This window comes from Trachypithecus francoisi, unplaced genomic scaffold (genome assembly GCF_009764315.1).
Source record: "Trachypithecus francoisi isolate TF-2019V2 unplaced genomic scaffold, Tfra_2.0 Lachesis_group17, whole genome shotgun sequence".
Lineage (NCBI taxonomy): Eukaryota > Metazoa > Chordata > Mammalia > Primates > Cercopithecidae > Trachypithecus > Trachypithecus francoisi.
Window position 1 is genome coordinate 37,133,396 of NW_022681462.1, and position 71,518 is coordinate 37,204,913.

General features: G+C 45.0%; 2 protein-coding genes across 9 annotated transcripts; both read right to left on the bottom strand.

Annotated features, from left to right (window-relative positions):
• Positions 1-695: 695 nt before the first annotated feature.
• Positions 696-55,785, bottom strand: ST3GAL5 (ST3 beta-galactoside alpha-2,3-sialyltransferase 5). 8 transcript variants are annotated; one of them, XM_033175340.1, is made up of 8 exons: positions 55,562-55,778; positions 51,025-51,112; positions 25,313-25,436; positions 23,089-23,200; positions 9,359-9,702; positions 7,895-8,081; positions 6,203-6,361; positions 696-1,924 (listed from the first exon to the last, which is right to left on the bottom strand). In XM_033175340.1, exons 3-8 carry the CDS (start codon positions 25,432-25,434, stop codon positions 1,676-1,678), a joined length of 1,173 nt encoding a protein of 390 aa, XP_033031231.1. In that variant the 5' UTR covers positions 25,435-25,436; positions 51,025-51,112; positions 55,562-55,778; the 3' UTR covers positions 696-1,675. The 8 variants fall into 8 exon arrangements, with proteins under 8 accessions (XP_033031231.1, XP_033031230.1, XP_033031232.1 ...); XM_033175339.1 differs by lacking the exon at positions 51,025-51,112 and having other exon boundaries at positions 55,562-55,785; XM_033175343.1 differs by lacking the exon at positions 23,089-23,200 and having other exon boundaries at positions 1,430-1,924; positions 55,562-55,775.
• On the bottom strand, positions 26,619-31,661 carry LOC117062148 (putative uncharacterized protein BRD3OS). The gene has a single exon (XM_033175347.1). The coding sequence runs from the start codon at positions 27,969-27,971 to the stop codon at positions 27,717-27,719; it is 255 nt and encodes an 84-aa protein (XP_033031238.1). The 5' UTR covers positions 27,972-31,661; the 3' UTR covers positions 26,619-27,716.
• Positions 55,786-71,518: the final 15,733 nt, after the last annotated feature.

The window sequence follows — 71,518 nt, forward strand, 5'->3', positions numbered from 1 at the left end:
AGCCACAAGGGAGCTGTGAACCATCTTCCACAATCTCAATTTTCTAAACTCATTTGTTGGGTGATAATCTTAAAATCTTTTCTCTTAAACAAGCAGTAGCTTATAGCATAGGAAATAAAATTCATACAAAATTATTTGTAAAGACACAAAACCAGAGAAATATGACTTTTGCTCTCCTGGCCACTCTGAGCTGGATTCCAGATCCCTGGAGACTGAAGGGACTCTGCTTTGAATGCTGTGACCTCCTATGCCGAGGAGGAGGGAGGTGGGAAGACGGTGGAATGGGCTGGGGGTCAAGGCTGCACTGGGGCTGCACAAGCAGCTGCAGAAAGGGCAAGTGGAGGGAGGTAGCATTAGTGACAATGGCAGCCACAGAGTGGAGAACAGTGATGGCGGCAGCCGAGTCTGGGGCAGGCTGGGAACAGAGTAGCGGCAGATCTTCTGACATCAGAGGCTAGAGCCATTGAGACAAAGCTCGGGGCAGCCTGTCCTTGGGGAGGAAGCCACCGATACCCAGCATCTCTCCAGAAGGGTTCAGTTGTCTGGGCTCAAGCAGCTTGCAGGACCAGGCACCTTAATTCTCTGTCACTCACTACTGGCATCCACAGAGAGGTCTCCACCTAGCAGCAGCATCTAAGAAGGAGGTTTTGGGTAGACTCAGAGACATAAGCACTGAAATTAACCAGACTACGAGAGCTCCTCAAAAGTTTTTATTCTTTTTCCTTTTTATCTTTTTAAACTGGCACACTGCCTGGTATACACTGCCAGGTAGGCATTCAGATAAGTTTCTTTTTTTTAAATACACAATTTATAATGCTGGGAAGATTTCATTTCAGTGTTTCCCAAAACATTATTCCTGGAAAGGGTAGACTCTCCCATGACTCTGGATAATAGAGGTTTTGTTCTGATTTTTTAAGCCACCTCAGACTGACACTGAAACACATTAGATCTAATACTTAAGTGCTTTGAAAGGGCAGTAAAAATAGAATTGTAATAATTGCTGGGAAGACTGTGGTTTCTGCAGCCCAGGGTGGCTTCACAGTTGTCAGAGGGCACAGATTCTATGTCCCTCCCTGACCAGGGACCTCAAGGACAGCTTCCCTGGTTGGTTCTTGAGTCTTTCGGCAGAGGGCAGACCAACAGAGAAGGGCTGTGACCTCCTCCGACCAGCCCAGGCCTCATGCTGCTGCGTCGCAGACCCTGTATCAGCAGCATAGCTATGGAGCACATTATCCTGGAAGTGGATCCTCCATGGGTCACACAAAGCAGCATAGCAGGGAACCAGAATGAGGCTCAGGGCCACCATCAAAAGAGTGACCTCCCCTCTCCTTCCAATTAGTTACCTGTATTCAATGTGCAGTGTAAACGAACAGAAGTTTTACAAATTAAATTACTTTCTTAAAAATCAATACATCGTTACATACAATTCTCTTTGAGAAGTCTTTCCAATTCAATTCTTAAATTTCATTTACAAAATGGTGTGCAAAAACAAACACTGACCTCAAATAAATAGGGAAAAACAGTGGGAAGAGCTAAAATATTTTGTGTGTTTTTAAATTAAAAGTTAAAAACACCAGCTGCACTTCAAAGTATTTGCAGGATGAAATACATCAAGAAGGCTGTCAAAAATAGCCTTCAGAGTTAGAGTTGCATTTTTAACTGAGGTTTTCTGTGTTCAAAATTCACAATGAATGCCTCCGCTGAGATCTTTCACCACTCCCTCTTTGACCAGCTTTAAGAGGAACTTGGTTTCCGTTGTCACATTATGCATGGTCTGAAAGTTCATAGCAGCCATGCACTGATTGTCAAAGTAGTGCAAAGGTGTTCTGGGTTGACTGAGGTCATATCCAAAACCCGCCAAACTGACTTCATCGCACAGATGTGTGGCTAAGACAACGGCAATGACACCGATTGTGGGGACATTCTGAAAAACAGAAAAGACGACCAAAAAGTTAAAAAACAGTTTTAGCACAAGTCATCATTTTGCTGGTATTATATATGCTATGCAGGGTCATGAAAGCTACATTGGGGGCTGCAATTTCATACATCACATAATTTTATACATCATGAACTTTAGAGTTCAACTCCCCATTTAAGTCAGGAATCTAGGCTCTAAAACATGGCCTCTGATGTTCACACACTTTCAAGGGACAGTCCGACAATTCTTACACCAAGTTAAAAGGTCGGACGCGGTGACTCACGCCTGTAATCCCAGCACTTTGGGAGGTCAAGGTGGGCAGATCACGAGGTCAAGAGTTCAAGACCAGCCTGGCCAATATGTGAAACCCCGTCTTTACTAAAAATACAAAATTTAGCCGGGTGTGGTGGCACACTCCTGTAGTCCCGCCTACTTTGGAGGCTGAGGCAGGAGAATCACTTGAACACGGGAGACGAAGGTTGCAGTTAGCCGAGACTGAGCCACTGCACTCCTGCCTGGCGACAGAGCAAGACTCCGTCTCAAAAAAAAAAAAGGTATTCCTTCTAAAATGTCTGCCCCATTGGTCCTACATGTGACGCCCAGAATCACCAAAAAAAAAAAAAAAAAAAAAGCCTATTTCCTCTCTCAATGACAAATGACAGAGGTCTGCTCTGGGATAAGTGGCCACAGGACCTTCCATGGTCCTTCCCAGGGCACAGTTTCTGGAACCCATCCCTTCCTGAGAACAGAGGATTCTCAGTTCTCACTGCAGAAGACTGCGTTCACACCACCACCAGCTACATGCCACTTAAGGGCCCCACTGGCTTTGCTGGCAAATAGCACTTGCAGGCCATTTCCCTATGTAGAGCTGCAAAGCCAGTTTCTTCCCACCCTCTGTTTGTATATGTATTTCTTGAGACAGGGCCAGTCTCACTCTGTCGCCCAGGTTGGGTTGCAGTGGCATGATCACGGCTCACCGCAGCCTCGACCTTCCCAGGCTCAAGTGATCCTCCCACCTCAGCTTCCTGAGTAGCTGGGACTACAGGCATATGCTACCATGCCCGGCTAATTTTTGTATTTTTTGTAGACATAGGGTTTCACCATGTTGCCCAGGCTGGTCTTGAACTCCTGGGCTCAAGCAATCCTCCTGTTTTGGCCTCCCAAAGTGTTTGGATTACAGCCATGGGCCACCATGCCCAGCCACAACTATATTTTTAGTCCTGAATTAAATATTTTCACATTTGTTCCTTTAACAATGTATCCTACTGACCTTGGTCTGGAATCTCCATTGTCTACACCTTTCTAGATTCTGATGGTGTCCCCACTCCCTCCTGATGTCTGGCATCTTATTGTGCCTCCTGGAACGTGCAAATGTGGCATCGTGCTTTCTGGATCTCCATGTCAGTCTTGGGTAAAAATAGTACACAGGACGGGAGGAATACAGAGGGCCCTGCAGCTCACTATGCTTCCTTGAAGGCTGCCGCCAATCTACTGATACTCTTAATATTAGCATCCTTTTGAATAGTTTTTCATGTGAAAATGTGCCTCCCTTTTCATTCATCTTAGTTGAACCAGTGGCTACCATAAATATCTTTCCTTTTTTGTAAAGTGGAACAACAGTGGACCCTCCAGAGTTCACAGATTCAGGTGGGATTAGGGAACATCTACTGAGGCCATCATTTGTTAAAATCTGCTTCCTGCTCTTTGATGCATCTACCTCTCAAAGCCAACTTCACTTGTTAAAAAGGAACTCAACAGCCATTCTGCATGCTTGGAAATAGAAACCAAGAGAAATAAACACAAAGGACACTTTCCTCCTGTTTAGCCAGGGCTCCAGGTGTTGTTCTGTCTTCTCCAACCCCATACCCCCAGTGATGAGTTTGGCACACAGGGAATATTCAATGTTTGTGGAAGGAGTGTGTGAAATCAACTGTCCATTGGAGTGACATATGGGGAGAACTAAAACAACGATGAAAAACTCTCCAAAGCATGTTATTTCCACAGCATGCCCTTTGAGATCACATCTCCTATTGCTCAACAGGCTTCTTCATCTGCTGGAAGGACATATACATGAGGAAGTTTCTGATATTGCAATTTTAGATCAGAAGTCCTCTTTTAAGTTACTGTTTTTATCCAAAAGAAAAATGCCATTTTATCAATTATAAAAATAGGCAAATATTCAGCTTAACTAAGAGATTATAAAGCAGAAAGGAGAAGTCTTCTACAGACTTGCCCTCTGAAGAAGGGCGTTCTTTACAGGCTGGTGTCTATTTCCAAGCTTTTACACTAAACACATGCTTTTATTTTTAAAGTGTTCTGTATCTTCTTCTTCTTCTTTTTTTTTTTTTTTTGAGGCGGATTTTCACTCTTGTTGCCCAGGCTGGAGTGCAATGGTGCAATCTTGGCTCACCGCAACTTCTGCCTCCTGGGTTCAAGCGATTCTCCTGTCTCAGCCTCCCAAGTAGCTGAGATTACAGGCATGAGCCACCATGCCTGGCTAATTTTATTTTTAGTAGAGATGGGGTTTCTCCATGTTGGTCAGGCTGGTCTCGAACTCCTGACCTCAGGTGATCTGCCCGCCTCAGCCTCCCAAAGTGTGGGATTACAGGCGTCTGCAACTGCACCCAGCCTAGTGTTTAGTATCTTTATTTTCTTACTTAATATACTATGGAGGTGTTTTCCTATCTTCTTCATCTTTAACAGTCAGAAAATATTGCATTGACTTTATCATAATTTGTTTAAACAATCCCATAGTGATGAACATTTAGGCTGTTTTTAGTCCTCTGCTGTTAATGCTATAGTGTACATCCTAGAATATTCATCTTTGCAAATTTCTCTAATTTCCTTGTAATAACATTTTTAGTGTAAAATTGGTGGGTCAGAGATGATTCATATTTAAAATGGTTTAATATTGCCAAAATATCCTCCAGAAAAAGTGCCAACTGATCATTCTATGTACATTCCTGCCAAACAAGGGCATTATCAAACTTTTAAGTCTTTGCTAAGAAAGTGGGCAAAAATACTATTGTGGCTCTAATTTGCTTTTATTTGATTATTGGTAAAGCTGAACATTTTTACATGCATTCTTTGGCTATTTTAATTCTCCTTTTGTGAAATGTCTATTCCTATTCTTTGCCCATTTTCTATTGGTTCATCTTTTACCTTTTGATTTAATAAGAACTCTGTATTCTGAGAGTGTTTACTCTCATTGTACATGGGATAATTTCCACACCAGTCTTAAGTTTTAAAGACACAGATCAAGTTATTCAGATCAAGAAGCTGCAAGTAATAAAGGTATGCGTACCCCCACGCCCCTGGTGGCAGCACTTGCTAATTGCAGGTAAAGAATCTACTGCAATAAACAGCCTAAAACACAAAGTTCCCAAATTAGACTGCAAAATAAAAATCGTCCAGGGAATTTAGAAAATCTTAAAACACAAAACAATTAATGTCTGAGATGAGACCCAGGCATTAACTGAAAAACACTGTTCTTGAGGATTGACTTTTATAACTATCACCTACAAAGTGGTGATAAAAATCAATTCTCACCTGAGTGGCCCACAGAGTGAAAATGTAAATATGACTTTTCTCTGGGGTACACAATTTTTTAATTTTAAAAAAATTTAAAAATAAAATGTAAATAACTTTCTGGATCACAAAAGTACCTTTCAGTGTCCTGCAGTTATATGGAGTCCTGGAGTAAGAATACCTTAAATAGTATCTCACTGATGTAAGTGTTAATGTGCTGCCTACACTAAAGAGAAGAGTCGGCCGGGCGCGGTGGCTCAAGCCTGTAATCCCAGCACTTTGGGAGGCCGAGATGGGCGGATCACGAGGTCAGGAGATCGAGACCATCCTGGCTAACACAGTGAAACCCCGTCTCTACTAAAAAAATACAAAAAACTAGCCAGGCGAGGTGGCGGGCGCCTGTAGTCCCAGCTACTCCGGAGGCTGAGGCAGGAGAATGGCGTAAACCCAGGAGGCGGAGCTTGCAGTGAGCTGAGATCTGGCCACTGCACTCCAGCCTGGGCGGCAGAGCGAGACTCTGTCTCACAAAAAAAAAAAAAAAAAAAAAAAAAGAGAAGAGTCACTGGAGAGAAGGCCAATTAAATAACGAGGAGCCCTGCAGCCAAGTGCAGAGTGGTAAACACATATGGAGCATCTCATCAAAGGCTGGGTTTCTCCACTGGAGATGCTTCTGGGTATACAGTTGAGCCAAAGTGAAATTTGTACACATCTCCCCTCAAACAGGGAACGATTAACTTTGAGTAGCAACAAAAATACCTTATCTCGGCCCCAGAACCTTGACTGAGGCTCTGAGTACTGAAGGATGTCAAAGGCAGTCTCTTTGATGATAACTGGATTCAAAATCCTGAAATGTTTTGGCTGCAGTGGGATTTTTTCTGCCACCTGCTTCCAAAAGAAGAGTCGCACCCAAAACGGCTAAGGAAAGCAAGCAAGCAGTCGTTAGTCATCCTTCCAGGGGAGGGGAGAAAGCATTCCCATTCATCAGGCCAAGGCCATGGGTGTGACCCCACGTGGCCCTGGGCACTGCCTTCTGCAGCAATCTAGTTCTGTAGATTGCAAAAGCGATGCAAATCCACCACTTCAACTCAAAAAAGTAACTCTAAAATAGCCACTTCACACAGGCGGCACTGGACAAAGACAGGAATTGCAGAACCAGCTTGTATTTGTTTGAGGTAGACATTCCTCAATGGCGCTAAAGCTATCATTTTGTCCAGGGAAGCCCAAGCGAATAGGTCGAATTTAAGGCTATTAAGTGCTGTGACTGCCCTCACCTTGCATCCTCTCCCACTTACTCTATTTCCTAGTCCCATGAAGTCTCTTGGCAACTGACTGAAGTCATTTCATATATGCTTCATCTTCCAGCTAGTACTTCTGCCCAATAGAAAATCCAGAAGACCATGATGACTGGTACAGAATCAGCTTTGGAAATACAAATTCATCATCACATGGAGTTTATGTGAAAAGTCTAATATGTCCCGTGAGTTTCACAGACAGCTAGTTTGTGCATATGTCTATAAATGTGCACACACTCCTCGACAGTTGACCTCTGAAATGTATTTGAATATAATGGGTGGGACTATAAAGTAATGTGATCAATAGAGACAAAAGGAATATGAGCAAGTGAGGGCCATCTCCTCCATAGCTGCCCTTTTGGAATGCCATGAATTTATTCCAACAAGGGAACCACCGACCAAAGCATTTTTGGAGAAGCTCTTCAGGAGTATTCCTTATCGATTTTATATTCTTTTGAATATCCTCAAAAAGGCTTACATCCATCTAAGTAAATCTAATTTCTGGAACTAGCCAAAAGCTATGCAAGTTCATGTCTGGAGAACAAGGTGGGTGAACAATCTCAGTAATAGCAATTTTGGTCACAATCTGGATATTCCCATTAAGCAATGATCATCATTTTCATGTGACTCTTAATTAGGTTCTAAAAGCAATTTGCAGCAAATTTGCTGAGGGGTGGCTGGGCACGGTGGCTCATGCCTGTAATCCCAGCACTTTTGGAGGCCGAGGCGGGTGGATCTCTTGAGGTCAGGAGTTCGAGACCAGCCTGGCCAACATGGTGAAACCCCATCTCTATTAAAAACACAAAAATTAACCGGGCATGGTGGCAGGCGCCTGTAATCCCAGTTACTCAGGAGGCTGAGGCAGGAGAATCGCTTGAACCTGGGATGTGGAGGCTGCAGTGAGCCGAGATTGCACCACTGCACTCCAGCCCTCAAGTCTGGGCAACAGAGAGAGACTCCATCCCTGCACCGCCTCCCCCCACTCTGCCCCCAAAAAAAGAATTGCTGAGGGGTTTCTACAAAGAGAGTGATCATCATTTGAAAGACAACACAAAAGTATGCATTCCACTGTGCGTGTTTAAAAATAAAAGGCTATAAATACAACTAAGACTCCACTTTTTACTAAGGCAGATTTAATAGAAGTATTAGTGCTTACCAGGGTTTCATGTTTTACCATTGCTTGAAGCCAGTTGAAATCAACACTCTTAAATAAAACAGCAACAAACAAGTCATTGGAATAATATTCAAGGTCAGACAGTGGTGCGCCCTCTGGATAAGTCATCCTTATAGTAGTTTTATTTCCAACATGTTCTGAATATCCCTCAACTGGTGCACTGTTTAACCTATTTAAATAAAAAAGACAAAGACACACTGACAAAGCAGGCCATCAACCATCTCTGCACACCAGGCAGTATCCATGTCATGTCCTCCATGTCTTCTTATGACTAAGAATCAGTGCATGGTTTGCAGCCTCATCTCCCCTCCCAGCTCTGTCTTTCTAGGATTTCGAGGAATGCAGCCTTTAGCCCTTGACTGAACATTTGTATCTAATCCCTGAATGTCAAGCAATTTCATCTAGCTCTAATATTTTTACTCAATCTAAGCATATTACATTTGGGACTTTCTCTGGGTGCCAGTAAAATATCCTCGGAAATTTCCCACTGTGCTCAGATATTAGCTCTTGCCAGAATTTCAAAAAAGGAATCAGAAGGGAAAATCTAGTCCACCATGCCTGGTGACTTTTTGTAGAGACAAGTTGTCTCTATGTTGCCCAGGCTGGTCTTGAACTCCTGAGCTCAAGCAATCCTCTTGCCTTGGCCTTCCAAAGTGCTGGGATTACAGGCAAGAGCCACTGTGCCTAGCCAGAAAACAATTTTTAAACAGTGAAACCAAAAAAGAATCTAGGATGACTGCCTATTGGCTATGATGGTGAATTTGAACTTCTCTGTGTGCCTTCCATGTCCCAGCCAGCACTGCCTTCCAAGACTCACTAGCCCCAAGCCCCTTATCCAGAAGCCAGGCCCCTCATTGACTCAAGTCTCTTTCTGTGTCCTCTTCTTGCCCCTGCCTGGCAGTTGTGGTCCTTTGCTGTTTTACTTGAATCTACCCACCTTCCAAACCTCACTTCTCTGACAAGGTTCTGCTACTTACTGCAGCCGGCAGCATGCTCCTCCAACTTAGGGTCAGTATGACAGTTTGGAGCATCCAACCATTTTGTGTTTTTGTTTCAACTTTTCAAACAGTAAGTCCCTTGCGAGCAGGGACTATGAACAGCCTCCTGCATCCCTCACTTTTCCTGGAGCCGCACTGACCAAGAGCAGTGCACTGAGTTCTAGAGAAGAAAGGTTGGTTTTAAAAGCAATGTACCCCAGTCTGGGCAATTTGGAGAAATCCATCTCTACTAAAGATATAAAAAATTAGCCACACGTGGTGTGTGCCTGGGGTCCCAGCTACTGGGGAGGCTGCGGTGGGAGGATCTCCTGAGCCTGGGAAGTTGAGGCTGCAGTGAGCCGAGATCACACCACTGCACTCCAGCCTGGATGACAGGAGTGAGACCCTGCCTCAAAAAATAAAATAAAATAAACAATAAAAATAAGTAAACAAAAAAAAAGCAATGTACCTTATCACAACATCAAACTGGTTCAAGGTGTGGCCCAGTTCTAATCCGTGCAGTATTCCTCCGCTTCCAATAACCACACAGCGCCGACAGGTCTTGGCTTTCAAGTGTTCAGGGAGGTCATGCTCCGGCAAGAGTTCCAAGAGGGTCTGGACTTTACTGGAGAACTTCCGGAACCCAAAAGGAGGATCGTACTTGGACTCAGCTTCACTATCTTTGGGGGCCTTCTGCACAAAAGGGAGTAAGTCCACGCTATACCTGTGCTCAAATAACATCGCCATTGATGTCTTGGCAAACTTGGGACGACATTCCTTCTGCAAGACTTGCTGAGCATATTTCTGAGCTCTCTGGAATGAAATCACACCAATCTGGGTTTTAAAAACTCTCCTGCGTTAAAAATATACTCTTCTAGATGACAATTTGTCCTATGATGTCTGATATAGCTCCCGTGTTGATTACTGTCTTTTAACACAGAATATTTGCTTTTTAGAGTTAAGTTAGGCTCAGAAACTGAAGAAACAACCTGGGAGAATCACATGACAAGGAGATAGACACAGCAGGCTATTCATTTCATTGCACAGGCAAAGCAAGAAGGACTCCCACCTCCCACTCCCTGCCTAACATTATTCAAATACATTTGGGGTAAAAATGTACTTTGGGGTATTTAAGACTTCATGTTTCATAAAATTCTGATACAAGCTATAACCTGGTTAAATACTGAGGACATTATGCTATGTGAAGCCAGTCACAAAGTGACAAATACTGTCTGACCTGCCTCATATGAGGTATCTAAAGTAGTCAAATTCACAAAAACAGGAAAGAATGGCGGTTACCAGGGTTGAAGAGAGGGAGAAAAGGGAGTTGTTTAATGAGTACGGGTTTCGGTCTTGCAAGGTGAAAACATTCTAAAAATTTGTTTCACAAGAGTGTAAATATACTTAACGCTGCCAAATGGTACATTTAGAAATAATTATGATGGTAAATTTTATGTTTTTTTTAAGCCACAAGTAAAAAAAGATTTCATATATCAGGTTCTCATCTAGCAGGATGACGAACAGGCTTATTTATCAGTTGAGGCACAGAACCTCACAGTCTAGAATGCAAATTACCTGAAATAGAATCAGGGAACAATGTCCCCTTGACATAGAAATTGCATTGGTTTCAAAGCATTTTCCCAGCCTGCATTTCCATATGCATTTTAATGTTTTGCCTCAGCCAGGAGCTGCCACTAAATGCCAAGTTCATTAGCCCAGTTGAATGTACCAAACCTCAGAGGAAAGGCGGGCACGGCAGCTCACACCTATAATCTCAGCACTTTGGGAGGCCAAGGTGAGAGGATTGCTTGAGCCCACAAGTTCGAGTCTAGCCTGGGCAACATAGTGAGACCCCACCTCTACACAAAATTAAAAACAAAAATAGGCCAGTTGTGGTGGTGTGCACCTGTGGCCCCAGCTACATGGGAGGCTGAGGTATGAGTATCGAGTGATCCTCGACCTGGAAGGCTGAGGCTACAGTGAGCTGAGATCGCACCACTGCACTCCAGCCTGGGCAATAGAGTGAGACTCCCGTCTCAACAAACAAACAAAAACAACAAAACAAAACAAAAACAAAAACACAACCTTGGGGGAATATGGTATGCGTGTCCATTTACCCCGGTCTTCCTCTTGGCTCAGTTGGACAAATGCTGCCTCAGAACCCCGTCAGGTAGTTCTTCCTAATCTTTGTGCTTTTTTGTCCTTGTCTCCATATTTAGCAGCCTTGGCTCTGCATTACCCTCCTATTCACTACCTTCTCGCAGGCAGAAGAATGTGTGTGTGTGTGTGTGTCTGTGTGTAATCCTATGTTTATTGGGATATTTATTATTAGGAATTTAACATATCTTTTCAATTTTGTCAGTGTCATTATGAGGATTATTACTGGGGTATAGGTTTAAATGTTCGCCCCAACTGTGTTTTTCCTCAAGGTCTTGTTATTTTTATTTTCTGATTTTTGCTTAATACATTTTTTTAGGAATGCATCTATCCTATTATAGCGGAAACAATATATTATAGCTTTGCTAAGTTGTTAGCATCTGTGAAGAGAACACTGTCTACATCCCAAGGATCTGACCTCATTTCTGAAAAACGAACTGATATTCTTGGAGCCTCAGAAACGCTGCTGCAGACACCATGCATAGCCACTGCCTCAGTTCACCCTCATGACACTATGGCACTTTGCAAGATGATCATTAGTATCTTCACTTTGTAAGAGGTCTGAGCTAGCACAGCAAACCTGGCTCCTAAAACAATAGCCTCTACCTATAGAAATCAGCACACAAACACCACTGTTGAGAACAAACATTTAAATACGAATCGGCATCTTCATGAGGAATCAGCGGGAAAAGCAAGCAAGGAATCTGCCATGACCCTGAGCCCCCAGTGGAGGGGCTCACCCCGGCCAGGCCTGCCCAGCAGGCGATGCTCTGGGTGCTTAATGCCAAGCTGGTGGAGGCACGACACACAGAGCAGCCACCCACACTGCACATTCATCTCTAAACCCTAGGCCCGAAGGTCATGAATGGCAATTTTTAGAGACCTAGAGGCCTAACTCTCCACTAGAGAATCATATCCCAAGTGTCTGGTTTTACAAATCTCCTAGGACAGAAAGGAACATCTGAGAAGTGGCAAGAGGGACCCGGAGAAGCTCACTGATGGCCACAAGACTAGAAAGAGGTGCATGAGTGAGCTGGATGCTCGCCAGGCAGCCAGGTCTCCTCTTCAGAAGCTTCATCTGGAAAGGAATGAAATTTCATTCCATTTCCATTCTCACCAAGAGGTCAATTTCAGGCTTCAAACTTAATTTTCTTGTCTTTTCTTTCTTCTTTTCTTTCTTTTTTTTTTTTTGAGACAGTCTCACTCTGTTGTCCAGGCTGGAGTACAGTGGTGCAATATCAGCTCACTGCAACCTCTGTCTCCTGGTTTCAAGCGATTCTTCTGCCTCAGCCTCCTGAGTAGCTGGGATTACAGGCACGCGCCATGCCTGGCTACTTTTTGTATTTTCAGTAGAGACAGGGTTTCACCATGTTGGTCAGGCTGGTCTCGAACTCCTGACCTAGTGATCCACCTGCCTCCACCTTCCAAAGTGCTGGGATTACAGGTGTGAGCTACCGCGCCCGGCCCAAATTTAATTTTCTAAACTGTGGGCAGGGCACATGTCTCAGTAGTCACCTTCTGACTGGGACCCTTCCTGCGCCTAACTCGTGGCAGATGCAGTAAGTAAATCCTGAGTGAGTGTTCTACATGCCCTGGCAACGTCTAAAGCCACAGCAATTCCTTGTCCTCTTTTCAACTTGTTTAACAAATCTCCACTGACTGCCTGGAGACAGGGCTTTTTCTGTAGAGAGCTCACATGGAACTCCATCTCACAGCCTCTCAGAGCACGAGGATCACATGGGCCATGTCTTCCACTCTGGGATGGTTTCTGTTCTTGCTTCAATGGCGCGCAACCAGATATTGTGTTGGGGGCTTCCTCAGAGCTTCTCCCACATCTTAAAATAGAGTTGAACCGGCATCTGTCTCAGCTGCTCTCCTCCCTCTCCACTGCTTGCCTGTGGCTCACAGTTCAGAAGAAAATGCCTCAAGGGGAATGCCCCACCTTCAGGAGCTGCAATGAAGAGAGGAAGCAGTGTGACTAGGCCGTGAGGACTCCAGAACTCCCAGGAAGGCCTCGGAGGCGTCAGCTGGGGCCCAGATGGCATTCATCCAGATGAGGCTCACTGGGAAGCCGGGAGCTGGTGACTCGTAAAATACAAGAACTCCCGTTGGTCTCAAATCCAGGGACAAAAATAAAGGTTTCAGTTTTTAACATCTTCCAGGCTGAGTTTGCAGGCTGCCCATGATGAAGACAAAGTACACATCTGGTAGTGCCAACTGTGAATGCTGTGGCAGCGTGCCATAAAAACATCATGCGAAATTCACAGAAGGGCATTAAAAACAAAGTAATTTTCCTCAGCAAAATCCCCACTTTCATTTCCACTCTGAAATTTTAAGGACGACCCTTCTCAAATATACGAGTAAGTGGCATAATTCTTAGTAAAAGGCAATGTTCTATTGCACTTATTATTTTTTTAAAAAAATCCGAGGCCGGGCGCGGTGGCTCAAGCCTGTAATCCCAGCACTTTGGGAGGCCGAGACGGGCGGATCACGAGGTCAGGAGATCGAGACCATCCTGGCTAACATGGTGAAAACCCGTCTCTACTAAAAATACAAAAACTAGCCGGGCGAGGTGGCGGGCGCCTGTAGTCCCAGCTACTTGGGAGGCTGAGGCAGGAGAATGGTGTAAACCCGGGAGGCGGAGCTTGCAGTGAGCTGAGATCCGGCCACTGCACTCCAGTCCGGGCAACAGAGAGAGACTCCGCCTCAAAAAAAAAAAAAAAATCCGGAACAGGGCAGAACATTCAGATCGAAAGAAAACTCCTGTCTGGCGTTAATGAGATGTGGGAAGGAGCTCAATTCTGTCACAGACTGCGTGATCTGGGGGCATCAGTGACCTTGTGGAACTTTCATTTCCCACACCTGGAAATGCTGGCGCTGGTCGCTTCCTCACAGGGTGCTCTGATGCCCAAAGGATTTTGCCCAGTAGGTGGCATGTGTGGAGACTTGTATGATATCACACAAGGACAGTAACTGAGGGTCAAGTTATTGCCATATTTTACTCACATTTAAGTTATAACTTTTACCCAGTTAAAAGCAGAGAAAAATTTAAATAACCAAGTCACAGAAAGAACACTACAGTATAAACTCAACCAGTCGGTGGCAGCCTGGGGTGGGGGTTGAGTGCAAAGGGGCTCCAGGGAACTCCCTTGGGCCATGGGAATGTGCTAAAGCGGGATTGTGGTGACAGAGGCGTGGCTGCATAAGTTTTTAATACTCATCAAATAATGGGCTTCAAAGGAGTAAATCTTACACAGATTTCATCCCATCAACTGTTAGAAAAAAAATAATCAGGAGATCTGGAGGCTGGACTCAGTTCTAGATTGATTTAACTAGCAGTGTCATCTTTGTTAAAGCGTTTCTCCCTAGGTCAAGTCTTCAGTTTTCTTACCTCTAAGACATCCCAGGAAGACCTGGAGAGGGGGAAGCAGCACTAAGGAGAGAAAAGACTCGGTTTGGAGGTGCTGGTGCCTGGGCTAACTGAACGCCTCAGCAGGGAGGACCCCGCTTCCTTTAAAGGCACAGTGTAGAGAAGACGACGAAGAAGCGGCTGAGTCCATTTGGCCATAATTAACTGCACGCAATGCCATCCGCAGGGAGATTAGGTCTTTAGCTCTCAGAGAGGAGAGAGGGCCAAGCTCAAAATGCTGCTACGACACAGCCCAAACCGAAACTGACATCAACGTTCCCTCGTCTCTCTTCAAACATCTTTTAAGTGCAATTTCACATCTGAACCACACTTTCAAAGTGTGCAGACATCCCTTCAGAGCCCACTGGTAGTCTTTTTAACAACTGGCACACTGAGGGACATATTTAAATAGAAAATACAAAACCCACAACTGTCACAGCCATACCTCCTCTGCTGCAGTCATGCAGGTGGGGACCAGTGTCACCAGACAATGCTCATGTCGAGCAGGGCTGGCAGGGTCCCACTCATAGAGTTGCTGAGTGGAACCAACAGAGCTAAACAGGGTCCCACCCTTATGGCTCTGAGACCTTCTTCTGCCAATATACATCCACAATAATTCAAATTTGTCCATGTGCTCTTGTGGTAAGGATCAAATCCCACTGACTGCCCGGAGACGGGATTTTCTTTGTAGAGCACTCACACTCGAACTCCATCTCACAGTTACTCAGAACACGAGGACCACACAGGCCATGTCCTCCACTCTACTCATGCTTCAATGACGCACAACCAGATATCAAATTAAGGAGCTGCTTCATGCTTAGTGTACCATTCAAGGCCTTCCGCTATCTGGCCCTGTCTCATTTTCAGTCCCATATCCTGTGATCCCTCCTCCTCAGATCCTTAGTGATAGGCAACTCTTGCCATTCCCCTCATGTGCAAAGCCTTCTGAGGCCTGCACTTCTGCACAAACCACCTCTTCTGCATGGAAGGAAGCAGGACATCTTGTCAGGACTGTTTTGAAAAGTGGAGCATTTAACAAGGTCAAATGTTAAAAACCTACTTTAAAAAAGTCTCTAGTAACACAATAAGACATCCTCAATTCCACCATAATTACAGCAGGCTCTCACTTTCTATTTTACTAATTTCAAACTCACAGAGTTTTACAAACATGTTTGATTTACAAAACTGCCCCCCATTCCTTCCTCTTTCCCTGTGAAAAATTACAGGGGACTTTCTCCTTTACTTATTTCTGTATTACTTGAATTTTCAGTGTTTTTTAAATAATTGAAAAAAGCAACCTTTTAGAAATCGCTCAGCACTGGGGTGACATGGTAGATGGACACTGTGGGCTGCTGCTCAGTTTTGCTTAGGTGGCTTTGGCCTTCTTCAGGCAGGTGTGGGACTGCAGAGGCCAACTCCCCTATCAGAAGTCCTCCCATCCCCCTCGTCAGTGATTAGTCAGGAGTCCTCACTGAGGCCCATCAAGGCAGGGCATTGGCATCTATGAGGGCTGCTATCAGTCCAGCCATGAGTTTAGGTCTAAACATTGGCCCAGTAGCCTAATGAAAGGACTTACATTCCATGGTTCAGGGAGAAGGGGCAGGGAGCTGGTGCTGGGATTTTCCCTGTCTACCAGTGGATGTTTAGGGTTGAGGAGAACTATCAGTCTTGTTCCTCACATTAAACCTAAGGTGCATTACTGAATGCACTCAAAGAATTACATGTTATAACTAGATTTTCTGTACAATCTAGAGTTCACAGATAATGGAAGATTGCACTGTGATTCAAGTACTACCTCCCCTTCCCCCTGAAGCTGAATATAAATAAGTGCGTATTAAGTAATGTAAAATATTAAGCACACAACCCCTGTCTCCCAAGACCTGGCCTGGAAAACAAGTGGGAAGATGAACAGCTGAAATCCTACAATGATAAACATCAGGATTAAGGCATGAGGGGGCTCTCTCACACACAGAGAGGGATGATCAGGGATAGTCTCTTAGAAGGGGTAACCCCTGACCTGAGATTTGACTTAAAATATGAATAACAGAAGGGGGAAAGGCAGGGAAAGGCTCTAGGCAGCAAAGAAAGAAAGATTGCAGCAAATAGAGGAAAGTTCTTTTTAACAAATGGTGCTGGGACAACTGGAGAACCACATGCAAAAGGATGACCCTGGACCCTGACCTCACACTGATATCGTTTGGATCTGTGTCCCCACCCAAATCTCATCTTGTAGCTCCCATAGTTCCCATGTGTTGTGGGAGGGACCCAGTGGCAGATGACTGAAGCACAGGGGTGGGTCTTTCCTGTGCAGTTCTTGTGAGAGTGAATGGGTCTCACGAGATCTGATGGTTTTAAAAACGAGAGTTTCCCCGCACAGCTTCTCTCTTTTGCCTGCTGCGATTCATGTAAGACATGACTTGCTCCTCCTTGCCTTCCGCCATGATTGTGAGGCTTCCCCTGCCACGTGGAGTTGTAACTACAATTAAACCTCTTTCTTTTGTAAATTCCCCAGTCTCGGGTATGTCTTTATCAGTAGCAAAAATGGACTAATATGCCACATACGAAAATTAATGCAAAATGAATCAAAGACCTAAATGTAAGAGGTAGTACATTATAAACACACTAGAGGAAAACTTAGGACTAAGCTATGGTTTCTTAGATATGACACCAAAAGCACAAATGACCAAAGGAAAAATAGGTAAATTGGGTTTCATTAGAATTCAAGACTTTTGTGCTAAAAATGATACCATCAAGAAAGTGAAAAGCCAACTTAGAGAGTGGAGAAAATACTTGCAAATCACATACCAGATACACAGGACTGGTATCCAGAACACAGAAAGAACTCTTACAATTCAAGAATAAAAAGTCAAAAAACCCAATTTAAAAATGGGCAAAGGATCTGAATGGGCATTCCTCCAAAGAAGACACACACACATATGGTCAATGAGAGCACATGGAAAAGATGCTCAGCATCGTTAGCTATCGGGGAAGGGCAAATCAAAACCACAATGAGATATCACTTAACATCTATCAGGATGACAGCAGTAAAAAAGAAAAGATAGTAACAAATGTTGATAAAGATGCGGAGAAACTGAAATTCTGGTACCTTGCTCACAAGAATGTAAAATGATGCAACCATTTTGGAAAACAGCTTGGCAGTTCCTCAAAAAGCAAAACATCATTACCATATGACACAGCAACTATATTCCTAGTATATACATAAAAGAACTGAAAGCAGGTACACAAATACTTACATACACATGTTCACAGCAGCATTATTCATAATAGCCAAAAGTGGACACAACCTAAACGTCCACAAACTGATGAATGGATAAACAAAATGTGGTATATCCATATAATGAGGTATTATCCAGAAATAATAATGAAGTACTGATACATGCTACAAAGTGTGTGTACCTTGAAAATATTATCCTAAGTGAAAGAATCCAGTCACAAGAGACCATGAAATGGATAACATGAAATGTCCATAATAGGCAAATCTACAGAGACAGAAAGTAGATTACTGGTTGCCTAGGATTTGTGGGTAGGGGGAAATAGGGAGTGACTACCAATGGATATGGAGTTTCTTTTGGGGATACTAAAAACCTTCTAAACTTAGATCATGGTGATGGCTGCACAATTCTGTAAATCACTAAAACCACAGTGTATTGCACAAAATCACTGCACTGTCTCCCTTTTTTTTCTTAGTGTCTCGTTCTGTTCTGTTGTACAGGCTGGAGTGCGGTGGCATGATTATAGCTCACTGTAACCTCAAACTCTTGGGCACAAGTGATCCTTCCGCCTTAGTCTCTGGAGTAGCTGAGACTACAGTTGTGAGACACCACACAAGGCTAATGTTTTCATTTTTAATAGAGATGATGCCTTGGTATGTTGCCCAGGCTGGTCTCAAACTCCTGGCCTCAAATGATCCTTCCTGCCTCAGTCTCCCAAAAAGCTGGGATTAGAGACAGGTGCCACCACGCCTGGCTGTACTGTATGCTTTAAATGGGTGAACTATACGGTGTGTTAATTATATCTCAATAAAGGTGTTTTGAGGACAGGGCATGGTGGCTCATGCCTATAATCCCAGCACTTTGGGAGGCTGAGGCAGGAGGATCACTTGAGTCCCTTGAGTACAGGAGCTTGAGACCAGCCTGGGAAACATAGTAAGACCCTGTCTCTAAAAAAAAAAAAAATTGGCAGGTATGGTGGTACAAGCTATAATCCTAGCTACTCGGAAGGTTGAGGCTGCAGTGAGCAATGATCAGGTCACTGCACTTCAGCCTGGGTGACAGTGTGAGGCCCTGTTGAAAAGGAAAGAAAAGAAGCTGGGCACAGTGGGTCACGCCTGTAATCCTAGCACTTTGGGAGGCCGAGGCGGGTGGATTATCTGAGATCAGGGGTTCGAGACCAGTCTGGTCAACATGACAAAACCCCGTCTCCACTAAAAATACAAAAATTAGCTGGGCATGGTGGTGCATGCCTGTAATCCTACTCAAGAGGCTAAGGCAGGAGAATCACTTGAACCCAGGAGGTGGAGGTTGCAGTGAGCCAAGATTGTGCCACTGCACTCTAGCCTGGGAGACAGAGTGAGACTCCATCTCAAAAAAAAAAAAAAAAAAAAGAGAGAGAGAAAAGCAAAGAAGAGAAGAAGTTCACCCAAGGACCTTTGAGGGGTTGAGTGTACCTAAAATACATAGAGCTGGGACAATGGAGGTGGCACAAAGAGGTTGAACAGATCAGTAGGAATCAAGTCATGAACGGTCTCATGGGCCAGACTAAAGAGTCTGGGTATTTTCCTGAAGGTAAAGGAGAGGCATCAAAGAGTTTTAAGGAGGGAAGCAACATATTAGATTCAAATTGTAGAATACGACTACTCCAGCCACAGCAGGGCATCGCTGGATGCAGGATGGCAGGTGAGGAGATGCACAACCAGGGCAATGGGAAGAGCAGGAGACTCTAAAGGGCAGCCCTGGCTCACTACGCCTTTCCCTGGAATACCAGGAACTATGTATTTTTACAGACACAGTCCCTACTCTCAAGTAACTTATATTTTAGATGGCAGGATGAGAAGCTCACATGAATTAGGATAATACCGATGGACTCTGGCAAGCTTCAGAGGAGCCTGGAAGTAGCAGTGAGGTTCAGTCTGAAAGTCACTGAGTTGGGGAATGGCGGGGCTGCATGCAGGTGTTCTCTGACAGCCTTCTGATTGAGACAACTCCACCCAGAATTCAGAACTGGGAAAGCCCCAGGTTACGAAACCAGCCTCATTTTCCAGTCAGGCCCTGGCGAATTGCTGAGAACCATACAATCTCAGACATGGAAGGGATCAGAAAGGTCCCTGAGCCCCTCCCTGTCTGATGTCTGAATTCTACCTACAGGACCGCTGGCTTGCTTGCTTTCTTTTTTTTTTTTTTGAGACAGAGTTTCACTCTTGTCGCCTAGGCTAGAGAGAAATGGCACCATATTGGCTCACTGCAACCTCTCTGTCTCAGGTTCAAGTGATTCTCCTGCCTCAGCCTCCTGAGTAGCTGGGATTACAGGTGCCTGCCACCACGCCTGGCTAATTTCTGTAGTTTTAGTAGAGATGGGGTTTCTTTTTTTTTTGAGACGGAGTCTCGCTCTGTCGCCCAGGCTGGAGTGCAGTGGCCGGATCTCAGCTCACTGCAAGCTCCGCCTCCCGGGTTTATGCCATTCTCCTGCCTCAGCCTCCCAAGTAGCTGGGACTACAGGCGCCCGCCACCTCGCCCGGCTAGTTTTTTTTGTATTTTTTAGTAGAGACGGGGTTTCACCGTGTTAGCCAGGATGGTCTCGATCTCCTGACCTCGTGATCTGCCCGTCTCGGCCTCCCAGAGTGCTGGGATTACAGGCTTGAGCCACCGCGCCCGGCCAGGGATGGGGTTTCAACATGTTGGCCAGGCAGGTCTTGAACTCCTGACCTCATGATCCACCCACCTTAGCCTCCCAAGGTGCTGGGATTACAGCTGTGAGCCACCACATCCGGCCAGACCCCTGACTTTCTTAAAGACCTCCAGAGAGTCACCACAAAGGCGGTCTGTTTATCCCATCTTTGGATGCCTGGGACTGTCAAACCTTTCTCCTTTGAGCTTGGTTGCCACCCCCTGATACAGAGCTCTGCCATTAAGGCCACCTGGGCACGCCCATCCTTCTGCAGCCTGTATCGGGGGTGGCAGCTCATTGACACTGACCGCCATGTGCCCTGCACCAGGTCTTCTCTCCTTAAGGCTATGCAGATGTTCCTATCCCTTCCATGATTCCTCAGGGAGGTGATCTTGAGTTTCTCGTCTGTTCATTCTCACAAATCACTAGGATTCCTTAGGGGAGCCTTAACAAGTAACAGCCTAACAACCAGAGCACTTGACTGACCATTGCAAAGACAAGCAGACCATGTGGCTTAAGTTCAAAATGATCACAGGAAGCCGGGGCACAGGTTGACACATGGCCCTGATTGGACAGGAAAACTACCAAGTTGATTTCCCCCAGGGTATTACTAAAACACACCTTCTCCACCCTGTGCTTGTGGAATAGTATGCTTGGCCTTGTACAGGAAAGCTCACCTCTCTCCTCAACTGACCCAGACTTTAGAAAAATCACTTTGCAGTCAGTCGGTCAGATGGTAATGGACAGGAAAAAGAGGATGCATACAGAAAGTGGAGAACAGCAGCGAAGAAACAAAGGGAAGAGTTCCCAGACCATCAGTAAGCCTTACCAAGTGCCATCGTTTAAAGACTTTCTCAGGAGCCAAAAACAGAGAACGGATGTCTAAAACCTTTATCCAAGAGAGCTGTGAAGGGACGTGGAACTGGAAAGGATGGGGGGAGGTATGTTTGCAAGGCCAGACAGTGCAGGAGGAGACGGAAACCTGAGCAGAGGGTACAGGGCACATCCTACTCGACCAAAGCAGATGTGTTAATGCTGATGAAATGAAATGAGCCAACAGACACCTGAGGACACCTATGCCGGGAAGGCTGGCCCTGCGACAGCAAGACCCCGAGACTCAATAGTTTTGCAGAAGCCAAGCTATGCCTTTGCTAACTAAGCTCTTCATTTATTTGTTTATACCTGTCTGTACCACACAAAAAAAAACAAAAAACAAAAAACAAAACAAAAAAAACTGGAGGCACTTCAAAGGATGCACAAATTAACGTAGAAACGTTAAGAGTAAAGATTAGGACCAAGAAAGGAATTTTGTGTATATTGTCTTACTCAACTTCTACATTTCACAGCTGAGAAAACTGGGACTCAAAACAATCAAGTCACCTGCACAGAGTTTCACCATTACTAAGTAGCAGTCAGATTTGAATTGAGGTAAAACATTTCAGCTCTTTCCTCTCTGCACCGTGCTGCTTTTAACTTTGGGCTTCTCTGTGGACACTCCCTACCCAGGCAGAGAGCAGAGTGGTCAGGAGCTCAGACTCTGAAACCACACCACTGAGTTCAAGCCTGGGCTTCACTACGTACTGCCGCAGGTGACCCTGGGCGGGTTAGTAAATCTCCCTGCTCCTCAGTTTCCCCGCCTGTGAGATGGGGATGATTGTGCAACTACATCACCAGGAATGTGATAAGAGTTAAATGAGCTAACATTGCTAATACACTTTTAGAACACCTCCTGGTACACAGGAGCACTAAACTACATTATAAACTAGCAAGCTAAACTAGACATTAACTTGGGTGAGCAGCTCAACCTTTCAAGCCATCATCTGTAAGATGGAGATGGTACTGGGATCTCTCCCAGTCACAATGACTAAATGAGATAATATATATACAGCATCCATACATGTCAGTTATCATTCCTCCCATGCTAATTTATTTAAAATCATCTCTTCCTCCATCCTGGGCTAATGTTATCGGATAATCCAGCAACTAAAATAATCAGTGAAATGAGCATTCGATATGTCACTTGATTTGGAAACATAAATGTAAGCGGAAAGAAAAATCTTGCAATGTAATGTGAATTCATTAAAATTAAAAATAAAACATACGAAGGACAGATGATATTAAGAGAATTTCTGGCCAGGTATGGTGGCTCATGTCTGTAATCCCAGCCCTTTGGGAGGCCAAAACAGGAGGATAGCTTGAGCCTAGGAGTTCAAGATCAGCCTGGGCAGCACGGCAAGACCCCATCGCCACAAAAAAATTAAAAAATTAGCCAGGCATGGTGATGCACACCTGTGGTCCCAGCTACTCAGAAGGCTGAGGTGGCCGTGTTCTTGCCACTGCACTCAACCCTGGGTGCAGAGCGAGACCTTGACTCAAAAAAAAAAAAAAAAAAAAAAAAAGGGAGACAAGCAAACAAGAAGAGAATTTCTTTGTTGTTTACTTTACAGCATCAGGACAAATTAATTCCAAGAGGAGCCCTAGAGCCTGTTGGGTTGAGCCTACCTCATCCCACATCCCAGCTGCAGTAAATGGGAGAATGCTACTGTGGAGTAGTTAGTGGTAGGTTTTTAGAAGAAGGTTGTCTTTGGTTTTGGAGTGCTGAGATTAAGTACTTTCCCCTCTGTGTTCAAACTTTTATTAACATATTTGTAACATAGTAGACTAATATTATAATTTAAGCATATGCTTGGCAATGTTTTCATTTAAACCACACCAATGGGATATCTAACCTTTACACGGTCAGGGTCCACATAATGCATTTTTTTCATGTCACATTCTTCAGTAGTATAATTTAACTTGAGGATATAAAGGATCCACACTCCAAACACAAGCAATGTACATCTGGAAAAAAATCAATTAGGTATTATGATGTAGTCATGTGAGAATCATGAGATGCAATGTGAAACTGAAAATGGAATCCTAAATGAGTCTGCCTGCTATGCAGCATAAAACTACAATCTTTACGTTGACGTTGGGGTGAAAGGAAGGGGCCATTTCCTATTTTCCTGACAAGATAAAATAGTCATTTATGACTGTCTTTGTTATAAGCAAACACAGAATAACCTTTTTTTTGCAAGAGCACTGTAACAAAACCTGAATCACAATGCCAATTATTGAACTTCAAATCAAGTAATAGACTTGAGCGATAGAATCTTGGCTTCAATCTTTTGTGACTTTAAAATTCTGTCAGTCCTTAAAAAAGAAAAAAAAAAAGAAACAGTCTATTCATAGTATTTCTAAAGAATTCTACCCAGAAGTGAGGCTGACTGGGAAGTGAGATCATTAGTTACCCTTAAGATGACCTAAAAAATATTTTTAAAGATCTGATAAATTCACACTATTATATGGTTTAATACACACACACACACACACACACACACACACACACACACGACTTGGAGAAAAGAGCTGAGTCTAGTCTTAGTTTTAGAAATCTCATTTTTAATAAGTTCTCCAGTGACACAAACCACAAGCTAAAAAGTTCCAACCAAAGTTTAAGAACCACTGCTTTAAACAATTCTGTTCTTGAAAAAACAAATGTAAGAAATAATTAAAGAGAAAATAATCCATTTGCTAAACAAAGGGGCAGTTTTTTTTTTCAAAAAAAGCATCTAGCATAATACTCTATACATAATACATACAAAATATTTCTTAATATTTGAGGATGAGAATACAATGAAGTGTTGGTGGGAGCGTTTTTAAAACTTTAAAATTCTAATTTAAACAGGCTTCCCATGACAACTTGGACAAGCATCTTAATTCTTCCCTTGTGTACAATGGGATTGTGTACAATGATAAGTGAACAGGATGCTATCAATTTGTGTAAAAGTGGATTTGGGCAGGGGGCATGGCAGAGCACACACACACACACAAAATATTTCTCATATACACAAGAAACTGGTGACACTGGTTATCTTTAAGTATGGAGGGGAAATGGGGAGCAGGGATGAGAAGCTGTTTCACTGAGACTCTTTAATACTTTTTGAATTTTTAATCTTGTAAACCTAATATTACCTATTCTTCTCTTCAGCCCCAGAAAAGGTGTTACAGTCAGTGAATATACTTCCCTTATTTTAGTTTAAAAAAAAAAAAAAAAAGAAAGAAAGAAAGAAAAGAAAAGGGCGTGAAGGCAAGCCCAGTGTCTGTAGCATATATCAGACTGTGCCTTAATTCCCGGTGTGAGTCCACCTCACCTATAGCCTAAGCAGCACAGGACGCAGGTCTATCTCCCCTGCTGCCTTGTGGCTGGCGCCCAGCATGTCAGGCACGTTGTGGGCCTCAATAAATACTGGTTGGTGACTAAAGGGAGGCTGAATGTGACATAAGCTTTATTCTTATAAATTTCCTTTTTTCCTACACCTCCTAAGTCAGTAAAGTGAGACAGAAGACTAGATTGCAAGATTGGATTTCTATGTTTAGACATGAAAAAAGGGCAATTTTCAACTGGGTTTGACTGGTATATATGTTAAAAAAAAAAAACCTGCCAAGTTCCTCCTTCATTAATTCTACCACTTATTAGCATGTAAGGGTGACCTGGCTCAAACACCTGTTATCATTTTTAGTATTCGATATTTAATAGTATTCAAGTGCCTTCAGGGAAATTTAATTAACCATATTTTAGATTAACTTACAATAGCTAAGGGAAAAGCCCTCTTTTGTTAAATAAGGGCATGAAGAGCAGTGCACAGTGAGAGTTGCTCTCCCAGGCATCCAGGCCAAGGTACAGGGCCTGAGCAGCTACTGGGCACTGTGCACTTACCAATTATACAGTCAGCTGTTCAGGCCCACTCCAGCTGTGCACTCAGTCTTCACTCAGACGTGCCTTTGAATGAGCCTTTGACCAAGTGTGCCTCTCCAACATTAGCCATCTTGAGGCTCTCATTGAATTTTTCTCCTACTTCTACACAGTTGACCCAAAGCAGGGGGATCTACAGTCCCAGGGGCGGTACTTACTTGAGGATGTCTTTTAATAACAAGCTGGGTCTTCTCATCTTGCTTTGAGCTCGGGTGTACCATTGCAGGGAAGGCCTCGAGCAATCACTTCTCAGTTTCATATACGTGTACTCACTTGGCATTGCTGTGAAGAGAGGGGAAGAGTGAAGAGGGCAGTGGGGAGAAAGAGAGGGGAGAGTTAGGAGGATGGATTATGGTTTTCAAAGAGCCTTTATATGTTGCATCCATACCATGGAATACTATCCGGCAATAAAGAAGAATGAACTGTTGTTACATGCAATAAAGTGGATGAATCTAGAGGGAACTATGTGGAGCTGAAACCAAAATGTTACATACTGTATGATTCTTAACAACATTCTTCTTCTTCTTTTTTTTTTTTAATTGAGATGGAGTCTTGCTCTGTTGCCCAGGCTGGAGTGCAGTGGCACCAATCTCGGCTCACTGCAACCTCTGCCTCCCGGGTTCGAGTGATTGTCCTGCCTCAGCCTCATGGGTAGCTGGGATTACAGGTGTGTGCCACCATGCCTGGCTAATTTTTGTATTTTTAGTAGAGACAGGGTTTCACCATGTTAGTCAGGCTGGTGTCGAACTCCTGACCTCGTGATCCACCTGCCTTGGCCTCCCAAAGTGCTGGGATTACAGCCACGAGCTACTGCACCCAGCTGATTTTTAACATTCTTAAAATGACAAAATTATAGAAATGGAGACCAGACTAGTGAGTGTCAGGGGTTGTGGAAGGGGAGGTAGATGTGGCTATAAAAGGGCAACACAAAGGGATGGAGATGTTCTACATCTTGACTGTATCCATGTCAGACTCCAGCTGTGATATGGTACTATAGTTTTGCAGGATGCTACCAGTGGGGGAAAATGAGTAAAGCGTACATAAAATCTGTCTAGATTGTGTTTTACAATTGCATGTGAATACAATTATCCTAAACTTTAAAGTTTATTTTTTTAAAAAAGGACTTTTACCTTTTAGAGCTACATACAGAATTATCTACAGATCAAAGAGCGAAAATGAGATCTGCTTCAAAAACTCAGGAAGGGGATAAGTGGAGGGCCAGGGAGAATAGATAAGACTAACTTTAAGCTGGTAACTTATTAAAGCTGGGAGATGGGTACTAGGGCTCACTACACGATTCTCCCCATTTCTGTGTATGGTTAAAATTTATATAATAAAAAAGTTTAAAAAGAAAGTTACATTAAAAGCAGAAGTGTTACATCAAGAAAAAAGAAAAAAAGAGAATATGGCAATTAAAAAAAACTTTTCTTAAAAAATATGTTAATTGTGCCTGCCTATTTATTCTTTTTTTTTTTTGTATTAAAAGATGTTTATTTAGAAAAGAAAAATTAGCTTTGACAAGAGACACCTGCACATTTGTGTAGCCAAGGAGATGTCAGAGCAGAGGGTGAATCCTTCATGGAGACTGAACACACAGGTGGCCAGCTGTGGCAGCGACAGTGAACACATGTCAGTGTCGGCCTGGGGGCAGAGAGGCTGAATGCTTTAAGTCTGATGGAGAGCCTGCCTTGCTCAGCCCTGTTACTACGTGGAAATCACTGTACGCCACACATGTGCAACTTACAACTCTCAAGTTTCCTGAATGTGTTTTGGAGCCACTGGCCGGTGGGCCGCAAATACTTGGAAGCTACCATGATGCTTCACACATGACTATCATTTTGGTAACTCAAAATATAAATGCGGGCTTGGTGCGGTGGCCCACGCCTGTAATCCCAGCATCATGGGAGGCTTGAGCCCAGGAGTGTAAGACCAGCCTGGGCAACATAGGGAAACCCTGTCTCTATACACAGTAGTTCGCCTGGAGCCACAGCTACCCGGGAGGCTGAGTTTGGGAGGATCGCCTGAGCCCATGAGATCGAACCTACAGTGAGCTGTGATCGTGCCACTGCAGTCCAGCCTGGGCAACAGAGTGAGACCCTGTCTCAAAAAAGCAAAAAACAAAATGTAAGTGCGACAAAGCTCCCGGTGAGATGCTGCGGCTACTCTGCCATTTATGCTAAAAACAAAAAACTAAAACCTATACAAACTTGAAAAGGTGGTTTATAACGGGGATGGGAGGGTTACTCTTGGCTTGGTTAAACCAAGCATCTAGCAGTGCCCAGGCCTATGCTGTCCCTAGCAGCACCTGGAGAATCTGAATGTCGCAACAGCTGACTACAGAGGGGACTCTACAGGGGAAGTGTCCTGTGCACCAGTCAGACCGCAGCTGTGCTGAGGGACTCGGGGGCAGATTCTGTGCTGCTTGGGTTCTTACGCCACAGTTTGATCTTCACATTCATTATTCAAAATCTTCCAGCAAGGATTAGAAATCAAGACAACTGAATGAAACTCGGGTCTGTTTTCCTCGAAGTGTGGTCCTGGGCTCAGGTGCTCACATCGGAATTACATGATTGTGCAAAACTTGGACTGCCCTGTGTCCCTGGAGACCTCGAGCTTGTTTTTGTCTCGGACCAAGATGGCCTCATTTCCATACTGTGAGTACCACATGCTTCGGCTCCTGCTCAGGTATGTCCCAGGTGGCACCGACTCCAACTTCTGCTGTTGCTGCTGCCAGATGAGCAAGGAGGTGTCTCTGTATCGGAGGCAGGTGTAGCCTTCAGACAAGGCCTTCTCTGCCAGGGGGACGCGGCCACTCATCCCCTCCCCTGTCCCGCTGGACTCCTGGGAATCCTGCTGTTCTGAGATGGCCCATGAGTGGACAGCTGCCACAAGCTTCGCACTAAATTAACGGACAGCTTTCCCAGCTTTGGGGTTTAAGGAGCCCTTGTTTAATTGAATGGTAGAAATTAGGAATTCAGCCCATTTGCAGGCAGCGTCCTCAGGAGGGTTGTGTGGCGAGGAAATGAGGCGGCCTCGCCATTCTGAAGACACCTGAGACCCATTCAGGGGACCGCACACAGGTCAGAGCAGCGCCCAGCCACAGCTCTTCCGGGTGCAGCTGTGTGGAATTGACAAAGACGTGGCGTCACACCCTGGGGGGTGATTCTGCCACCATGGCCTGGACCACTGAGCTTGAAGAGATGGATCCAGCGCCCCGAGGAAGGGACATGGTGGCCCCAGACGCAAGCTGCAAGGAGCTCCGGTGGCACACCCTGCACGCATCTGTCCCAGACGGCTTTCAGGGCAGCGGCTGTTCTGACCCACCCTGGGGATCCGGCCCCAGAGTCTGTTCAGGTCTCGTCTCTCCCCAAAGATGCTCCCGTGGGGCAGCCTGGGAGCTGGGTGGGGAGTGAGACGGGTGCCCAGTGCCAGCTTTTTCAGTCACTGGGCGGTGCTGGGGAGGCTGCCTGTTGGGGCTTCAGGGTCTCCACCTGTGAAACAGGAGCCAGCGGCGCTTGAAAGGGCGCGGGTTCCCGGCGACGCCGCCAGGCATCAGCCCCAGGACCGGAAGGGGCCCCCAGGGCCGCCTTTCTGCTCCGAGCATCCAGCTCCCGGGAGGCCCCGCGCGTCGTGAGCCTCGGAGACAAGGGCAGCGAGGCGAGGCGCTGCAGGGCTCCCCTATTTATTCTTTTGAAATAATTTTATTCACAATTTTCAAGTTCTAAATAATATTCCAAAGGGTACTGTAGTAGAAATTGGTCTGCCTCCCCCATATATTCACTTTCCCCTAACTCTCAACTTAATAGAGCTCTGGATTTTTAGTGGGGGCATAGTACCTCCCAGAATGAAGACTACATTTCCCAGCCTCCCTGGAGCTAGGACTCAAGACTAAGTTTTAGCCAATGGGATATGAGCAGAAGCATCCTGTGCAATTCTCAAGGTGCATCCCTTGGCATACTCTGGCTTCTCCTTTATCCCCTCTTCCTCCTGACTGAAATATGGACATATGATCTGCCACTCTGGACCACACAGAGAGGACATTACTCAGGGATGGTGGAACAACAAGAGAAGGAGCTGGGGCCCCTGGGACAACCCCATAGGGCAGAAACCTGCCACTCTACTTCTGGACTGGTCTATGATAGAGGAATAAGCTTCTGTCTTGTTTAAGGAATTGTTAATTAAAGGCAAAGTTATATCTTAACTAATATAGGCACTAGTTATTATTATAATAAATGCATATATTAATTTAAGAAATAATGTCTTCACTATAGTTTTTAGTTGGATGGAAGAAGTTATATCTCATTCATTAATCACTTTATTTTTCCCGTTAGGGTTTTGCCATCTTCTTTGAAAAAAATTCAAGTTGTTTTTTTTTCTGCTACTGTAAACAATCTCTTCCTTAACTCCTTAATTCTAATTCTGTGTAGCAAGAATTTTTATCATTATGTATAATTCTATCAAAATAGTTTCAGTAAGTGTTGAGGGCCTTAATTATAAACCTTTGCTGAAGAATCTGCTGATTTATTAAATGAGAAGTTAGAACAACTGAGATCCTGGAAGGTTTTCAAACACCACAACTCTGTGGTTACTTCATGTATGGTCAGCCAAGTGGTGGGAACCAGCAGACTACCTGTAGCCTGTGCATATTTAAAATGGAAGCTTCTGAGATGACTGGAATGATACTCACTTCATACCAAAGTGGACCTCCAGAGAACAAAGATGACTGTGGTAAGAGTATGAGAAAGACTCTGGGGCCTCCGCCTCCAGGTGCTCTGTTGCTGAACCATACAGTGCTCTGCCTCTTGTTCTACTCTGCCCATCAGACTATAAGCCTGTAAATATTTTCCAAATTCTCTCTTACCAGCTGGCTTCTCATGAAGTTGTGATCCTAGGATGTACTGGTGAAAGACTGGGAGACAATCTTTCTTTTTCCCTGACTTGGTGAAGCTCTGGACAGCAGTAGTAGCAGGCAAGGGAAGGTGTCTACATGTGACTCCTACAGCAGTCGTGGGCATTTGGGTTCTTGGGTTTTTAGGCAGCAGATGCTGTGGCACTTCCAGCAACTTTGTGACAAGTACAAGCTTCAGAGTAGGGGTGACAATGGCTTCCTGAAGACCAAATCCATCTAATGCGGACCTCTCACCTAAGCCCAGACCTATATACCTAATGACTTGCTTGCTATCCTCACCTCAGGCAACATTCCTAAACAGAACCTGGCATTTTCTTCTATTCCTTTCATTCTTTTGGTATCTGAACCACCCGTTCAGCCATAAGATGAAAACCTGCAGGTCAACCAGACTTTCATTCTCAATCCTAGTCAATCCCCAGGGCCTGCCGATAATGCCTCCTGAATTTCTCCTGTTCACTACATGCCTTTAATAGAAATCACTCACCTGGAATGCCCTGATCTCAATTTTGTCCTCTCAAAGCCATCTTTCAAAAATACATTTTTGCCTACTTGTTCCTAGCTTATTTCAGATTCTGTAACTTCATGTGACAAACTTGTCTATCACACTGCACAAAGAAGTACTGTTAGAAACCTGGATGTGCCAAATTGTTGCTTCAGTGCCTTTGCACATGATGTGCCCACAATCTGGAATCCCACCCAACAATCTGCCTGGTGAACTACTTTTCATCCTTAAACCCAGCTCAAGCATCTCTTTCCTTATCTCTGAGGTCATTTTTCAATACCACAATTATCCCTGGGCACGTCCCTATCTCTGTTTACCAAAATGAAATGAATTTTCTTTTGCAGACTCCTGGAGGAATGAGCTGCAGAGCCAGAACTCTGTTCATCTTTGTATGCCTAACACCTAAGACAGAGATCGGCACACAGCAGCCCCATAAGAAACATCTCAAATGGAATGAAATGTGCATTACATGTCTGTAGCCTGACATCAAACAAGATAAACTTCCAAGAAAAGCATTTTCTCAATACTAGTTAAGAGTAAAACTAAAACTGAAGGTTAACAGAAATTATAATGGCAAGAATAAAGCATAAACTCTATTGAAACATCCAAATGTCCGGGTGTGGTAGTTCACACCTGTAATCCTGGCGCTTTGGCAGACTGGGATGGGAGGATCACTTGAGGCCAGGAGTTTGAGACCAGTCTGGGCAACCTAGTGAGACCCTGCCTCTACAAAAAAAATAATAATAAATGAAACATCTAAAATGTCCAACAGCAGGAAATTTGGTGGTAAATTACAGCACAAACTACATGAATACTCTACAGTACTTAAGATCTCACTATACAGCAGGGTCTCTGACCGACAGCATCAGTGTAACCTGGAAGCAGGTTAGAAATGCAGAGTCTCAGGCCCTGCCCCAGCATTTTAATGAGATCCTGGGACATTTATGTGCACATTAAAGTTTGAGAAGCACTAGCTTAAAGTACTCAGTACTTACATTTATTGACACTGAAAAATGTAAGAAAAAGGCAGTTTTATAAAAATCTATGCATCAGGCCGGGCGCGGTGGCTCAAGCCTGTAATCCCAGCACTTTGGGAGGCCAAGACGGGCGGATCACGAGGTCAGGAGATCGAGACCATCCTGGCTAACATGGTGAAACCCCATCTCTACTAAAAATACAAAAAACTAGCCAGGCGAGGTGGCGGCGCCTGTAGTCCCAGCAACTCGGGAGGCTGAGGCAGGAGAATGGCGCGAACCCGGGAGGCGGAGCTTGCAGTGAGCTGAGATCCGGCCACTGCACTCCAGCCCGGGCGACAGAGCGAGACTCCGTCTCAAAAAAAAAAAAAAAAAAAATCTATGCATCTACACATGTAGTTATCTCCTGGGATATATCTACTAAAGGTATGTGCTCTGTGGTGCGCAGGCATACACAAACCCACCCCCATAGGCCAAGGAAGAGGCTGACAAATCTAGTTTCTCAGAAAGAAACCCGTGATGGGGACTTACAAACAGAGGCCATGTCCTGGGTGGCGGCGAGACAGCATAATGGTTGCCCATGCTATTACTCCCCAGACTGAGGGCTTATACATCCAGGTCTTATATACCATACTGAAGGAATGTATAGGACATTGACATCCAACCCTCAGGAAAATGCAAGAATTTGCCGAAGGGCAGGACTTATGGTATAACTGCAAGACTATTTTGACCTAAGGGCAAGATTTACAGTAAGTATGTGAATGTAGAAACCTTAGAAGCCTTCCTGGGACTGGGGTCAGAAGTCAACATGGCAGATTAGCATCAAAGATGGGGTTGCTTTAGCCTCCACCGTATGAGTTTGACTTCCCAAGAAGTTTCATCAAATCCCTCTACTTCAGCTCAGCAGGTATTACTTCTTCTGATTTCCAAGGGACCATGTGGATTCCACGTCCCTCAGCGTCACAAGAGAAGGGCCAAGCTGGGTACAACAGACAAACAGTGGAGTGGCCTTTCCATGATCCGTTGGAGAAGCCAGGGCTTATCAGCTGAAAGTCATGATCACCTTGGTACCATCTGGACTGTTTTCATTCATTTCTTTTGTTTGCGATATTCTGTTTGGTGAAAAGGTGGCAATTGAAGGTTGGATTATATGAACATTGAATCAGGGACATGCTTTGTTAATTGCTAGAATAATTGTGTCATAAATTTCAATAGCAATCATATTTTTGTTTTTTGGTTTGAGACGGGGTCTTGCTCTGTCACCCCGGCTGGAGTACAGTGGTGTGATCACAGCTTGCTGCGGCCTCGACCTCCTGGGCTCAGGCCATCTTCCCACCTCAGCCTCCTGAGTAGCTGGGACTACAGGCACAAACCATCATGCCAAGCTAATTTTTGTATTATTATTAGTTTTTTTTTTTTGTATAGATGGGGTTTTGCCATGTTGCCCAGGCTGGTCTCTAACTCCTGGGCTCAAGCGACCCACCAGCCTTGGCCTCCCAAAGTGCTGGGATTACAGGTGTGAGCCATCATTCCCAGCTGGCAATTATACTTTTTTGTTTGCTCGTTTTTGAGATGGAGTCTCACTCTGTCGCCCAGGCTGGAGTGATCTCGGCTCACTGCAACCTCTGCCTCCTGGGTTCAAGTGATTCTCCTGCCTTAGCCTCCCGAGTAGCTGGGACTACCAGCATGCACCACCACACCTGGCTAATTTTTGTATTTTTAGTAGAGATGAGGTTTCACCATGTTGGCCAGGCTGGTCTCAAACTCCTGACCTCAGGTAATCCACCCGCCTGGCCGGCAATCATACTTTTAACCAATAAAAAATGATCAGACTGCAGGGGAAGAGTGTTCATGTAGCCATAGGTAATTATAGGTATAGAGGCGTATGGAAAAAAGTACACCTGTCATCAACAGATGGTACAATTGTTTTGTTTTTGTTGTTTTACAGATAGAGCCTTGCTCTGTTGCCAAGGCTACAGTGCAGTGGTGTGATCATAACTCACTGCACCCTTAAACTCCTGGGCTCAAGGAATACTCCCACTTTGGTCTTCTCAGTAGCTGGAACTACAGACATGTGCCATTGTGCCCAGTTGTTTATCTGTAGAGATGGGGTCTCTCTATGTTGCCCAGGCTGGTCCCAAACTACTGGCCTCAGGCGATGCCCCCGCCTCACCTCCCGAAGTGTCGGGGTTATGGGCGTGAGTCACCATGCGTGGCCTGGTGGTGCAATTTTGAGTGAGCTCATTTCTTTTTGCATTTCTTTTTTTACTACCTGAATTCCATGCATTACCAGTTCTATTTCTGAAAAACTGAAACTATCTTCACTTAGGGAGGAAATCCTTAAGCTATGATTGAAATTTAAGCTATGAAAAGACATTTGAAAATCACCCAAACAAAATATTTTTAGGACCCCTTGATCATCTCTTTAGTATGGGACAAAAATATCCTCCAAATTAAGCATTTAGACTTAAAAAGCAGAAACAAATCATGAGGAACTTCACTAAGAAAGGACCACACGTTTGCTGAGCTGGAAAAAAATAGATTTATGGAGATGCAAAATAAAGGATGTCGGCACTCAGCAAGTCCAGTTTGCCTCAGGGGGCAGAAACTGGGCTGCTTGCTCCCTTTCTGTAGAAGCCTCACTGGGCTTCCAAAGAGATGGTGAGTGAATCCCTGATGGACAAAGGATGACGGAGGCCCCTCCCTTCAGAAGGCTCACACTCTCACCTGATCTGTTCTGGCACTGCAGCTTCAGCTAGAGACACAGGGTGTCACAAACACCTTCCCACACTAAAGTCACCCAGCCAATGGTGCGTGCGCACACACATGCACACACAGCCTCCATTCAGTTAAGCAAACAAGACCCTCTCCTTAATTCAATTAACTTACATAATGTGAATGCTTGGGTTAGAATAATAAAACTACAGATGTGCCCTACTTACCAAAATTGCTTATATGGATATTCCTGTATGCATGCTTTCTTTTTTCTTTCTAACACTAATCATGAGACACGTGATTCTTCATAAGTTTATACTTTTGAATTACATGTTTGTCTTGTCTCCCCCACTTAGAATGCAGATTCCATGCAAGCAGGGGTCTCTGCTTTGCCCACCACTGCCTTCACAGTGCCTAGGACGGGGAAGAGTTTACATAAAGAGCATCTGTATCTATTTACTGAATAAATACGCAGTCTCTTATGAGGGTTTTGGAGGTGATGGCAGTTACAGGCATCCCTCCAAGGCTTTTGTTGGCAGACCATTACAAGGCCGCTCTGTCTTTTTCTGTCCTGTGGCTACCTCCTCTTTCTCCTTTTTCATCTCCTAAGAGTTAGGATCCCCAGGGCTTAACAATTTGATCCTCTTCTCACTCAGGTTTCCAGGAACAGCCTCCGCATCATGGTTTCACCAACCACCTTTATGCAGAGAAGGCCTGACTTTCAAAATTATATTTTTCTACCCACATATTAAAATGTAACAGATTCTTCTTAAAGAGCCCATATAAAGAAATAATTCTTTTTTGTGTGTTTTTTTAAAATGATAAATAGTTATACACTTTTTTTTCTTTCTGAGATGGAGTTAGGCTCTTGTTGCCCAGGCTGGAGTGCAATGGCACCATCTTGGCTCAATGCAACCTCTGCCTCCTGGTTTCAAGTGATTCTCCTGCCTAAACCTCCCAAGTAGCTGGGATTACAGGCACCTGCCACCATGCCCAGCTAATTTTTGTATTTTCAGTAGAGACGGGGTTTCACCATGGTCTCAAACTCCTGACCTCAGGTGATCCACCCGCCTCGGCTGCCCTAAGTGCTGGAATCCTACATGTTTATGGAATACATGTGATATCTGGATACATGCATACAATTTACAATGATCAAATCAGGGTAATTAGGATATCCATCACCTCAACCATTTATCTTTTTTTTTTTTTTTTGAGACAGGCTCTCACTCTTTTGCCCAGGCTAGAGTGCAGTGGTGCAATCATGGCTCACTGCAGCCTTGACCTCCCGGCTCAAGCAATTTTCCCACCTCAGCCCTCCAAGTAGGTAGACCTATATGTGTGCACCACCATACCCAGCTAATTTTTTTAATTTTTAGTAGAGACAAAGTCTCGCTATGCTGCCGAGGCTCATTTATCATTTCTTTGTATTGGGAATATTTCAAATCTTCTCTTCTAGTTACTTTGAATTACAGAATAAATTACTGTTAACTATAGGTACCCTACTGTGCTATCAAACACTAGAACTTATTTCTGTATTTTCAATAATTCTTAAGGCCCGAATGAAGACATATAAGGGCAAACCTGGGCTTTCAATTTGTAAGACATTTAACTTCTTCAAAATTAAGAATTAACCATTTAATATAAGAGTATAATAAATGCCATAAAGCAGTACATGATGTATTGCCAAATTAACTATAGAGATAATTACTGGTGCATGAGTAAGACACACTGATATTTATTGGGAAGGATAAGCCTGCACATGATCTCACTACATCCTAAAAAAACTTATATCACTGGATTGCTATCCGCATTTAACCTGCCAGAGGATACACATGGGTAGACACAGAGCTGAGAACTCCAGCCCACATCTACCCACCTCCACACCCATGCCTTTCCAGCAGCAAAGTGGTCAGGATGGGGAGGACCTGGGACAACAGGAGGGTATTTGTAATGTTGGGAGGGGGCTGCATTTTAAAATAATAAAGTCACACCAGGGCACAGATGGTTATAAATAAAAATCTGAAGTTGGGAAAGCAGAGAATAAACCAACATGGCTGCAGTGGACTGTGTGGGAAGGCAAGCAGGTGCAGCTTACAGAGTAATATGGCCAGCAGAGAATACTCTGTGGGGTGGGAGGATTCCAAGAGCAGAAGGACTTCCCAGAACAGCAGGAGACAAGGAAGCCTAGGAAGCCTAGTCTGCTGCATGCTGGGTGGGCAACAAGGCAGGATCCTGGGCCCTCCCTACTGTGGTGTCCAGGCAGGAGGGGAGCCTGAGGCCTACTCTGGTGAGGGGGACGGGGAAGGAATGGGGACAGAAGTCTCTGAGCCAGAACAAAAGCAAGACTGGTGATGAACAAAAGCACACAGGGATAAACCTTGGTCCCAATCAGAGAAATAAATAGGAATGGAAGTCAATTTTTGTCCTTGAGTGGAGATGATGAATTTGAGATGATAAATTACCACATGAAAATGTCCAGGAGACGAGGCACGTGGATCACCTGAGGTCAGGAGTTTGAGATCAGCCTGGCCAATATAGTGAAACCCCATCTCTACTAAAAATACAAAAATTAGCTGGGCATGGTGGCGCATGCTTGTAATTCCAGCTACTTGGGAGGCTGAGGTAGAAGAATTGCTTGAACCCAGGAGGCGGAGGTTGCAGTGAGCCGAGATTGTGCCATTGCACTGCAGCCTGAGCAACAGAGTGAAAAGCTCCATCTCAAAAAAAAAAAAAAAAATGTCCAGGTGGTACTTGCGAACGTGCATGGGGCCGGCTGGAACTTCTGCAGCAGGTCACCCACTGTGCAGAACAAATGAACTGCCCTCTCCCATGCACCTACACTGGTACTAGGGACCTATCATCCATGGGGAAGGGAGAAAACAGCCATTCCAGTCACTGCTGGAGTTTTGTGTTTGACATGAAGAATTCCACTTGGCAAAGGAGAAAGGAAGACAAGGCAGGAAGCCTTACCTCAGCCAAGAAGACAGCGTTGGGATGCATGCAGGTTAAAGTCGCCTAGCGACAACATGCAGCAGCTACAACTACAGCAGGGGCACAGGGGGCGGCCAAGAGGAGGGAAGACGTGGTGTGCTGTAGGCAGAGAGAATGAAGGGGCCAAGCAAGTCCTGCCCCAAGGTGGGGCTGGGGGTGCAGGCAGGACGAGAGCAGTGTTGTGGCCCTGCTATGGCCACTGAATGTTGGCTGCTACTAGAACACGGGTGTCCCCTTCTCTGCACATCTACCTTCCATCCCCAGACATTAAATGACTGACGTGTTAAAGGCTGGCCCCCTTGCCTCGAGGTGGGACCACCGTGAGAGCAATTCAAGCTACTGAGGTCTGGGCTGAGACCACAGCTTTGCTCAGCTTTGCTTGGTCCTATTCTCTTCATTTTGGGAGCTTCCTCAGCAAATCAGGAGTCCCTGAACCCCTGTCCCAGGCTCTGCTTCTAGGACGGTAAGCTGGGTCAGCAAGGTCAAGGTAGATCAAGGTCAAGCTCAGGAAGATCATGGATGATGAGGGGCCCTGGAAGATTTTATTCAGGAGGGGGACATGAAACGTGGAGAAAATCATGGGGCAGCAGCGGGGACAAGGGAGGAGGGAGGCTGCTGGGGGACTACCACAGTGCTCTGGGCACCACAGGCTCAGCATGGATAGGACCTGGGATGGAACAGATGAGGCGAGAGTCAAGGGAGAGGATGACTCAGGTCACAAGGAGGGCAGAGGAGCCGTCTGTAGAGAGAGGCCACGAGGAGAAAACGCCATGGAGACACTAAGTTCAGCTTCGCCTTGCAGAGTCCCAAAAGCCTGTGGGCTGCTAGGTTGGTAAATCCCACAAACAGCTGATAAACAGGCCTGACACCCCAGGAGGGACCTAAGCTGGAGCATCAGTCAGGGATTGCACTTGGCTTTGGGTAATGGAAAGCTGACTGCTGTGGCCTTTAATCAAGAAGAGGTTTATTTTTCTCATAGAACAGTAAGTCTGGGGACAAGCAGACCAGGGCTGGTGCGGCGGATCTGCAATGTCAGGAAGTCCCCAGCTCCTGGCATCTTCTGCTCTTCCAGCATCAGCACATGGCCAACCTCTGCCCCATTCAGGCTGGAGGAGAGGGAGACACAGGAAGAGAGGGGTGGCTCCGACATCAGGCAAAAAGGAAGATGCAGGAAGGGAGCAGTTCCTAGATCAGTTTATCTGGGAAACTGTTCCTGAGACCCCTGATGGCCTTCCATTCACATCTCCTTGGCCAGAACCCCATCACATGGCTGCCCCAGCTGCAGAGTGGGCTGGGAACTTTTTATAAGCTGGGCAGGCTGCTTGCCCAAAGTTAGGGTTCTGTCAGTAAGAAAGGAAGAGAGAGAGCAGCTTTAAAAGGCACTAGTAGGGTCTGCCACAGCTGGAGGAAAGGACCTGGGGCTATTTAAATAAAGAAGACAGTTAACGGCTACCAGAAACAGGTCAGGGTGGAAGAACAAAGTGCAGGCCTATCTTGACTTCAGGAAAACTGACCGTGAAGGAGTAGAAGAGAAAGAAAGGAAGCGTTAAACAAAATGTGGAATTCTCATGTGCCGATTTCAAGTCTAGTTTCAGACTCTGAAATGACCATTATTTAAGAAAGCAACACAATAGTTCCTAAACAAAATGCATTTAAAATCACTTTAACCTAATTATAAGTAACACAGGTACTCCCATTGTATCCACAAAAAAGTGTAATTTCTAGAAGTTTCACTGATTCCTCCAACATACTGTGGAGCCCTCTATGTGAGGACATAGAGACAAGATGATGGACCAAGTCCCAGCTCTCCAGAAACCCAAGGTCCTGAGAAATAACGAGACTGTAACTACAGCAGTGTGGAGAGAGCTTTATGGAAAAGGGACCTTCCGAAGCATGTCCGACACGCAGCACCCACACAGTGAGGTCAGAGAGCGTGTTCCCAAGGTGGGCTCACTGATGCCACCCATGGGTATAATGACAACAGCCACAACAGCCACAGAGCTGGGGCCCAGAGGCGAGGATCCAGGGAGTGCAAGCATATTCTAAACCTAACTCTCCTCTACCCCTACCCAAGAGGGAGCAGCAGCTTGGGGTGGGGCAGGGGGCAACACTCTAGTTGGAAATGCTCAAGAGCACCCCAGCCCCGGGCCTTCTCTGTGGCTTATTGAGCTCTTGTTGACACGTTACTTCTCTCTTATGATTCCAGAAGTCAACCTGTCCTCCCTTGTCCTCCCAAGAAGCTTGTCATCCTTGTAAAATCTAGGTTGCTAATTTCAAACTAGTTTTAGCAGTGGAACTCTTTTTTACATCAAAACTCACTTAGAATCCTAATCTATCATAATGCAGATATATGGTATTCAATTGATCTTTTTGTGGGGTTTCTCAACCTCAGCACTAATGACATCGGGACCAGGTAATCGTTTGTGCTAGGGGCTGTCCTGTGCATTGCAGGATGTTCAGAAGCAGCTCTGGCCTCTGCCCACCAGACGCTAGTAGTATCTCTGGTCCTCTTTCTCTTCCCCTCCAGTTTTGTCAACCAAACATGTCTCCAGACATTGCCAAGTATCCCCGGGGGAGGGCAAAATCACCCCTGATTTTAACCATTGGGATCAAGTCATTGTATACCTTAAAATTTCCACATGGCCTTATTATTAAAGTCAATGAGGGTAATGAGACAATGCAATATTGCCTGTGGTATAAACATGGATAATACAAGTTTTAATATCTAATCTTTTTCTAGGTTTGTTTGGATTGCACAATCTTAAAAATTCTTGACTCATCGGGAAACGTGTTTGTGTCCTCACCTGTATAATGGTGCCTAAGCCAACAGATACACATGGGCCTGAATCCACACACTGACCCAGGCAGAGCAGCTGGCCCATGCAGAGTGCACAGCTGTGCACAGTTGTACACAGACGTAGGAGGAAAGCACCCACTCCTGGATTGACACACCGCAGCAGGGCCTCTTTATAACCATCTCACTCCACTCCTGCCACCAAAAGGAAAAATACCCCCACTATACGGTACTTTCCGATTTCAACTGAGTGGGCAGTGTCTCATTTGTCTCTTAGGAGTGTGAAATATCACCCATGAAATCAAAACCACTGAGAAAGTGCTGGTGCTGAGACCGCACCCAACCATTTCCCACTAGCTCCTGGTATTTGTTCAGTTTAAATTATAAACACCCTCACCACTATCTCTACCAGGAATTCTCCAACCTCCCCATGTACAAGAACCACTGGAAGAGGGCCAGGCGCAGTGACTCATGTCTGTAATCCCAGCACTTTGGGAGGGTGAGGCAGGTGGATCACCTGAGGTCAGGTGTTTGAGACCAGCCTGACCAACATGGTGAAACCCCGTCTCTACTAAAAATACAAAAATTAGCCGGCCTGGGCACCTCCAATCCCAGCTACTTGGGAGGCTGAGACAGGAGAATCGCTTGAACCCTGAGAGGCAGAGGTTGCAGTGAGCCGAGATCGTGCCACTGCACTCCTCCAGCCTGGGCAACAGAACGACTCCGTCTCAAGAGAAAAAAAACAAAAAAACAAAAATAAAAATAAAAAACCCAACAACATTGGAAGAAGATGCAAAGCATGCAGATTCCCACACTTCATCCCCAGAATGCCCCACCTGGTAGTAGATCCAGATGAGGACGCTGACTGCGCATGTTAACCAAGTTCCCCAGTGTTTTGTGGGTGCAGCACTCTGAGAAATCCTGCCCACCAGCAAGTTTCTCATAGCTGGTGGAAAGCACGTGTAATTAACAACAGATTTTTAGCCTACATATTTTCAGATTCTCCCACAAACTGGGCAGAGTTACAAGGACCTACCTTTTGCATTGAAAAAAATTAAAATGTTGCTGTGTGAATGCACAATCAACACTGTACTAAGTTTGACCATCAACCAAGATGCAAGCACTTCATTGATTCTCATGCTTTTTAATCTACTTCAAATCTACTATTCCTCTAGTGTTGAGAATACATCATTACCTGCTTTTTATAAATGTAAAAGTGTTAAGGCAATTAATTCTGAGCCCTTGGACTATATGAACATTCTCTAAAACTGTAATGTGCCCGGCACACATGATGGGATTTCGCCAAGACTTTACTGAAGTGGTAAAGATGTCAGGAGGGCGGTTACTCTCAGAGCCCAGTTCCACTTCCACCTCTCTCACACTCTCCTCCTCACTCCATGTCAACCAAGGGCGCCTCGTGCTCCACTTGCCCTTCCTCTGTTGCTCCTCTGGTTGGCTCCCTCCCCACCATCTCCGTTCTGGTTTTCATTCAAAAGCTGCCTTCCTTGACCACCCTCTGTAAAACACCACTTCTACTCCCTCACTTTCCTGCTTTCTTTCATAGCATTCATTGCCACTGACACATATTTGCCTCTTCTCTGCTCTCCCTACTAAAATATAAGACTCCCAGTGTAGGGACTGTCCATTTTGTTCACTGCTGTAATCCAGGAACCTAAAAAGTACCTGGCATATAAAAGGCATTTAACAAGTACCTGCAGAATGAATGAACAGAAGAATGAATGATCAGTGGCCTGCAACTAGATCTCCCCACACAAAGTTAACCCAAATTCACTATGGTCCTAACAAGAGACCACTGTGAAGACCAGACCTTTTAGGTGTCCAAGTATCATAATCATTGGGTGTTTATTAAATGTCCAGTGTATGTGGGACCATACAGTGGGTCTTAGTCCCTGTTTTCCATGTGCCTGGTGCCATCTGGACATTTAATAAACACTGTGTATGTGTTTGTTGAGGGAAGGCTAGGGGAACAGTATAAAATGACTGTCACCCCCTTCCCCCACCATGGAAGAAAATGGCAAATGGATCTTTTTTTTTTTTTTTTTTCTTTTTTGTTGTTTTTGAGACAAGGTTTCACTCTGTCACCCAGGCTGGAGTGCAGTGGCATGATCATAGCTCACTGTAACCTTGAACCCCTAGGCCCAAGTGATCCTCCTGCCTCAGCCTCCCGTAGCTAGGATGATAGGTGTGTACCATCACACTCAGCTACATTTTTAATTTTTTTGTAGAGATAAGAGTCTCGCTTTATTGCCCAGGCTGGTCTCAAACCCTTGGCCCCAAGCAATCCTCCCACCTCAGCTTCCCAAAGTGCTGGAATTTTCAGGCGTGAGTTGCCACACTTGCCTTTTTGTTTGTTTGTTTTTGTTTTTAAGAGAAGAGCAAAGAGATGAAATACTCAACTGTTTGGCTATTTGATAACAGCCAAATCACTCAATCTCTTTGAGGATGTTTGGTGATCTGTAAAAAGCCGGGTTGGGTGACAAGATTTCTGTGGCCCCTTCCTCCAGTAAAATGTTACGATACTCACTCATCTACATTTCAAAGGAAGAACAAGAAATATGAAGCTTAGCTTACTCAATGGATGTAATATGTTACAGCCATCTAGGGGAGAAAACCAGAAAGCTGGAATAAGTGGGAGAAGATGGATTTAAGACATAAAAATGAAAGACAGTGGGGGAACACTGGGGCGGAGAAAACAGAGTGGAGGTTGAGAGACAGGAAATTCTGGGAAGGGAGAACTCCAAGGAAAAACCAGGAACAGGAAGAGAAGCCCAGCATTGTTCTTCCTTCTGCTTCCCGGGGCTGGGGAGTTTCAGACGAACTCCTCTTTACAAATTCTTACAAGCAGACCTACCCACAAAACGATTACAGGCAGCACCTCAGAGATCCTCCTCTGATTCCAAGACCTGCCCCTGCCGCCCGCTCCCCTTCCCACAGGAGAGGTTCCAGCCAGAAGTGTAGAAAGTTGCCCTAAACTGGATTTTAAAAGTGGGGCTGAGGAAGGACCCTCTTCATCATGCAAAACATAGTAAATTCGCGATTTCTGCCAAAACATACAACCTGAGTTCTGTCAAGGTGGCAGAGAGACCCATCTTTAACTGGAAAATGCTGAGGATTTGGATAAAACGCACCCTCCAAGGGCTCCACCAAAGCACCTTGGTGAAGTGCACTGATCTCTGTGCATAAACACCCTCAAATGTGTTTAAATATATTTTAAAACTTATATTCTGCCTGGAAAGCCTCTTTCAGAGGCAGCTGTAGGGCTAGTCTAAACCAGGTAAATGTATGGGTCAGAGCTGGTTGACCAGATGCCTGAGAGCTACAAGGACTGCAGTCCCCTAAAATAGCAGTGACAATGGGTGGTTGGGGGCTAGAAGGAACCTTGTGGTCCAGCAAAGCCACACTGTTAGTGTTCCTCCACCCTGTTTTCTTTTTTTTTTTCTCTCTCTCTCTTTTTTTTTTGAGACCGAGTCTCACTCTGTTGCTCAGGCTGGAGCGAGGTGGCACGATCTCAACGCAGCCTCCGCCTCCCAGGTTTCAAGTGATTCTCCCGCCTCAGCCTCCTGAGTAGCTGGGATTACAGGCGCACGCCACCACACCCAACTAATTTTTGTATTTTTAGTAGAGATGGGGTTTCACCTTGTTGGCCAGGCTGGTCTCGAACTCCTGACCTCAAGTGATCTGCCCACCTCAGCCTCCGAAAGTGCTGGGAGGCGTGAGCCACTGCGTCCGGCCCTCCACCCTGTTTTCTGATGGTACCAGAGGAGACAAAACAAATTCTGCAAAAAAGCTCAGTGTTGTGGGCATGACTTCTGTAATGACCATGGAAAGGGCAGACACTGAGAAGCCCCACGTTGGCTTCCGATGCTAGACTGGCCACAGCACCCACAATCTGGAGGCTGCAGTTTTTAAACTGTATCTTGAAATAATTTCAAACTTAAAGTTGCAAAAATAGTACAAAGAATTTCCATCTGCCCTTTAATCAGACTCCCCAGTTGTTACCATTTTACCACCTTTGTGCTGCCATTCCATTAGTATACCGTGTGCATATTTATTGGACCATTTGAAAGTTGAAGACATGATGACACCTACCCCTAAATATTTCAGTATTTCCTAAAAACAAAGACATCCCCTTTAAACAACCACAGCATAATGACAATTAGGAAATTAACACTGATTCAGTACTGTTACCTAAAGACCTTATATAAATTTCTCCACTAGCCCCAATGATGGCCTTAGAACAAAAACAGCAAGTATATATGTCATTTTCTGTTACAGGGTCCAGTCTAGGATCACCTGGCATTCACTGTCATGTTCCTTTAGCCTTCTTTAATCTGAAACAGTTCCTTTGTCTTTCACGACCTTGGCATTTTTTAAAAGTACAAGCCACTTATTTTGTAGAAAGTCCCTCAACTAGAGCTTGTCTAATGTTTCTTCATGATTAGATTCAATTTATGCATTTTTGGCTAGAATATCACAGAAGTGATCCTGTGCCCTTCTCAAAGCACTTCTCAGGAGGCATGTGATGTTGATTCGATTAAGGGTTAAGGTGGTAGACGCTAGGTTTTTCCACTGTTGAGTTAACTATTTTCCCTTCGTAATTAATAGTGACTTGATGGGAGAAACTTAGAGACTAAGTAAATATCCTGTTTATCGCCAAATCTACTTGTTTCAGTATCGACTGGTAGATTCTTGAAGGAGAAGGATATGACTGTGTGAGGTCAAACAAATTCAAAACTCAGGAATGAAACTAGGGCTGGATAAAACAGTAAGTGATGAACAAAAATTAACATGTAAGACTCGTACCAGACTTAATTCCCCCGTTTATGTTCACTCTTAGCTATTAAAAAAAAAAAAAAAAAGAAATAACCTCTACATTTGCTTTTGAGAATACAAAGTTGGGAGTATGGTAATTTCTTTATTGGTGCTTCCTTGTCTGCTAGAACCTTAGCCTTTCAATTCACAAAGTGTCCAGTGGCAGCAAGAAGAGATACCCAGATCCAGAGAGCTAACAGCTGGAGCCATCTTCACACCAATGCCTAATTTTCCAAGGGCAACGCTGCGTGGCTCCCAGCTTGGTGATTCCCAGCTCAGTGTGGCACAATGTAGGGTGCTACATTTAAAAACAAGAACTCTACTCTCAACTGATGAACAGGTTTAGAAACTCTGATTTGCCTTATCCAAGAAATATTTTTAAAACCCTGTTAGCACACAAATAGAAATTTCAGAAAATAATGGAAGAACAGAACATTTAAGAATCACCGTTATCTTACAACCCAGTGATATCCACTGTTAACATTCTGGTCTGTATTCTGTCAGCTTCTGCTCTTTGCATAGATATATCACCATGACAGGGATCATGCTATCTACACCAGCCTCATTCAAAGTGCATTCCACTTGGGAATGAAGTCCTACAAAAAAGGATAGATTTTTCTCAATTCTCCCAGGAATGATCTATAACTAGAATCATTCCAGAAGCAAGGAGAGAAGTTAATTCATAACATACAATGGTTGCCTGACAGTACTGGGGCAAAAGTCTCCTGTAGAACCTCAGTTGAGAAGAGCTGGCCTGTATGGTTGTCTAATTTCCTTTGTTTACCTAGCAATCCTTTAAATAAAAATTTCATAAGCTTCTTCCATACACCAGGCACTGGGAATATAAAAATAAATAAGACACAGCCACTTTCCTCTTTAAATGAATAATCCAGCTAGGATAACTGAAAATGCCCAAATACTCAAAATACCAAGTAATGCTGTGATAGAGGAGCTACAGTAGACCTTGTGCATCCTGGGCAGGAAACCACAGGCTCCATCAGAGGAATCAGTGAGGCTTCCCTGAGGAGGTTATGTATGAATGGGTCCTTGAAGAATGACTAAGACTCTGGAGACAGAAGACAGAGAGGAGGAGGCATTCCAGACGGAAAGTAATGCCAAGACACACAGAGAGAGGTGTATGCTGGGGCCTGGGGAGGAGTGGGCAGAAGATGCAGCTAGGAAGGAACCAGGACCTCTTATGGTACACAAAGGAGATGGTCCTAAGTGGTTCTTAAGGAGGAGAGTGGTGAGTTCGTATTGGAATGAAAGAGGCCAAGGGACAGGGTGGTCAAAAGGCCACTGAGATCAGTGCGGTGAGGGGTGACGGAGGAGCTGAGCCACAGCCAGAAAGGCCGGAAGGTGGCCAACCAAGAGATGTGGAGGAGGAACGTGCCACAGGACTTGGTGACCAAGCCAGGAGGGGCTATTATTATAGCACTAGGCCAGCCAAGATTCATCCTGTGTAACAAATTCAGGAGGCTAAAGAGGGGGAGGTGCAGGGGAGAAGGTATGCAAGAAGGCTTCAAATGTTACTGTTTCTCAAGATGATTTAATGGCAAAGGTAAGGGTGTCCCTCAAAGAGAAAGAGGCCAGAGGGAGCAAGACATGACCCTAGGAGTAAACTGAAGAAATTGCCCCAAAACTGCCCCTCCCCTAGAGGTCCCACCAAGCTTTTACATAATAGCTCTCCTGTGGTGGGCCTGTGTGACAGCACATTATACACACAGAATCTGCTACGAGAGAACAACTCTGTGGCAATCCCATGAATGCCTCAAATAAAGCAAAATCTAGAAGCTAAATGTTTAATGGAACACTTCCCTCTTAACTCAAAGGAAATACAAGTAGTTGGGCTGAATAAATAATACTTAATAGGAGAAAGTGAAAGTCAGCAGAACTGACCGTTAACAAAAAGCAATTCTGGGATCCAGTACCCAAAGGCTCCAACATGTGGGGCTTTTACTAAACTTGAGCAGAATGGGGAACACAGGGTATCAGATGATGGGAAAGTTTGTGAGCAAATTCTAAAACAATGAAGAGCCCACTGCCCCAGAAAGAGTAAGGGTGAAAGCTCTTAAGGTTTTGGAGCATAAAAGTGATATCACCAAATAGGACCTTAGAAATATTCCTCAGGGAACACCCTGTCCAAGTGGATGGGAAGGGAAGGTGGGGAATTTGCTAGGCAGTTTTTTCCAATAACCCATAGTATTCAGTAATCCTGTATGTCTCATAGGAACAGAAGAACCAAAGGACTCATAGAAAGCCCCAAATCAGAAAACAATAATGACCCTAGAAAAGGAACTGGAGGGACAGTGACTGAGACAGTGATAACCTGGAGTTTGGCAGGACCTGGTAATTTAGGGTTGGAAGGAGAGGGATAATGTATTGTACAGGAGACAAAAGGAGATTTTGTTTGGGCTGCTTAAAACTCAAAACAAGTTACATTTCCATTTCTAAAACCAACAACATATATTCAGGTCTAACTAAAACATATAATTTCCTTTTACGCCCCAATCACATCCCTTTTACTGTTGGCTCTGAAATTCTGGGAAACCAGCATTTGGGCAGGCTCCCCAACAGACATAACAGTTTTTAATTACACAATCCATTTTTGATCAAATAGGAGTATGTGCCTGGGGAGAGAGCAACAAGAAACACATACACTGTCCCTACTTCAAAAAGCTCTCACAGGCCGGGCATGGTGGCTCACATCTGTAATCCTAGCACTTTGAGAGGCTGAGGTGCGTGGATCACCTTAGGTCAGGAGTTCAAGACCAGCCTGACCAACATGGCAAAACCCATCTCTACTAAAAATACAAAAATTAGCTGGGCATGGTGGTGTACACCTGTAGAGTCGCAGCTACTCGGGAGGCTGAGACAGGAGAACCAGTTGATCCTGGGAGGCTGAGGTTGCAGTGAGCCGAGATGGTGACACTGCACTCCAGCCTGGGTGACAGAGCAAGAATCTGTCTCAAAAAAAAAAAAAAAAAAAACCCCACAAAAAACAAAAAACTCTCATAATTTCATTTTAAAAAGGAGACAAGTAGATCTATTTTAACTTATCTATGTTGGACATGGGGGCAGAGTGTCCGATGTTTCAGATTTGGGGTGTATATGTGATATGGTTTGGCTGGGTCCCCACCCAAATCTCAACTGGAATTGTAGCTCACAGAATTCCTATGTGTTGTGGGAGGGACCCAGGGGAGGTAATCGAATCACGGGGGCTGGTCTTTTCGGTGCTATTCTCATGATATTGAATAAGTCTCACGAGATCTGATGCGTTTATCAGGGGTTTCTGCTTTTGCTGCTTCCTCATTCTCTCTTGCTGCTGCCATGTAAGAAGTGCCTTTTGCCCTCTACCATGATTGTGAGACCTTCCCCAGACATGTGGAACTCTAAGTCCAATTAAACCTCTTTCTTTTATAAATTGCCCAGTCTCAGGTATGTCTTTATCAGCAGCATGAAAATGGACTAATACAGTAAACTGGTACCAGCAGATGGGGCACTGCTGAAAAGATACCCGAAAGTATGGAAGCAGGTTTAAAACTGGGTAACAGGCAGAAATTGGAACAGTTTGAAGGGCTCAGAAAAGACAGGAAAATGTGGGAAAGTTTGGAATTTCCTAGAGACTTGTTGCATGACTTTGCCCAAAATGCTGACAGTAGCATGGACAATAAAAATCCAGGCTGTGGTGGTCTCAGATGGAGATAAGGAACTTCTTGGGAACTGGAGCAAAGGTGACTCTTGTTATGTTTTAGCAAAGAGACTGGCAGCATTTTGCCCCTTCTGTAGAAATGTGTGGAACTTTGAACTTGAGAGAGATGATTTAGGGTATCTGGTGGAAGAATTTCTAAGCAGCAAAGCAGTCAAGAAGTGACTTGGGTACTGTTAAAGGCATTCAGTTTTAAAAGGGGAACAGAGCATAAAAGTTCAGAAAATTTGCAGCCTGACTATGCGACAGAAAAGGAAACCCCATTTTCTGGGGAGAAATTCAAGCCAGCTGCAAAAATGTGCATAAGCAGCAAGAAGCCTAATGTTAATCCCTGAGACCATGGGGAAAATATCTCCAGGCCACATCAGAGACCTTCACGGCAGCCCCTCCCATCACAGGCCTGGAGGCCCAGGAGGAAAAAGTGGTTTCATGGGTCAGGCCCAGAGTCCCCATGCTGTGTGCAGCCTAGGGACTTGGTGCCCTGTGTCCCAGTCACTCCAGCCGTGGCCGAAAGGGGCCAATGTACAGCTTGGGCTGTGGCTTCAGAGGGTGGAAACTCCAAGCCTCGGCAGCTTTCATGAGGTGCTGAGTCTGCGGGTGCACAGATGTCAAGAACTGAGGTTTGGGAACCTGTGCCTAGATTCCAGATGTATGGAAAGGCCTGGATGCCCAGGCAAAAGTTTGCTGCAGGGGTGGGGTCCTCATGGAGAACCTCTGCTAGAGCAGTGCAGAAGGAAAATGTGGGGTCAGAGCCCTAATGGGGCACTACCTAGTGGAGCTGTGAGAAGAGGGTCACTGTCCTCCAGATCCCAGAATCGTAGATCCACTGATAGCTTGCACCATGTGCCTGGAAAAGTCTCAGGCACTCAACACCAGCCCATGAAAGCGACCAGGAGGGAGGTTGTAACCTGCAAAGCCACACGGGCAGAGCTGCCTAAGACCATGGGAACTCAACTCTTGCATCAGCATGACCTGGATGAGAGACATGGAGTCAAAGGAGATCATTTTGGAACTTTAAGATTTGGGCCAGGTGCGGTAGCTCACACCTGTAATCCTAGTACTTTGGGAGGCTGAGGTGGAGTACTTGAGGTCAGGAGTTCAAGACCAGCCTGGTCAACATAGTGAAACCCCATCTCTATTAAAAATACAAAAAAAAATTAGCCAGATGTGGTGGCATGCACCTGTAATCCCAGCTACTTGGGTGGTTGAGGCAGGAGAATCACTTGAACCCAGGAGGTGGAGGTTGCAGTTAGCTGAGATCGCATGCCACTGCACTCCAGCCTGCGCAACAGAGAGAGACTTTGTCTCAAAAAAAAAAAAAAAAATTTACTGCTCCTCTGGATTTCGGACTTGCATGGGGCTTGTAGCCCCTTTGTTTTGGCCAATCTCCCCCATTTGGAATGGCTGTCCGAATATGCCTGTACCCCTATTGTATCTAGGAACTAATTAACTTGCTTTTGATTTTACAGGCTCATAGGCAGAAGGGACTTGGCTTGTCTCCGATGAGACTTTGGACTGTAGACTTTTGGGTTAATGCTGAAAGGAGCTAAGACTTTGGGGAAGTGTTGGGAAGGTATGATTGGTTTTGAAATGTGAGGACATGAGATTTGGAGGGGCCGGGAGAGGAACGATATGGTTTGGCTCTGTCTCTACCCAAATCTCAACTTGAATTGTATCTCCCAGAATTCTCACGTGTTGTGGGAGGGACCCAGGGGGAGGTAATTAAATCATGGGAGCCGGTCTTTCCCGTGTTAGTCTCACGATAGTGAGTAGGTCCCATGAGATCTGATGGGTTTATCAGGGGTTTCCACTTTTGCTTCTTCCTCCTTCTCTTTTGCTTCCACCATTCAAGAAGTACCTTTTGCCCTCTGTCATGATTGTGAGACCTTCCCCAGCCACATGGATCCTTAAGTCCAATTAAACCTCTTTCTTTAGTAAATTGCCCAGTCTGGGGTATGTCTTTATCAGCAGTGTGAAAACGGACTAATACAATGTGTGTCTTAGGAAAGGGCTCCCAGAGGAAAGAATGTTTCTGCCCAGGTCTGAATAGGAACTGGAGTGGGATGGGAGAGGCAGGTGCCTCGGGAACAGGGACAGTGGGGACGGATGGCAGAATGTCAAGTGCAGCGTGCCTAAAGAATGCCAAGTGCAGTGTGCCTAAAGGGTCTACCCAGGAGGGCACAGCACCCTGAGACGCTAGAAAAGCAAGTGTCTTTTCTAGCGTCTCAGGGTGCTGAGTCCATGCCACAGGGGGCCACAATTTTACTCTAAGCATAAAAGGGAGCAATCGGTGGAGGGGTGGTTTAAAGTGGAACTGGATTTTGGAGACCTCTCTCGAGGCTGGACTGGAGATGGGGAAGTCCTCTCACGAAGCAGGACCAGTTAGGAGGTTGCTATGGAGCTGAAAGCAAGCGATGATGGCATTGCCCAGGAGTGCACTCACCTTACAGGATGGAGCCATCTCTCAGGTCCCTGAGATCATTCTGGCCAACTTCACCAGGAGCCGTTCCACGGGGCAGGCTGGGAATGCACTACAGACCACAAAGACATGGATACAACAGCCTCATTTACCACCTCCAGGCCAGAGTGCCTGAGTCTGAACCCAGCTCTGCTCCTATGGGCTTAACTTCTGTTCCTCAATACCCTCCTTTATAAAATGGGGATGACAATGGCACCAAACACTTAGGGCTGTGGTGAAAATTATATTAGTTAGTATCTATAACATGTCTACGATAGATGAGAATAAAGTGAGTAGGAAAGCATTTATTTCTTTTTGTCATATATATGTTTTGTAGCATGTGGGTTCACTTGTGGGGGCAGGGAGTGAACTTACTGTGAAAAGCAGAGTATAAAGCAGCTCATTAATAATTTACATAGTGTGCAGCTGTGTTATTAGGTGCATAAGAGTTTAGAAATGGAAACTTTTTGGGAAATTGAAACTTTGATCCACCTGTTTCTTTTCAATTTTTAAAATGTAGTTACTAGAAAATATAAAATTAGATGTGTGGCTCAGGTTATATTTCCACTGGACAGTGGTGATCTAGAGGAAGAAGCCCACATCAGTTCCCAAGTCCTGGGTGACAACAACTAGATTGTAGAAAGTGACAAGCAAAGAGAGGAGAGTATCAGAGGTCATACTTGTCCTACTCTCTTCTGCTAGAGTATAGATTAGAGATGAGAATAAGATGTTTACGAAACGCAAAAAGGGGGTGAAGAACAGGGCAGAAGAGGATAAAAATGCAGAGGCTGAGGAGAGAGGAGGGCTGAGGAAGAAATGATATGTGTCACAGAAAAACTGCCCCTGCTCAGAACTCAATACACATAAACCCTGAATGATGAAAAAGACATGGTCTTAAACACAGCCTTAACGGTCAAAAGACAGAAGTACTATTCCACCAAAGCAGACCTTTCTAATCTGTTATCAAACTGATCCTATCCTATCACATGATACTTAACTGTTATAATTCCAGATGTTAAAAACTGAAGGAAAAAAGGAAAGAATTCACGGGTACAGGACTTGGTGAACCATCCAATAACTTAATTCTGAATATTTTTCCATGCTGTAATAATGGGACAACAAAAATGTCTTACATGGCCTCAAAAACCCAAATAAGAAATGGGCTTTTCCTCTAGGTCACGGATAATTTTGAGCAGAAATGCAGAGAAAGCAGGCCAGAGAAGTAGACATAAAGTATCGGAAGTACAGTGTTATGAGAGCTCAGAGAGGGGGGGGTTGTTTGCAGCAAGAAGGGTGGGAGTTGAGACCAAGCCAGGCAGTTTCACCCGAGAAACACTTCCCTTAGGTCAGAGGCTCTTTAGGAGCTAACGGTTCCCCACAGCTCAGCTTGCCCTGCTGCCTGACCCACTGGGAGACTGCGGCCTATAGGTGACGACACTTACTGAGACCATACACAGCCAAGTAGAAACTGATCCTGACTGCTAGAAGGACTCCTGATTCCTGCCCCAGTGTCCTTAGAACTGTCGCCCTCATCAGCTAACAGTGAGGAACTATCAATGTGGTCATTTCAAAACTGGAATAAAATAGGTGTGCCCAGGGCTCCTAAAACAGCAATACCACGCCTAGGTATAGACCTATCAGAAATGCATACACATATGTACCAAAGCCAGACTCTAGAGTGGTCACAGTGGCACTTTCTGTAACAGACAAATGCTGAAACTGCCCAAATGTCCACTGACAATGCGTGACTATGTGGTATATTCACCCGATGGCCCCTATCACCAATGAGTGAACATGCTTCAACCATGGGCAGCACCATGAGTGACTCTCAGAAACTCAATGCTTAAGGAAAGAAGACATACACTAGCCGGGCACAATTGCTCACGCCTGTAACCTCAGCGCTTTGGGAAGCCAATGCGGGAGGCCAGGAGTTGGAGACCAGCCTGGACAACATGGTGGGAGCCGTCGCTACAAAAATAAAATAGCTGGGTCTGGTGGTGTGCGCCTGTAGTCTCAGCTACTGAGGAGGCGAAGGCAGGAGGATTGCTTGAGTTCAGGAGTTCAAGGCTGATCCTGGGGGAGGCCATGACTGGAGTACAACACAAGGGGAGCTCCCAGGGTCCTGGCCAGTTCTGTTTGTTGATCTAAGTGTTAAGTGCATGGGCATGTTCAGGCTGGAAAATTCATTAAGCAGGACACTTATGGTATGTCTACTTTCCTAGTATCTATGCTATACTTTAAAAAAAGAAAAAAATAAAACGACCTTTGTCTGTCTGGTGTCCAGGTAAGACAAGCCTGGTAGTGTCCTTGAAGCCTCAAAGGTGACCTTTCTCCTGCTCCCTTACGCATTTCACTTGCTTCTCCTTTGCACATGTGCTTAAGTTGGCTGTCTCCTGGGCGAGCCTGCGTGTCACCAACATATTTATGGTTTCCTCCCACACCAGGCCTGTGATTCACCCCACTTTGGATGCCTCTGATAACTTATGCCACCCACACTGATCCAGCCCTTGCTTTTCCTTCCTCAGCAGTTAGGGAGCTCGGAGCATCATTAACGTGTGTATATTCTCAGTTGTTTTACTTCTGCCAGAGCTTCCTAGCAGACTAAAACCACGGAGCATGCCCTTTGGGAGTGATCTCAGTCCTCCATCGTGTCCACAGGCAGTGCGGATTAAATTGCTCCTCAGGAGCCAGGAGAGTGTGGAAGGTGAGAGCCTTATCCCTTCTCCCAGAAACTGCTGGCTCCAAGACACCCACTTCAGCCCTCCAGGACCTGGAATGGGCTCCCACAGAGGACTCACTAACCTCTTTTCATTCACTGCTTCCTGAGAGTCAACCTGCTAGATAAATTCCCCTCACCGCTGTAAATAGTCCCACAAGGCAAGCAGAGAAGAACCAGAGGAGGCAAACCAAAGAACAAAGAGTGTGTTCTTATTCTGCCATGGATATATCCTTAACATTCATCACCAATCTATTTTGATAACATGCAACAATTTACAATTTATGCCAAAATTATAAGAACCGTCCAAAGAGTCGTAAATGTGAGCTCTCAGAATTTATGCCTGCCAGCCCTCTCTCTTCCATGAGCCCCTTCATGCCTTCCTATCTCACCTGTTTCTTTTCTTGCCTAGACGAAGAAACGCTGATCATAACCAAGAATATCCAAGGGTCATTTCATCTTACAAAAACAGCAGCACCCATATAACAGGCACACGGGTAAAAGACTCAAGACATGCTGGTTATATGCTCTCGCAGTTCGTATGAATCTCTCCTTCTCAAAGTGACCGCTGAATTCAGGTGCTTCCAGGCTCTGTGACTAGCCATGTTGGACACTCCTCGAAGCTATCAAGCTCTCAGGATTACACAAGGGAAACCACAACCTGTCCTGACTGTATTCAAGTCTGTGCCCCTTCATGCAGCAGAAATGGATTCCTCTTCCACAGTTTCAGCAGCTGTATCCTTCCGTAGAAAAGGATTAGCAGCCATAAGTCCGGGGGAGGGCAGCTAAACACCAGAGGGCAGGAGACGAGTCTCCTTCCTTTCTGTGACACCCAGCACGGCTCTGGCACGAGGAGCAGGCAACCACCGGTGCCAGATGAAGGGCAGCACATAAAACCATTTTCCCCTTCAAATGAACGATGCCTAATGAAGCAAAGGCCGCATGCATGACTTAAGACATGAGGATATAAAATTCGTCTGCCGAGTCAGCTAGTGATTCTGCAGGACCCTCTATCCTCGCAAACGTATTTTTTTTGTCATTAGAAAAACCTGGGGCCTGGAAGGGACCTCGGCCATAAGGGTAAGCTTCTCAGGAAAGACCAAGAGCCCGAGCCCCACAGCGGGATCAGTGTCTGCCAAGGTCACCAAGCTGGTGTGGGGTAGGGGCAGGGCTCCTCGGGGATGCTCTCGGAAAACCCTGCGTTACTTACACACGCAAGGCGTACAATGAATGCACACCCGCGCCAAGTCACGGCTTACAATTCAGAAGAAATCAAAAGGTCGCCAAAAGCTGTCTTCTCCTTAAGGCTGGCTGCAGAGAGGGTGCAGGGAAGGTCACCGGCGAATTTCTACCAGCGGCCCCACATCACGCCTCCCGGATGGATGCAGAGAGCGGTTTCAGGAGCTGCTAGTAACCCTGCAGGGGGTCCCCTAAGCCCATCCCAGGAAAACGAGTTAACTCGGCTCTGCTAGCTCCGAAGCTTCCAGCAATGAATTAAATCCCGAGCTGCAGCGGAAAGCGGTGGGTAAAGGGCCACTGCGGCGGGACCCGACAACCGGCGGTCCGCCCCACCCTCCACCGCGTCCACACCTGCCCGGGCGCCCCTGCCCAGTCCACACGGCCCGGGACCACGACCCTTCGCCCGCGCCCCGGCCGGACTCGCCTGAGGGTGCCGTGCCCTGGGCGCTGCCCGCGGGGTTCGAGGCGGAAACGCCGCGCCTAGCCGGGCCGGGCAGAGACAGGTCGCCGCCGCAGCCCCCAGTCCCCGGGCCCCCGCGACGCCGAGGAGGGGGCTGCGCCACGTACCTCGGCCGGCAGGTGCCGCCGCTGCCTCTGTCCGCGGCTGCAGGGGACGCCGCTCTGCGCAGCCCGCCGCCTTCGTCCGCATACTAGTGAGGGGGCGCCGGCCGACAGCCAGCCCCGGACCCAACGCCCCCACCCGCCCCCGGCGCCGCGCTCGCGCCCATTCAGCCGGGGGCCGCCGCTCCCCCGTGCAGATGCGGAGGAGGGGCGCGTGGGCGGGGTCTGGCGTCACGAGGGTGCGGAAGGCCAATCGGAGAGCACGATGACTCAGCGGAGGCCCCGCCCCCGGGCGCGCGGCCCGTCCGCCCTGCGGTGCAGTGGGCACTGCCGGAGTAGGGCGCCCCCTGCAGGGACGCACCCGGGGCGGGGGCCGGGCTGGGGCGAGTCCTTCTTGGTTCTGGAGAGGAAATGATAAACAGTTTGTAAAAGCATAAATATTCGTGAAAATAAAAAAATTCAGGAAGGAAACAAAGCTTAAGGCAGTGATTGATAGGTTATTTTTTGGACACAGCTGAGCGTATACTGTGCGCCTGCAACTTTCCGGTGCTTTCGGACCGGACTCCAGTGAAGCCAGTCAAGTCGGTCGACTTCCTTTCAGAGCGGCTGACCCAGCACCGCGGCCGTGTGCCTGTGATCCCTTTCTGGGTTTGAAAAAGAAGATCCTCGAGACCATCCTGGCTAATACGGTGAAACCCCGTCTCTACTAAAAAATACAAAAACTAGCCGGGCGAGGTGGCGGGCGCCTGTAGTCCCAGCTACTCGGGAGGCTGAGGCAGGAGAATGGCGGAAACCCGGGAGGCGGAGCTTGCAGTGAGCTGAGATCCGGCCACTGCACTCCGTCCGGGCGACAGAGCGAGACTCCGCCTCAAAAAAAAAAAAAAAAAAAAAAAAGAAAAAGAAGATCCTAGACACCGAGCCAAGTATGTTTGCATAAACCGGAGCCTCGTAGCTCTTTTTTGTAACAGCTTGGCGCAGGGCAGCTGGTTTGGAGATGTCTCTGTTCTTCCCTTGGTGGGGGTGCCGGAAAAAAAAGTGCTGCCTGGGCGATCGAGGTTGGGGCAAAAGCGTTGCGAAGGAAACAGTGGGAGGACTCTACTTTCACACCTCCCAAAAGGGTTTTACCATAAGACTATTTCTGGATTGTTCTAACGTGAGGATAGTGGGAGCATTTTGAAAACATTGGAGGAAAACCTGTCACTGGGCGATTTAAATCCGGTAAGTTGGCCGAGGCTAGCCAGGCAGAGCAGCTGCCGGGGTCAGCGACAGCTGACCCTTGCAGCTGAATACCTTGCCCTCTTAATCTTGGAGATCAGCCCAAGGTCCATGTGTTACAGGAAAGGGGTCCCGATCTAGACCCCAAGAGAGGGTTCTTGGATCTCATGCAAGAAACAATTCAGATCAAGTCCACAGTGCAAAGTAAAAGCAAGTTTATTAAGAAAGTAAAGTGGTGTCTGGGCACGGTGGCTCACGCGTAATCCCAGCACTTTGGGAGGCTGAGACGACAGATCACCTGATGTCAGGAGTTCCAGACCAGCTGGCCAACATGGCAAAACCCCGTCTCTACTAGAAATACAAAAATTAGCCAGGCGTGGTGGCGCAAGCCTGTTGTCTCAGGTACTCACGAGGCTGAGGCAGGAGAATCGCTTGAACCCGGGAGGCAGAGGTTACAGTGAGCCGAGATCGCCACTGCACTCCAGCAGGGCATTATTGAAAATAAGAGGAGGGACGTATCCAACTAAGGTACAATGCTTGTAATGCTTGTATATGTGGGGAGATATCTTCTGCTACAAGGGTTTGTGATAAAGGATTAATTTTCCTAATTACCATATTTTGCAATAATCAATGTTATTATTTTTAAAGCAAAATTAGGAATGCCTTTGTTCTCCAGATATCAGGATATCTGGACACTCTCAAGTCTGGGTCTGTTTAGTAAGCATTATTAATTTGTTCTCTTAACCATAAACATCTAGAGGCCAGGAATGCCTAACTTTCAGGGAATGCAGCCTAGCAAGTCCCAGCCTCATTTTTCTAGTCTTCACTCAAAATGGAGGCGCTCTGGTTTAAATGCCTCTGACACATGTGCTTGATGCAACACTCTTTACCTCTCTCTGTCTCCCCTGCCCCTACCCTTCTCTTCCAGGTTCCCCTTGTCTGCAAAGCCAGGCCTGATAGCATTATGGCTGTCATGAGAGTCAGCACTATCCCAGCTTCCAAGGATGGGTGTAAGGTGGGGGTGAGGAAGAAAAGGAACTTGAAGCTACCTCCTGCCCTGGCATCACAAGACATCTGTTAAGCCCTTACTACCTCATTCACTCCACTCACATTAGGTTGACCCTCTTGGGCAGCAAGACAAGTAGGCCCCCAAACTTCCACTTCACCAGCCACAGAGACATCCTTAGCTATTATTCTGGATTAAGGCAGAGATCTCCAAACAGCAGACTAAGATCAGCCTTTAGATCTCAAAGCCTTACTGGTATCCCTCCAAGTCAGTGGCTGATCTCAGAGAAGCTTCTGGATAGTGACTAGCAAAGAGTCACTCAGGCTACTTACAAATCCAGGACAGCAACACTTTTTTTTTTTTAAGAGACAGAGTCTCACTTTGTCACCCAGGTTGGAGTGCAGTGGCATGATCTCGGCTCACTGCAACCTCCACCTCCTGGGTGCAAGCAATTCTCCTGCCTCAGCCTCCTGAGTAGCTGGGATTACAGGCAAGGGTCACCACACCCAGCTAATTTTCATATTTTTAGAAGAGATAGGGTTTCACCATGTTGGCCAGGCTGGTCTCGTACTCCTGACCTCAAGTGATCCTCCTGCCTCAGCCTCCCACAGTGCTGGGATTACAGGAGTGAGCCACCACGCCTGGCCTAATTCTTTACTTATGCTGATTGCTTTGGTCATTCTCATAGCAGGCCTTGTGGTTGCCCCCAGCATCCATCCACCCTCCTCCTTTGTGATATAACATACCTTTTAAGTGAGTTTACCACAGTCTATGACAGGGTTCTGATTGGTCTAAGCCAGGGTTCTCAAAATGTGGTCCAAAGACCTCTGGCAGTCCCTGAGGACCTTTCAGGGGAACTCTGAAATCAAAACTATCTCATAATAATCTAAGACATCAGTTACCTTCTTGACTGACAGCACAAAAACAAAGGTGGGCCAAACAACTGGTACCTTCAGAAATCAAGGCAGTGGCAGCAAAATTATTAAAATCTGAAAACTTGAGTCATGGCTTTTTTTTTTTTAGATGGAATTTCACTCTTATTGCCCGGGCTGGAGTGCAATGGCACAATCTCAGCTTACTGCAACCTTCACCTCTTGGGTTCAAGCAATTCTCCTGCCTCATCCTTCCGAGTAGCCGAGATTACAGGGACCTGGCACCACGCCTGGCTAATTTTTGTATTTTTAGTAGAGACAGGGGTTTCACCATGTTGGCCAGGCTGATCTTGAACTCCTGTCCTCAGGTGATCCACCTGCCTCGGCCTCCCAAAGTGGAGTCATGGATTTTTATTATTTAATATGACAAAACGAAAACTACACGTAAAGTACTTTTGCTGCAAACAGATGTAAGATAGTTGTCTATGTAACATGGTTGTCTAAGTGAGATCATTTTCTAACTTAAAAAAGCACATGTGCAATTGTTTGAATTGCAAGCTGAACTTGCTGTTTTTCTTTATGGAACACCATTTTTACTTGAGAAAATGTCTGATAAACTATGATTATTCTGACTTGGGTATTTGGTACGTATTTTCTTGAAAATGAACTAAATGAGCCTGTGTCTTCAAGGAAAACAATGGACTATTTGTTGCCAATGATGAAAAAATTCCAACTTTCCAAGAGAAATTTAGAATTTTGGAAAACGTGCATCACCATGAGCTTGACGGCTTCTCAATATTTAAGGCCTTTCTGATGAGCTCAATGGTGACATTAATGAATGTGATTTTGGGATACTGGATAATGTATAACAACTACATTTACCCAGTGAATCATTGCTTTCCAAATGGTTAACACATGATGTTACAAAGTCATCCATGAGTAAAGATCCATTTAAAGTACAAGGCAGACAATGGATTTTAATTTAACAATAGAAGTTTACAGAGAAGTTTTCAGATTCCACAGTGCAAAAAACATTTAAAAACAAACTCTTGTAGAGTTTTGGTGTAGTATCAAAGACAAATATTCACAATTATCTTAAAAGGCGATTAAAATACTCGTAACTTTCCAATTACAAATCAGTGTGAGGCCGGGTTTTCTTCATGTGCTACAACCAAAATAATTTGCAACAGATTGAATACAGAAGCAGATATAAAAATCCAGCAGTCTTCTGTTTAAGCTAGACTTAAAGAGACTTCCAAAAAAAATTTAAAAAAAAAAAAAAAAAACAACAACTTACTATCATATTTGGGATTCAGTAAAAAGAAAAAGAGGCCGGGCGCGGTGGCTCAAGCCTGTAATCCCAGCACTTTGGGAGGCCGAGGCGGGCGGATCACAAGGTCAGGAGATCGAGACCATCCTGGCTAACACGGTGAAACCCCGTCTCTACTAAAAACTACAAAAAACTAGCCGGGCGAGGTGGTGGGCGCCTGTAGTCCCAGCTACTCGGGAGGCTGAGGCAGGAGAATGGCGTGAACCCGGGAGGCGGAGCTTGCAGTGAGCTGAGATCTGGCCACTGCACTCCAGCTTGGGTGACAGAGCGAGACTCCGTCTCAAAAAAAAAAAAAAAAAAAAAAAAAAAAAAAGAAAAAGAAAAAGAAAGTCATTTTTCTCACTAATCTTTTTGTTTTGGGAAATAGTAGCTTTTTGTTTTTGTTTCTGAGACAGGGTCTTTTTCTGTCGCCCAGGCATGGGTGATATGCAGTGGCATGATCACAGCTGACTTGAAGCCTCACCAGTCATCTGTTAAGCCCTTACTACCTCATTCACTCCACTCACATTAGGTTGACCCACTTGGGGAGCAAGACAAGCAGACCCCCAAACTTCCTTTTCACCAGCCACAGAGACATCCTTAGCTATTATAGCTATTATTCTGGATTAAGACAGAGATCTCGGAACAGCAGACTAAGATCAGCCTCCACATCTCAAAGCTTTACTGGTATCTCTCCAAGTCAGTGGCTGATCTCAGAGAAGCTTCTGAATAGTGACTAGCAAAGAGTCACTCAGGCTACTTACAAATCCAGGACAGCAACACTTTTTTTTTTTTTTTTTTAGAGATAGAGTCTCACTCTGTTACCCAGGCTGGAGTGCAGTGGCACGATCTCGGCTCACTGCAGCCTCCACCTCCTGGGCTCAAGCAATCCTCCTACCTCAGCCTCCCTCAAGTAGCTGGAACTACAGGTACCCAACACCATGCCAGGCTAATTTCTAATTTTTTGTGGAGACAGTGGTCTCCCTCTGTTGCCCAGGCTGGCCTCAAACTCCTGGGCTCAAGTGTTCCTCCTGCCTGGGCCTCCCAAAGTGCTGGGATCACAGATGTGAGCCACTGCACGCAGCCAAAACCAGTTATTTTTTGGCTGGGTGCAGTGGCTCGCACCTGTGATCCCAGCACTTTGGGAAGCCGAAGTGGGCAGATTACTTGAGGTCAGGAGTTTGAGACCAGCCTGGCCAACATGGTGAAACGCTGTCTCTACTAAAAGTACAAAAAATCAGCTGGGTGTGGTGGCATGTGCCTGTAATCCCAGCTGCTCAGGAGACTGAGGCAGAAAAATTGCTTGAACCTGGGAAGCAGAGGTTGCAGTAAGCCAAGATCACGCCACTGCACTCCAGCCTGGGTGACAGAGCAAAACTCTGTCTAAAAAAAAAGAAAGTTATTTTTATCAATATATATTAACATGCAATGGTTTTATTATTATTATTATTTTATTTATTTATTTTTTACTTGAGACAGAGTCTTTCTCTGCCACCCAGACTGGAGTGCAATGGTACAATCATGGCTCACTGCAACCTCCACCTCCCAGGTTCAGGTGATTCTCCTGCCTTAGCCTCCAGAAGTAGCTGGGATTACAGGCACATACCACCACGCCCAGCTAATTTTTGTATTTTTAGTACAGATGGGGTTTCACCATGTTGGCCAGGCTGGTCACGAACTCCGGACCTCAGGTGATCCACCCCTCTCGGCCTCCCAAAGTGCTGGGATTATAGGCGTGTGCCACCATGCCCAGCCAGATTTATTATTTTAATGACTTAATAAATATTTTAAATTTTAAATATTTAAATTAAATATTTAAAACTTTCTCAGTATTAATTTCTAATTTGGCAAATATCAAGAGAAAGACTGTGTTAAAAAGATTTTTTGGGATCCTCAGTAATTTCTAGGTGTGTAAATTGATCCTGAGACCAGAGTTTGAGACTTAATGGTCTCAGCCACCCAGAGTAGCCCGTTGCCCCATCCTCCTTGCCACTAGGAATGGTTCATGGGTAGCCATAGGAACCACATTGATCCAATCAGAGGAAGTCTCAGGAATTTATTAGATGCTGGGGGAGAGATGCTTTCATGTTCTGCTAGATAAGAACCAGGCAGTAAGTAGCCTCAGAAGCTGTTGATAAGGCAGACATCTTGGACTACAAGAAGAGCTTATTTTAGGAAGAAAGTAATGCTATGGGAAGCAGAAGACCAGTTAGAAAGAAACCATTTCCTTTATGACATATTTGAGTCACTAGATCAAATCAGTCCTGAAGTCCATCTTGCCTCTGTACATTTCAGTTGTATGAGATAGGAAGTTCCTCTGTGGTTTCAACTAGCCAACCCCAGGTGCCCTAACTGATTTGCCATGTACCTACTTATGCAACACAAGTTGCAATGATGAAATGAGGCTGGAAGGCAGAGAAGAGTCCAGGAGGAAAGTACCTAACTCAGACAAATGGGATCTTCATGGCATATGATCATAAGTAGCAAGATTATAGCAGATTTTTACTTCTTATTTTTATTTTTGTTTTTCTGTGTTTCCCGTATTGGACAACATGCATATGTATTTCTTTTACACTGAGGAAAAATTGGAACCTATATTATTACTTTTTCTGATAGTACAATGACTGACAGTGCAATATTAGAGAACAGGTTGGGGAATGGGATATGGCAATAGAACTCTTAGGCTAGAACTGCTAGCAGGGAAGAAAGAAGATTTGTAAGGGATGCAGATGGGCCCCAAAACCAAACTTACTTTCCTTTATAGCTTTGCCAAGAGCCAACCTCAAAGATTCCAGGGGATGGACAAGAATCCCCAAAGGTTAAGAAATCATTAATTGTGCCTCAGTCTAATTGGCTGGAATATTTGCAGGAAAAAAAAAAAATATGGCCAATGTGAAGATCATATGTCAATACTAGAAAAGATTTAGGATATAATATTAAATGAAAAAAATAAAAAAGGCAACACAGATTGTATGCAAACATCTATCATGTGGCCAAAAACTGGAAGATAATTTGGAAAAAAGAAAATAGTTGTGTTAGGGTGGTGGGATCACAAATAATCTTTCTTCCTTTTTAGCAAATCTGTTTTAATGTTGTTATAATGTTGTTTTTTGCAATAAGTAAAAATGTAGGGAGTCATTGGTTCAAATTATTGAGGTCTCAGAGGCCTCTGCAGATGGCCTGTTTCTTTTTGTCTGCCAAATGGCTCTCACCCCATACCAAGACAGAAGCTGTGCCTTCCCTGAGAGCCCAGTGTCTTTGAAACTGTTAGGGGTGATGGTGATGTGAGTGTTTTGTAGGTGGCCAGAAGGAAAGGAGGGAAGAAAGATGTTGGTGGCAGCCAAGACCGAGGATGTCTGTGAGGCAGGAGGGGTGAGGGGTCCCTTGCCCTGTGATATAACCTTTTTGTGTTGGAGTTTCGGGCCCAGGTTACTTACTGAAGCATTGTCTTTTTCTGTTGGACTCCCGCCTGGTCCCCCTGAGAGGCTGTCTCTTCCGCAGGCCCTCAGGAGCTGGAGCACAGCTGCAGCCAACAGAACACAGGTTCTGTCTGCTGCCCTGAAGCACAAAATAAGTTGGTCTCTTGAGGTTTTTCTAGGAATGTTTTCCTGTGAGCAATCACAGGAGAAGTGGGAGTAAAACAAACAAAGGAGGGAAAAAGACGACACAAAAACATCATGGGAAGGCTGGTAGTTGGCAGAAGAGGCTCAGATTGAGGAAAGAATCCCTCGTGGAATGAATTCTTCTGGAAGTGGAGAGACACATATTAACATATCCAGGCACATCTTCAGACCGCCCTTCTGTCTGTCCCTCACCCATATATTGATTCTACAAACATTTGCTGAGAGCCTGTTATATGTGAGGCTTCATGCTAAGTGCATAACATAAATTACTTCATTTTATCTTCACAGTATCCCTTTAAGGTAGGGTCTCATATCCCCATATCTTACCCAAGGAACCTGAGGCTTTGAGAAACTTAAGGAGATAAAATAACCTGCCCAGGGTCACAAAGTTAGGATTCAAACCCAGGATGTCAGAGTCCAGAGCCTGTTACCAGTAGAAGGTCCTGACGAGTCAGTAGTCATCCAGGTTCCTGGCATTTTGAACAAAGAATTGGACAAAATGCACAAACAAAGCAACAAAAGAATGAAGCAAAGAAAGCACAGATTTATTGAAATGAAAGTATGCTCCACAGAGTGGGAACAGCCCGAGTGAATGGCTCAAGAGGGTTGGTTACAGAATTTTCTGGGGTTTAAATACCCTCCAGAGGTTTCCCACTGGTTACTTAGTTATACCCTATGAAAATGAAGGAGTGAACCATGACCACTCTGGTTGCAGGGGAGGACCAATCAGAGGTACTTTCCATTTTTCATCTGTGTTGCAGTGCTGAGGGAGTAGCCTCTAATCCTTTTGTTACTTGGATGTGGAGAGGTGGGGTTTTCCATTTGATTCAATTTTAGGAAGTCAATGCAAATCAGTCTTAGGTTCCCTGCCTCCAGACCTTATTCTCCTGCCTCAAGCCTACCTAAATGATAGGGTTTGGCTGTGTCCCCACCCAAACCTCATCTTGAGTTGTAGCTCCCATAATTCCTACATGTTGTTGGAGAGACCCAGTGGGAGATAATTGAATCATGGGGGCAGTTTCCCCCATATTGTTCTTGTGGTAGTGAAGAAGTCTCATGAGATCTGTTGGTTTTATAAGGGGAAACCCCTTTCACTTGGTTCTCATTCTCTCATCTGCCGGCGTGTAAGACGTGCCTTTCACCTTCCAATGTGATTGTAAGGCCTCCCCAGCCACATGGAACTGTGAGTTCATTAAACCTCTTTTTCTTATAAATTACCCAGTCATGGGTATTTCTTTATCAGCAGCATGAAAACAGACAAATACACTAAGACATAGTCCTCACCCTGAAGGAGCAAATGATCTAACAGAAGAGAAAGACACTTCAAACAAGCAAGCAAACAAACAAACAAACAAACAAAACCAGTAAAACAACAAGATATAAGAGAAAAACTACTAACAAAGAGCCAAAGGCAGGGTGCAGTGGTTCACTCCTGCAATCTCAGCACTTTGGGAGGCCGAGATGGGAGGATCGCTTGAGCCCAAGAGTTCGAGACTAGCCTGGGCAATATAGTGAGACCTCATCTCTACAAAAAATACAAAAAATTAGCTGAGTGTGGTGGCTCACATGTGTGGTCCCAGCTACTTGGGAGGCAGAGGCAGGAGGATTGCTTGAGGAGGTTGAGGCTGCAGTGAGCCATGATCAAACCACTGCACTCCAGCCTGGGTGACAGAGTGAGACCCTGTCCTCCCACCCCCCAAAAAAGAGCCCTGGGAGCTTCAGGGGCACAGCAGAATCTGTCTTGGAGCTCAAGGCCACCGCTTAAAGGGGTGAGACTGATTTTGAAGGATAAGGTAGGTATATTGATAGGTATATTAGTTTCAGGCTATATTCATTTTCTGTTTCTGTGTAGCACATTACCACAAATTAGATTAAAACAACACATCTTTATTATCTGACAGTTTAAGTTAGGTACAGTGTAACTGGATTCTCCACCCAGGGGCTCACATGACTGAAACTGTTACCAAAATACTAAGGCTTTGGTCGAAGTCCCACTACTCCCAACACAGAAAGCCAACCACTGAGACAACAAGTTTGTCAGTGAAGAACGCTTTAGTCTGTAGCTGCAGCCAAGGAGATAGGAGATCAGTCTCAAATCTATTTCCCTGACCTACTAAAATTAGGGGTTTAGGCTGGGTGCAGTGGCTCATACCTGTAATCCCAGCACTTTGAGAGGCCGAGGCAGGCAGATCACCTGAGGTCAGGAGTTCAAGACCAGCCTGGTCAATGTGGCGAAACCCTGTCTCTACTAAAAACACAAAAATTAGCTAGGCATGATGGCGTGTGCCTGTAGTCCCAGCTACTTGGGAGGCTGAGGCAGGAGAATCGCTTGAATCCAGGAGGTGGAGGTTGCAGTGAGCCGAGATTGTGCCATTTTGCTCCAGCCTGAATGACAAGAGCTAAACTCCATCTCAAAATAAATAAATAGATAAAAATAAATAAATAAAATTAGGGATTTAAATAGCAGGGAAGAAATGTAACCATGCGTGTGAAAATAGGAATTAGAAAGGGGTAAGGAAGAGGACTTGGTCAACAGGAAGCAAGTGGTCTTCTGGCAGATAAGGGGTCTGGCATCTCATTGTCCAGATTCAGTGATATGTAAGTTTCTGTTCCTTGATACTATTTGGAAGGCCCGATGGTTTCCAGAGAAAGGAACTCAGATTAAGAGAGTAGACCACCCCTCATATTGTCTTATGCTCAATTTCTGCCTCCAAAGAAAAAAGAAGTAAAAACTAAAAGGCAGAAATGAAATCCATGGACAGACAGCCTGGCGCTGTGCCCTGGGCCTGGTAGTTAAAGATCAACCCCTGACCTAATTGGTTCTGTTATCTATAGATTCCAGACACTGTATGGAAGAGCATTGTAAAGATCCCTGTCCTGTTCTGTTTTTTCTGATTACTGGTGCATGCAGCCTCCAGTCACATACCCCCTGCTTGGCTCAATCGATCATGACCCTCTCATGCAGACCCCCTTAGAGTTGTGAGCCCTTAAAAGGGACAGGAATTGCTTACTCAGAGAGCTTGGCTCTTGAGACAGGAGTCTTGCCAATGCTCCTGGCCGAATAAACTCCTTCATTCTTTAATTCGGTGTCTAAGGAGTTTTGTCTGCAGCTCATCCTGCTACGTTTCTTGGTTCCCTGGCCAGGAAGCGAGGTGATTGGCGGATGGTTGAGGCAACTCCTTAGGTGGCTTTAGCCTGCCCTGTGGAATATCCCTGCAGGGGACTCCGACCAGCCGGAGCAACACAGATTCTGAGAGCGCTCCTGGGTAGGCAATTGCCCCAGTGGGACGCCTCGCCAGAGCAGTGTGTGGCAGGCCGCCGTGGAGGATCAACACAGTGGCTGAACACCAGGAAGGAAGTGGTACTTGGAGTCCAGACATCTGAAACTTGGTAAGACTAGTCTTGAGAACTTGCCCATTCCATTCAAGTGGCAGCGGGGCCTGATCACCCACAGTGTGCACTTAAAAGCACAAAGTGCCTTTACTGGCACTTTGATTTTGGTTTTGGTTTTGACTTGGTTTGAATTTCTTGACAGGACTGGTCTTGGGAACTTGCCCACTCCATTTGAGTGGAAGCATGGCCTGATCACCCATGACGTGCCTTTATCAGCACTTTGGTTTTAGTTTTGGTTTTGACTTGGTTTAAATTGCTTGATGGGACTGGTCTTGGGAACTTGCCTACTCCATTTGGGTGGAACTGTGGCCTGATCACCCACGGTGTGCCTGTACCGGCACTTTGGTTTTTGTTTTGGACTTGACTTGGATTGCTTGATGCTTTGGTTTTGGCTTTGACTTGGCTTGGATTTCTGGATACTCTGATTTTGGTTTTGATTTTGGTTTGGTGTAAACTGCAAAAGTGTGTGTGTGGCCTTTTACCTGTTCTTTGTTTTGGGGTGTGCGTGCGGTGTGAGCGTGGTGTTTTGTCTCAAAGAAGCATGGGTGAGGCACAAATAAGCCCACCCTATTAGGAACTATGTTGAAAAATTTAAGGGAGACTATGGATTACTATGACACCAGGAAAACTTAAAACTTTGTGTAAATAGACTTGCCAGCATTAGAGGTAGGTTGGCCATCAGAAGGAAGCCTGGACAGGTCCCTTGTTTCAAAGGTATGGCACAAAGTAACCTGTAAAGCCAGGGCACCCAGACCAGTTCCCGTGCACAGATGCTTCATTACAGCTGGCTTTAGATCTCTCCACAGTGCTTGAGAGAACTGCAACATAAGCGAGGCAGAGAGAGAGACAGGAAGAGACAGAGGCAAAGGGAAAGTCAAAGAGAGAAAGACCAAGTCAAAGAGAGAAAGAAGGAGAGAAAGAGAGATATATACAAGTAGTTAAGAAAAAAAAAACAGTGTACCCTATTCCTTTAAAAGCCAAGGTAAATTTAAAACCTATAATTGATAATTGAAGGTATTCTCCATAACCCCATAGTGCTCCAATACTACTTTGTTGTCAGTGTAAACAAGGGTGTATCCTGAAAGCACTGAGCCTTCCTATCAAAAACCCTTAACCCAGTAACCCGCGGATGGCCCAAATGCATTCAATCTGTAGCAGCAACTACTTTGCTAACAGAAAAAAAGTAAAAAAAAAAAAAAAAACTTTTAGAGGAAACCTCATTGTGAGCACACCTCACTATTTCAGTACAGAACAATCCTAAATCAAAAAAGCAAAAAAGTAGCTTACTAACTCAAAAATCTTAAAATATGGGGCTATTCTGTTAGGAAAAAAAAAAAAAAAAGGAAAAAAGGTTGGGGGGGGGACAGAATTTATATAAAAAGAGTATTATATGGTAAATTCTTGTCCTGAAATAAATTAACTGGTTGTTTAAAGAAATAAATATTTGTAATAAGTCAGAAAGTTAAAGCATGTCGAAGAATTGTCTGCGAAACTCGTGAAAGAGAAAAATGTTATAAAAAAAGAATTTACGCAAGAAATGTTGTATAATTTAAAAAAAAAACAGTTTATGTGCAAGGTGTATAAGGAAAGTAAAATATACCTTTGGTAAAAGAATTATAAGGAGGCATAAGAATATAAATTTTTACCTACATTAAAAGGTTAAAAATATGCATATTTTGTTTTAAAAGTTTAATCAAGTTTTAAAATGTTAATTGGAAAGAAGATTCTGTGTGTAAACATTGGCTGAAGTTAAAGAGGTATCATCCAGTTTTTCTGTAAACTTGACATTAAAATAAAATCATAGCAGGTTTTTCTTAAATCACCAACCTGCTCTTTAGTAAAAATTATAAAAGGTTAAAAAGAGTCTATAAAATCTTACCTATGGCCAAACATTAAAAATTGGATAAATATGTCTATATGGTTTTATTAAAATTAAGTTTAACATTAGTAACCCACTAATATAAAGATAAAATGTAGCTTATCCGGTATAAAAATCATACAAAAGGCATTGTGTATAAAATGGTATTTGGCTTTCTTTGGTTTAAAAGCTAATAAAAATAGGTGCTAAAGGAAATTTCTCAGTAAAAAGGCACTAAGGACTATAAAGTCCCCTGCCAAGGTCCCCACATTTAAAACAAAAGGTCAGTTTCTTAAAAATTACATACTTGGTTTATCTTCCACTTTCCTTTCCCTCAAAAACGAAAAGTATTTTAGCACGTGTACTACCCCTAGAATTTCTGGTAAACCAGCACCAGCCTGAAGATCACGTTCTCATCAAAGGCTGGAAAGAAGAAAAACTCAAGCCAGCCTGGGAAGGACCCTACCTTGTGCTGCTAACCACCAAGACTGCTGTTCATACAACATAAAAGGATGGACTCATCACACCAGTCAAGAAAGTGCCACCCACTCCAGAGTCGTGGGCCATAGTCCCAGGGGAAAACCCTACCAAACTAAAGCTAAGAAAAATTTAACTCTTTTCTTCTATTCTATTACTCTTCCTTCTTTCCTCATTCTATTGCTAACCATCTAGTTATTAACATAACCAAGTCAATTTTGCCTCAAACTATTGCATTTAATGCTTGCCTTGTTATACCCCGTGGAGACTTGCCAAGTCAAAAAAAGCTTTCTACTTCAGAAAAGTACTTCTGTCCCTCCTGGCTCTCCTCAGACTGGACATTAGTAAACTAGGACCATTTAATCCAGGGAGATTTCAATAAAGACCCCAGTACCAACCAGGAGTCTTGCCCCGAATGTAGAGCTTTTATGCCGTAGTTGGTCCAACATTCTGTGGACCACTAAAGAGCAAGGATAGGCCACCTCAACCGGTTTTTGTAATTTCCTAAAATCATACATTCATTTTACTAGAGGATCATAGAAGTTAAAGACTTAAAACAAACTTTAGCAATAAAGACAAGATACCAAGATGCAAATGCCTGGTTAAAATGGATCAAATATTCCATCTGCACATTAAACAAAAGCAATTGTTATGCTTGTGCACATGGTAGGCCAGAGGCCCAGATTGTCCCCCTTCCACTAAGGTGGTCCTCCAGTCAGCCAGGTGTAGGCTGCATGGTAGCTCTTTCCCAGGATTCTACAGCCTGGAGTAATAAGTCATGCCAAGTTCTCTCTGCTATATCCCAAAGTCTGGCACCCTGCAGGTCAGCCCCTGAGGGCCATCCAGCTTCCATCTCCCAACACTAAGTTCATTTCGTGTCTCTCATGACAGGGAAGAAACTTAGCATTCCTTGGAGACCTGAAGGGATGCGATGAGCTTAAGAATTTTCAAGAGCTTATCAATTGGTCAGCCTTTGTTCATCCCTGAGCAGATGTGTGGTGGTATTGTGGTGGACCTTTACTGGGCACTCTGCTGAATAACTGGAGTGGCACTTGTGCTTTAGTCTATTTGGCTATCCCTTTCACCCTGGCATTTCATCAACCAGAGGGAGAAAAAATAAGACATTGTAAAGCAAGAGAAGCCCCTTATGGGTCTTTCAACTCGCACATCTAGATGCAGTTGGAGCCCCACAAGGAATACCAGATCAATTTAAAGCTTGAAATCAAATAGCTACAGGATTTAAGTCAATATTTTAGTAGGTGACAGTAAATAAAAATGTAGATTAGATAAACTACATCTATTACAACCAATAGCACCAAGCTTTTCATGAGTTAAAAGAAAAACTCACCTCAGCCCCAGCCCTGGGGCTACCTGACCTGACAAAACCCTTTACACCCTATGGGTCAGAAAAATAAAAATGGCAGTTGGAATTTTAACCCAGACTGTAGGGCCCTGGCCAAGACCAGTGGCCTATCTCTCAAAACAGCTAGACAGGGTTTCCAAAGGCTGGCCCCCATGTCTAAGGGCCCTAGCAACAACGGCCCTGTTAGCACAAGAAGCAGATAAGCTAACTCTTGGGCAAAACCTAAACATAAAGTCCCCCCCTGCTGTGGTGACTTTAATAAATATCAAAGGACATCATTAGCTAACGAATGCTAGGCCAACTAGATACCAAAGCTTGCTCTGTGAAAATCCCTGCATAACCGTTGAAGTTTACAACATTCTAAATGCCACCACCTTGCTCCAGATATCAGAGAGCCCAGTTGAACATAACTATGTAGAGGTATTGGACTCAGTTTATTCTAGCGGGCCTAACCTCTGAGACCATCCTTAAACATCAGTAGACTGGGACCTGTATGTGGATAGGAGCAGCTTTACCAACCCCTGCAAAGTGACTCTGAAGAAGATGACAAGCCCTACTCCAGTCACACCTGGAAGCTGACTGGTCCACGCATGGCTGAAGCATGGGGAAACTCATCACGGGACTCATTTTCCTTAAAATTTGGACTTGTACAATAAGGACTTCCACTGACCGCCCTTAGACTGAGGGCTGTTCCCAGTGTATACATCAAGTCACTGAGGTAGGACAAAAGGTTGCTATGGTCCTATTATTTTACGGTTATTGTAAGTGTACTGGAATTCTAAAAAGAACTTATTTGTATAATGTTATTCTATACAAGGTATGTAGCCCAGGAAATGACCAACCTGAT

Coding starts and splice junctions, on each gene's coding strand:
- LOC117062148 (XM_033175347.1), bottom strand. CDS start 27,971: ATGAGTGGCCGCGTCCCCCTGGCAGAGAAGGCCTTGTCTGAAGGCTAC.
- ST3GAL5 (XM_033175339.1), bottom strand. CDS start 55,643: ATGCGGACGAAGGCGGCGGGCTGCGCAGAGCGGCGTCCCCTGCAGCCG. Junction 23,201..25,312: donor TTATTAAAAGACATCCTCAA/GTAAGTACCGCC, acceptor ATTTTTTTCCAG/ATGTACATTGCTTGTGTTTG. Junction 6,362..7,894: donor TGGTAAAACATGAAACCCTG/GTAAGCACTAAT, acceptor TGCTTTCCTTAG/CCGTTTTGGGTGCGACTCTT.